Raw genomic sequence first — 72,089 nt, forward strand, 5'->3', positions numbered from 1 at the left:
TGGGCGCTGAGGCTCAGCAGAGTTGCAACACCTCTCTTTCTCAATGTACTTACCAGGTTTGCTGACAGGGAGGTGAGGATGGTCAACCACCATACCAGGGAACCAAGAGAATTAAAACTGCAAGCAGGAGAGTTACATCCATCAGTCACATGGGACCTAAGCCCCCTCTTGATTTAGAGATGGAGTGGACATCACCAGCCCAGGGTCCTCAGGATGGAGGAAGAAAATATGGATTAGAGTGGACTTCTTGGTATTCTACTATAGAACTATTGTGACTCTAGCAATGTAAGAAATTGCATCATTGATGTGGAGACAGTGGCCATGGGAGTTGTTGGGGGCAGGGAGAGGGAAGAAGAGGTGTGATATGAGGGCATTTTTGGGGACTTGGAGCTGTCCTGAATGATATTGCAGGGTCAGATGCAGGACATTATATATCCTGCCAGAACCCACGAATGGACGGGGGAAAGCATAAATTACCTTGTAAACTATAATTCATGTAGTGTAGCAGTACTCCAAAATGTATTCATTAAATGCAAAGAATATGCCTCACTGATGAAAGAGGTTGTTGATGTGGGAGGAGGGGGGGTGGGGAAGCAGGTATACAGAAAACATATTTTTGAATGTAACATTTTGTGTGATATATGTATCTTTAAAAAAAGACTATAAAAAAGAAAAAACTAAAGGAATTTTGAACCAAAAAAAAAGATGACACTGTATTAGTGTAAAGAAAAATCTAAAAGCCTGTAAAGAAAATTATGTAACTTATAGAAATGAAAGATACAATAGAATAGATTAAAAATGCATTAATATCATATAATAGCTAATTTGATTTGGTTCAGGACAGAATTAGTGAAGTAGATGACTTCACTAAAAGACAGAAGAATAAAAAGTGAAAAGAATGGAAAAGATTTAACAGGGTTTCCAGGAATTGTATGATAGCATGAAACACACAAACAAATGCATTATAGGATGCCAAGAAGAGAACAGAAAAGGGGCAGAAAGAATTTTTAAGGAAATAATGGCTGACAATTTTCCAAACCTTATGCCTCACATGAATATCAATAATCCAGAATTACAACATATCTTAAACAGAATAAATCTGAATATATTTAATCTGAGACATATTCTTTTTAGAATTTAAAATGCAACAAATAAAGACGTTTCTTAGAGCAGCAAGAGAAAAGCAATTTATCACTTACATGGAAGTCTCATTAATTCTAAGTGCTGGGGTGGGGCAAGATGGTGGTTGAGTGAGTGCACCTGATAGTCTCTCCTGCAAAGAAGTGGCTGGGCAGTGTTAGAAATTCTTCAGGATCAGGCTGTTTCAGGATTTTGGAGGGCAGGAGGTGTCTGGACTTTGATTTTGTGGGAAGATAACAGAGAAAATTCATGTAAAAGGTAAAATTGAGGCTCTCTTACACAGACTTAGAGGCTGCATGCAGGACGCTCCCCCCTGGGGTGGGCAGAACCATGGCACCAGCACCACGGTGGCAATTCCTGGAGCCTCTGTGGTACTGGGGAATTCATAAGCCCTGAGCAGGCTATTAAGGGGCTAACAGGGCAGCAGGCCTTGGCAAACAGATTTGGTGAGACAGACCGGAGGTTTTTTGCCAGGTGGGGAAATTTTTGATGTGGTGCTCCCAGGCCCCTTGTTAACTGGATTTGAGATTGCCAGGTCTGTGTCCCCTAAACCTTGGTGGCCCATACCCCAGAGACTCACACCTCTTGAGTCTGCAATATCACAGACTTTCCATCCCATCCCTGAATCCACCACACCCTGAGGCCCATCTGAGGTCCTTAATTGTCCTAGCCCTCAACGTTTGCGTTTTTTTTTTTAATTTTAATTTTTTATTTTCTATTGTCCAGGTTGCTAATATTGCATTATTTCCTAGTCTTTTCTCCCATTGTATCCCCCAAGGTCTTTTTTTTTCATTTATTTAGGGGTTTATTGTTGTTGCTGTTGTTGGTGTTCTATATCTTCTTTTCTTTTCCTTACTTTTTCCCCTCCCTTTACCCAACCCCTTTTTCTTTCTTTCTTTCTTCTCTCTTTTTTCCTCTCTTTTCTCTTGTCCCTCATTTTCTTCTTATTTTATTTTATCTTAACTATACAATAGGTGCTGCAGGGAGCACCTCACATTTGCTAGGTTTCCTCATCCTCCATTGCCTCATTTCTATGTGAATTGATTTTGGCTACCTACACTATCCTCTTTCCCCCACATCTTGATATCCTCCATCATCGACTGTCTCTCCTATATTGCACCTCCCTTTCTTTGATCCCCAAATTGTCCAACTCTTAATTTTTAATACCCTTGTTTAGTTTTATGTCTTTTATTCACTCTTGAAACTATTGCCTTTCTTTTCTTTTTCCTTCTCTCACAAAAACACTAGCTTTTTAATTCATATCATATTTGTCCCATATTCAGTCAACTACCTCATTATAGGTACTCTACTTACTGCTATAACTCTACACAACTTACATGAATCTAATATCCATCCTCCCAGATCTCATATTGTTGCCCAGTTAACATTTATTACCAATACTACTTTACACATTTTCCTTTCTTACACAATTGCCTTTTTCTGGCCCTAATACTTTCCTCCGAAGTGAACTCAGCCAGCGATAAGAAATTAGAATAAGAAGAACAAAGTAACAAAGAGAAGATATAACACTTATGCAAAAACAACAGCTAATTAATCCCCAAGACTAGACAAAGTAGCTAAGGAACTGATTAAACCCGTCAAGATAAAATGATGACCAAACAGCAACAAAAATCTACAAATGAAACCAGTAATCACAAAAATATGCTGAATCCAATGAACGAATTAAAAACCAGGAAGGGGAGCAGAGCTTCGCACATGTAATTAAAGATCTCAGAACATATATCACAGACGAATTTAATGAAGTAAAGGAAGAGGTTAACAATATGGAGACAACACTTGGAGGGGAAATTGCAGACATACGCCAAAAGATAACAGTTCAAGAAATCTAAAATACACTTGTAGCAAATAGCAGCAGATTAGAAGAGGCAGAGCAGAGAATTGGCGATGTGGAAGACAGTACATCAGAAATCAAACAGATAGTGGAATTGATCAATAAAAAGATAGGAAAAATCCACCTAGGACTTAGGGACCTGAGTGACTATGCAAAACACACAAACATACATATTATAGGCATACCAGAAAGAGAAGAGAAGGGAAAGGGGTCAGAAGGAGTGTTGCAGGAAATAATGGCTGAAAACTTCCCAAATCTACTGAAAGAGATGGATGTACATATCCAAGAAGCACAATGCACCCCAAACATCATAAACTCCAACAGGCCCACCCCAAGACATATACTTGTCAAATTATCCAACGCTCAAGACAAAGAGAAAATTCTAAAAGCAGCAAGAGAAAAGAAAACCATCACACACAAGGAAAGCTCCATTAAATTAAGTGCTGATTTCTCATCTGAAACCATGGAGGCAAGAAGGCAGTGGTATGATATAGTCAAGGTACTAAAAGAAAAAAACTTCCAGCCAAGAATACTCTACCCAGCTAAACTAGCATTCAAAAATGATAGAGAGTTCAAAATATTCACAAATAAACAGAAATTGGAGTATGCCAACAAGAAACCTCCCCTTCAAGAAATTCTAAAGGGAGTTCTGCAGGAAGAAAGGAAAAAACAGGACAGGCAGAGATGGAGGAGAGTGTAAAAGGAACAAAAAAGACAAAAAGAGAAGAAAAAACAAACAAACAAAATATGACAAACACAAATCCAATCAAAATATGACTACCATAAATAATTCCTTGCAAGTAATAACACTGAATGTCAATGGATTAAACTCACCTATCAAAAGATTCAGACTGGGACTTTGGATAAGGAAATATGACCCATCTATATGCTGTCTACAAGAGACATGTCTTAGACCCAGAGATTCATGGAACCTAAAACTGAATGGTTGGAAAAAACGCTTACAAACAAACAATAACCAAAAAAAGGCAGGAGTAGCTATATTAATATCAGACAAAATAGATTTTAAGTGTGAAACAATTGTGAGAGACAAAGAAGGATACTACATATTAGTGAAAGGGACAATCTTTCAAGAAGAACAAACAATCATCAATATTTATGCTCCTAACAAGGGCACCTCTAAATACATGAGGCAAAAGCTGGAAAAACTAAGTGAAAGAATAGATGCATCTACAATTATAGAGGGGGATTTCAATACACCACAATCAACTCTGGACAGAATATCTAAAAAGAGAATCACTAAAGAAATGAAATATTTGAGCAATATATAAGAGGAGCTAGATCTAATAGACATATATAGATCATTAAACCCAAAGACAGCAGGATATACATTTTTCTCAAGTGCACATGGATCATTCTCCAAGATAGACAACATGCTAGGCCACAAAGAAAGGCTTAATGAATTTAGAAAGATCGAAATCATACAAAATAATATCTCTGACCACAGTGGAGTGAAGCTGGAAATCTGCAAGGGCCAGAGGCCCAGATTTCACACCAAGATATGGAAATTAAACAGCACACTCTTAGAAAAACAGTGGGTCAAAGAGGAAATCTCAAAAGAAATCAAGACTACCTTGAAACAAATGATAATGATAACACAACATACCAAAATTTATGGGATGCAGCAAAAGGAGTACTGAGAGGGAAATTATAGCCAAAAATTCATACATCAAAAAAGAAGAAAGAGCAAAAATTGAAGAACTAACTGCACATTTGGAGGAATTGAAAAAAAACAACAAAGTAATCGCACGGGAAGAAGAAGGAAGGAAATAACAAAGATAAGAGCTGAACTAAATTAAATAGAAAATAAGAAAGCACTTGAAAAGATAAACAAGACCAAGAGCTGGTTTTTTGAGAAGATCAATAAAATTGACAAACCTTTAGTGAGACTAACAAAGAAAAAGAGAGAGAAGATGCAAATACACAAAATAAGAAATGAGAAAGGAGATATCATCACTGACCCCACAGAAATAAAGACTATCATAAGAGGATACTTTGAAAAACTATATTCCAACAAAAATGACAATTCAGAGGAAATAGACAAATTCCTAGAAACACATATGCAGCCCATATTGACAAAAGAAGAAATTGAAGATCTCAAGAAACCAATCACAGGTAAAGAGATAGAATCAGTCATTAAAAACCTCCCAACTAAGAAGAGCCCAGGGCCAGACGGCTTCACAGGTGAATTCTACAAAATATTCTGGAAAGAACTAACACCAATCCTGCTGAACCTCTTCCAAAAATTGAAACAGAAGGAACATTGCCTAACTCATTCAATAATGCCAACATTGCCCTAGTACCAAAGCCAAACAAAGACACCACAAGAAAGGAAAATTAAAGACCAATTTCTCTAATAATGTAGATGCAAAAATACTTAACAAAATACTTGCTAATCATATTCAACAACACATTAAATAAATTATACACCACGACCAAGTGGGATTCATTCCAGGTATGCAAGGAAGGTTCAACATAAGAAAATCAATCAATGTAATACACCATATAAACAGACTGAAGGAAAAAAATCACATGATTATATCTATAGATGCAGAAAAAGCATTTGACAAAATACAGCACCCTTTCTTGATAAAAACCCTGAAAAGATCAGAATACAAGGAAATATTTTGAACATGATAAAGAGTATATATGAAAAACCCACAGCCAACATCGTTTACAATGGACAAATCCTAAAATCCTTCCCTCTAATGTCAGGAACAAGACAAGGATGCCCACTGTCTCCCCTTCTATTTAACATTGTCTTAGAAGTACTTGCTTGAGCACTGAGGCAAGAACCAGATATAAAAGGCATTCAAATTGGAAAGGAAGAAGTCAAAATTTCATTATTTGCAGATGACATGATCCTATACATAGAAAACCCTGAGATATCTACAACAAAGCTTCTAGAACTCATAAATGAGTGTAGTAAAGTTGCGGTTATAAGATCAATGCACAAAAATCAGTAGCATTTCCGTAAACCAACAAGAGCAAAATCAGGAGGAAATCAAGAAACAAATACCATTCACAATAGTAAATGAAATAATCAAATATTTAGGAATAAATTTAACTAAAGATGTAATAAACTTATAAACCAAGAACTATACAAGACTGTTCAAGGAAATCAAAGAAGACCTAAATAAATGGAAGAATATTCCCTGTTCATGGATAGGAAGACTAAATACTGTTAAGATGTCTATCCTTCAAAAACTGACCTACACATTCAAGGCAATCCCAATAAAAATCAACACAGCCTTCTTTAAGGAACTAGAAAAACTAACTATGAAATTTATTTGGAAGGGAAAGAGGCCCCGAATAGCCAAAGACATACTGAAAAAGAAAAACGAAATTAGAGGAATCACACTTCCTGACTTCAAAACATAATACAAAGCTACAGTAGTGAAAACAGCATGGTATTGGCATAAGGAGAGACACACAGATCAATGGAATTGAATTGAGAGTTCTGATATAGAACCTCATATATATAGCCATATAATATTCAATAAAGCCACCAAACTCCCTCAACTGGGAGAGAATGGCCTATTCAACAAATGGTGTCTGGAGAACTGGATATCCACATGTAGAAGAACGAAAGAGGATTACCCTCTCACACCTTATACAAAGATCAACTCAAGATGGATCAAAGACCTAAATATAAGAGCCAAGACCATAAAGACCTTGGAAAGCAGTGTAGGGAAACATCTACAAGACCTTGTAATAGGAAATGGCTTCATGAACATCACACCAAAAGCACGAGCAGCAAAAGAATTAATAGATAAATGGGACTTCCTCAAAATTAAAGCCTTCTGCACCTCAAAGGAGTTTGTCAAGAAAGTAAAAAGGGAACCTACACAATGGGAGAATATATTTGGCAATAATATATCTGATAAGAGACTTATAACTTGCATATATAAAGAACTCCTATATCTTGAAAATAAAAAGATAAACAACCCATTTAAAAAATGGGAAAATGATTTAAACAGACACTTCTCCAAAGAAGAAATACAAATGTCTAAAAAACACGTGAAAAAATGCTCCAAATCTTTAGCTATCAGGGAAATGCAAATCAAAACTACAATGAGATATCATCTTACTCCCATAAGATTGGCAGCTATGAAAAAATCAGAAGAATACAAATGCTGGAGAGGATGTGAAGAAAGGGGAACACTCATCCACTGCTGGTGGGAATGCAGAAGGGTCCACCATTCTGGAGGACAGTTTGGCAGTTTCTCAAAAAACTAACCATAGATTTGCCATATGACCAGCAATTCCACTGCTGGGTATATACCCAGCAGAACTGAAAACAAAGACACAAACTGATATACGCACACCAATGTTCATAGCAGCGTTGTTCACTATCGCCAAAAGTTGGAATCAACCCAAATGCCCATTAACAGATGAGTGGATCAATAAAATGTGGTATATACATACAGTGGAATACTACTCGGCTGTAAGAACAAATACACCACAAACACATATGATAACATGGATGAATCTTGAAAACCTTATGTTGAGTGAAGCAACCCAGGCATTGAAGGACAAATACTACATGACCTCAATGATATGAAATAAGCAAGCTGCCTCAGACAGCTAGAGACTGGAAGATAGGCTTTCAGGAAATTCGTGGGTAGAGGAAGGATGTTAGCTGAAATCTACATGGGTGAAATCTTTGATAAGCTGGAGGTAAGTATGTGTACAAGGAAGGGATAAAATGGGGGCATATGGTTACATTTGGGTGGGGCTTTGGGGGTTTGAGGGGGGCTAGGGATGGGTGGATGTGTAATATTGCCCAAGAAATGGGGGGCAGGCTGGGGCAACACAGGAACATAGGGGATTGTCATGTGTTGGTTGAGAGTATAATGCTGAGAAAACCTTTTCAAAATATAATTAGGAAAGTTACCTGTTTAAGATACTCAAAGGGGATCTTCTGATGCAGGACAGACTCCTAGGGAATATCTGAATGCTCGTTTTGTCAGAGTGGGTTATACCATTGGGTAGAGACCCATATAATGAGAGTGAAGGTAGACCCCCAACCTGGGGAGGACTAATGCCATCAAATAGAGGGAACTGTATCTCTCAAGAGAAATGGTGGCTCCCAGGGCATTAGGGCAGTTGAGCAAGTCAAGCCCTCAACACTGTTGCAAGTATCTCTGAACATGGCTCCTCAAGAAATGAAGTTTGAATGTCACTGTGGGCACCAAGGGGAAGGAGAAATAGATATTGAATAGATGGAACCAAAGTAAATGTGAGGGCAAAAGAAGTGTTTCACAAGAGTTCACAAGGATGGATATAAAACATACAATGTTACACCAAAAACATATAGGGGATGACAGGCTAATAACGTAATCCATAATGTAAAACATAGGATAACTAAAAAATTTAAAAAACTGTATAGCCTAAAGTATAAACCACAATGTAAACACAAATGTTACCTTGTTTGAAAGCTATTGTCTCAATATCTGTACATCAGTTTCAGTAAATATGATATGAATAAGTTAAAAAATTATCGCTGTTCAAGGGAAAAGGTTTTATAATGGATATGTGGGAGTACTGTATATTGTATATATGAATTACTGTGATCTAAGGCTCTTGTGAAGAGAAGCTCAATAATTAGGGAAAAAAGAAAAGGAAAATATAGGATGTAGAATCTTTCAAAATCAATATATATTCTATATCTAACCTTTAAACTCATTGCTATTTTCCATTTTACTATTAAGCGAACCTGACATTATATTGGGCTTCACTTTTCAGGAAGTTTTGGATCACAGAGCGGTTCAACAATGGCAGCGGAGGAATACTGGTATGGGATGTTATTGACAGGGGACATATGGTTGACAGGGAGTTATACAGGGCATGTGTCCAGGGTGCATGGAAATGCTTGGATATACTCATAGTGGAAACAATTAAAAACAAAAGCAGGCAGGGTACTGGGTTTATGGCTGGGGGGTGCTCTGTCGTGGTCCCTAGGGGAGCAGCAGCAGTCCCCCAGGTGCAATGGCAAGGAGCAGGAAGGAATGAGGGTCTAACAGTGAGCCACTGATACTAATGACTATGCTTGTGAGCCTATACACTTGAAATAAGAACAAGGCCTAGAGCAGTACTGTGTCTAAGAGTTCCCTCCTGACAGCCTCCGGGTTACTCAAATGTGGCCAGTCTCAAAGCCAAACTCAGCATGTAAATGCAATGCTTTCCCCCCAGTATGGGACATGACACCCAGGGATGAGCCTGCCTGGCACCGAGGGATCATACCAAGTATCAGCTGATGACATAACTAGAAAATGACCTTGAATTAAAGGTTCAACGTGGACCAGCAGAATGTCTACATATCATAACAAGAGTTAAAAATGCTGTTTGACCTAAAGTAAGGGGGAAATGGAAAGGACAAATGGCTATGAGTCTCTAAAAAAGAGTCTGGAGGTTGTCAGAAGGATTGCCCTTATGCACACCTGAGCAGAGTCTCAGAGACAAATAAAGTAGATACAACCCCAGGTATTGGTTCTTTTGAGGGCTAAAGAGACCCACAGGTTCTATGGTCATGGCAGATGGAGTTCACTGCCATGTCAGTTGGCCCTTCTTTGGATCTGGTGTTTCTGAGTGATGGAATTGGACTCAGATATGATCTCTTTTCACAAGCCTTTCTTGCTACTTTACTGGAATTGTAGTTGGTGCTGGGGTTTAAGATATACCTAGGGGATTTGAATCTCTGGGCTGACAATATGATAGCCAGGCCCTGAGCCTCAACAGACTTCAGCTCCTACAGTGTGCTTTATTGGACTTACCCCACTCAGCTAACATGGAGTTGAAGAATGTCAACCACTGCACCATGGAGCCTAGAGTGCCTACAACTGAAAGCAGGAGGATTGCATCCAGTATCCATGTGGAAAATAAGCCCCCTCTTGACAAAGATGTGGAATGGACCCAACCAAGCCAAGGTCCACAGGAAGGAAGATTACTGTAAGGATTAGACTGGACTTAATGATATTCTATTCATGAACTATTGTGGCTAATAATCAAGAAAATGTGGCATTGGTGTGGAAAAAGTGGCCATGGTGGCTGCTGGGAGTGGGGAATGGGAGGAAGAAATGAGATGTGGAGGCATTTTCAGTACTTGGAGTTGTCCTGAGTGTTGCTGCAGGGACAATTGCCGGACATTGTATGTCCTCCCATGGCCCACTGGATGGAATGTGGGAGAGTGTGGGCTATGGTGTGGAACACAGGCCATGGAGTGCAGCGATGCCCAGAGATGTTCTCACCAGATGCAATGGATGTGTCATGATGATGGGGGAGAGTGTTACTGTGGGGGTAGTGGAGGGGTGGTGGTGTTTGGGGTGAATGGGGACCTCATATTTTTTGAATGTAATATATTTTTTTAAATGAATAAATAAAATAAAATTTTAAAAAAAATTCTAAGTGCTGATGTTGCCTCAGAAACAATGGAGGTAGGGAAACAGTGGCACCATATTTTTAAGGTACTGATAGAAAAAATTTCCAGCCAAGAATTCTGTCTCCAGCAAAACTATCCTTAAGAAATATTTAAAGCCTTCACAGACAAAGAAATTCTGAGAGAATGTCACCAAGAGGCTGGTTTTACAAAACATACTACAGTGTATGTTACAGGCTGAAAGGAAACAACAATGGTGAGAGACTTGGAGAAGAGTTTAGTAATGAAGATAATAAATAAGCATTACTGGAAGGGTTAAATGACAGAAAATAGTAAGATATGACAACAGAAATCGAAGGGATAAAATGGACAAGATAAGAAAAGCTTTATAGTGATATTGAATGTTAATGTACTGAACTCCTCAATCAAAAGGCATAGAATGACAGAATGGATTAAAAATATGAGCCATCTGTTCATTGACTACAAGAGGCTCATTTTATTATTTTTAGTTTTTTAATGAGGTACTGGGGACTGAACCCAGAACCTCATACATGGAAAACAGGCTCTCACCCACTGAGCTACACCCACTCCCCCAAAGACTCACTTTAGATGCAAGGACACAATCAGCCTGGAAGTGAAAGGTTGGAAAGAGCTATTCCATGTGAGTAGTAATAAAAAAAGATCTGGAGTAATGGCATTAATATCAGACAAAATAGATTTTAAATGCAAAACTATTATAATGGATGAAGACGGTAACTATATATTAATAAATGGGAAAAGTAAACAAGAAGAAATAACAATAATAAATATTTATGCACCAACTTAGTTCCCCAAAGTACGTGAGGCAAACACTGGCCAACCTGGCAGGAGAAATTGGTGTTTCTACTTTCAGAATTGAATAGAACACCTGGACAGGGGATAAATAAGGAAAAAGAGAGCTTGAACAATATCATAAATGAAATAAATCTAACATACATTTGTAGAACATTACACTCAGCCCAAAGCAACATGATATACATTCTTCTCAAGTTCTCATTAACCTTTCTCCAGGACAGACTTTCTGTTGGAACATGAATCAGATCTGAATAAATTTAAAAAGATAGAAATTAAAGAAAGGACTGTCTCTGATCATAATGGAATTAAGTTGGAAATTAATAACAAGTTGAAAAAAAGGAAAATTCACTAATACATTTAGATTAAACAGTATACTCTTAAATAATCAGTGATTCAAAGAAGAAATTGCAAGCAAAGTCAGTAAATATCTCAAGATGAGTTAAAACAGATACATAGCATATAAAAACTTATGATAGAGAAGCAGATGTGGCTCGTACAACTTGGCTCCTGCTTACCACATGGGAGGTCATTGTTTCAGATCCCCATGCCTCCTGAAGAAGACAGTGACCTGGCATGATAGATGGGCATGGCCAGCTGACATAACAACAGACACAAGAAGAAAAAACATGTTGAGAGACGCGAAAAAGCATGAGCAGAGGTTCCTGGGGACTCCTAAAGAAGATAGTGAGCTGATGTGATGGGAAGGCATGGTGAGCTGATGCAAACGAAATGTGGGGAGGAAAAGCAGACTAAGAGACACAACAAAGCAGGGAGCAGAGGTGGCTCTAACAATTAAGCACCTCCCTCCCACAGCAGAGGTCAGGGATTTGCCTCCCAGTGCCTCCTATAGAATCAAGGATAATGAGCAGGCACAGTAAGTGAAAATCAACAAGGGGGTGGGAAGAAATACATAAATAAAGTAAATCTTAAAAAACCTTATAATAGGTGAGCAGATGCAGCCCAATTGTTTGAGTATCTGCTTCCCATGTACGAGGCCCTGAGTTCAATCCCCTGTACCTCCTAAAACAATTATGGCAGCGCTCACAATGAAATTTATATTCTTCAATGTTTGCTTTAAAAAAGAAGAAAGAGCTAAAATTAAAGACATACCTGTACATTTGGAGTAACTAGAAAAAGAGCTGCAAACCAACCCAAAAACAATAGAAGAAAAGAAACAATAAGATTAGAGCATGAGTAAATAAAATGGTTAATAAAAATAGACAAAAGAGAGAATCAACAGAATCAAAAGATGGTTCTTGGAGAAGATTAGCTAGTTTAAACAAAGGAAAAAAGAAAGACGATGTAAATAAATAAAATTGGAAATGAGATGGTGGCATTAATGCTACTTGAGCAGAAATTAAAATATCAAAAAAAGATAATATTAAATGTATGCAAACAAACCTGACAAATGTTCATGAAATGGATGAATTCCTAGAAATCCATGAACAACCCACACTGACCCTAGAAGAAATCTAAGAACTCAGCAAGCCAGTCGCAAGTAAAACAAATGTAACAGTCATCAGAAACCCTCCCAAAATGAAAGGCCCAAGACCAGTTGGCTTCACAGTGAATTCTGCTAATCATTCAAAGATGATCTTATACTGATCTTTCTCAACTTCTTCCAAAAGTTGAGCAGGAAAGAACACTACCAAACTCTGTCACTGAAGCCATCACCTCAATACTAAAGCCAGATAGAGCTATTATGAAAAAAATTATAGGCAAATATTTCTAATGAATATAGATGCAAAAGTCTTCAAAAAAATACTTCCTGACCAAGATAAAAAGCACATTAAAATCATGCATCATGAACATATGTTGTTTTTTTTGTGTGTGTGAGGTATTGGAGCCAGTGATTGAATGTAGGACCCTGTATATGGAAAACCAGCAATAACCACTGAATTTCATTGGTTAGTTTTTTTCATTTGTTTCCTTGTTTGTATTAATTTTAGGAGGTACTGGGAACTAAACATGTGGGAAGCAGAGGCTCAACCATTTGACCAACATCCACTCCCTGATCATATGGGTTTTATAGCAGGTATGCAAGGATGGTTCAGTGTAAGAAAATCAGTGTATTACACCTCATTAATAAATTGAAGATAAAAAGCACTTGATTATCGCAATTGAGTTGAAAAGACTTTTCACAAAACACATCATTTCTTGATAAAAACTCTCTGAAACACAGCAGTAGAAGGAATCTTTATCAATAGGATAAAGGCCATATGTGATAAAACCCAAGACAAACATGGTAGCGAATAGTGAAAGATCATTTTTTTCCCAATCTCATTGCAAAAAAAACAAGGATGTCCACTATTTCTTCTGTTAATCAGTATTGTGCTAGATGTTCTAACTAGAGCAATTATGCAAGAAAACATACAAAAGTCACCCAAACAGGAAAGGAAGAAATAAAATGTTCACTATTCCCCAATGATATGGTCCTATATTAGAATATCCTGAAAAATCAGTCACAATATTACTAGGACTAATAGGCATTTTCAGCAAAGTTGCAGAATAAATATTAATATGCAAAAAGTCAATACAGTTTCTATACACTACTAAAGAGCAAACTGAGGAGGAAGGTAGGAAAAAATTCCATTTACAAGAGTGACTAAAAGAATCAAATGTTCAAGGAATAACCAACCAAAGATATAAAGGGCCTGTATTAAAAGAACTATAGAACATTTTCAAAAGAAACCAAGGAAGTCTTTAATAAATTGAAGAACATTCCATGTTCATGTGTTGGAAGACTAAATATCACTAAGAGTTCAATTTTACACCAACTGCACTATAGATTTAATGTAATGCTGATACAAGTTCAAAAGCCTTTTTTGTAAAATTGGAAAAGCCGATTCGCAAATTTATCTGGAAGGATATGGGACCATGAATAGCCAAAACTATCTTAAACTAGAAGAATGAAGCTGAAGGACTCTCACTTTCTGACTCTAAAGCATATTATTTACCTAAAGTGGTAAAAAAAACAGCATGTACTGGTATAAAGATAGATTGAGGGGATCAAATCATCAAGAGTTCCAAAATAGACCCTCATATCTATGGTCAAGTGATTTTTGACAAGGCTGTGAAACAAACCCAGCTGAATCAGAACAGCCTATTCAACAAATGGAGCTGGGAAAACTGGGTACTCATATCTCAAAGAAAGGAAAGGATCCCTATCTCACACCTAATACAAAAATGAACTCAAAATAGGTCAAGGACCTAAATGTAAAATTAGAACTATAAAACTCCTAGAAGAAATGTAGGGAAACAACTTTTAGATCTTGTGTTAAGTGGTGGTTTCTTGGCCCTTACACCCAAAACACAAGCAATGAAATAAAAAATAGATTAAAAGGACTTATGACTTCCTCAAAATTAAACATTTTTGTGTTTCAAACAATTTTTCAAGACAGTTAAAAGGCAGCATATTCAATGGGAGAAAAACCAACAAGGTTTTCATTTCCATGTTTTATAAATAGATCACAGAAGTCCATGACCAAAAAACAACCAAATTTAAAAATGGGCAAAAGAATTGAATAGACATTTTTTCCAAAGAGAAAATACAGATGGCCAAAAGAGCACATGAAAAGATGTTCAGCATCACTAGCTTTTAGGAAAATGATCAAAACTGCAATGTGATAATGTTTCAAGCCATACAGAATGGTCATTATTAAAAAGATAGAGAATTACATGTGTTTGAGAGGATGTGGAGAAATATGAACTATCCTTCACTGTTGATGGGAATGTAAATGGTGTTGCCACTGTGGATGATGATTTGGTGGTCCCTCAGGAAGCTAAATATAGAACTACTCTATGATCCAGCAATCCTACAACTAGGAATATATACAGAAGGACTGAAAGAAAGAAGGATAACAGATATTTGCACATCCATGTTCATAGTTGCATTACTCACAATTGCTGAAAGATGGAAACAGCTTAAATGCCCATCAAACAATGAATGGATAAACAAAATGTGGCATAAACTTGCAAGATAATCCTCTTCACATGTAAGAAGAAATGAAATCAGGATGCATGTGACAACAAGGATTAACCTTGAGGATACTATGTTGAGTGAAAGAAGGCAGAAATAAGAGGATGAATATTGTATGTTCTCACTGATATGGAATCAATACTATTAGTAAGCTTATGTAATTACACTATAGAGTACAGGTTAATAGGAGATAAAATGCTGGCTAAGAAGGGGGAGGTATATGGACTGTATGTAAAATGTTTAATAAAGTCAGTTGTAAATATGTTGCAGTGGAGAGAGTTGAAAGTAGCACATTATAATGGCTATTGCATATACTGCTTATTTATAACTTGTGATTGTAGTTGAAAGATGTAGTCTAGGGAGGTTAATATTAATTGAAAGACAGCTATAGGATAGTCTACATAGTGATTTTGGTGGCAGATGAGGATTCTGTTTAATAATACAAATGCAAGAATGTTCCTTGACTACAAGATATTAAGAATTTGTTGATAAATAAGAAAAATACAACTAATATAGACTGTAATTACTAACAATATTGTAATATTTTTGTAGGAAAGGCAAAGTAGGTACTATATCAATGCTAAAGGTAAGAAAAATGAGCTTAGTTTTATGAGAGGTGAATATGATTAAACATTTTTTTCTTCATTTCCTTCATTAAAAGGAGATGTAGGTCATGTCATTTAACCAATCTCTGCTCATTTATGTATCTTTCTGAACACTGGAGAAATAATTGAGTTTGCTTTTAGGATTAAATATGATAAATGTGACCGGACAGAAATTTTTAGATTAATGCTTTCATAATTTGTCAAGCCACCTTTTGTATATTATTTTATTTTTTGAAGTAGAGATAAAGTTAGAAAACAATCAATGAGGGAGTAGATGTAGCTCAAGTGGTTAATTTCCAGCTTCCCATGTAGGAGGCCCTGGATTCAATCCCTGGTCCTTCTAAAAACAAAATAAAAAAGTGAAATAAACGAACTCTCATTGGAGAGTGGACATAGCTCAATGGGTGGGTTGTTTTTTTTTTGTTTTCATTTTTTTTTAATGTTACATTAAAAAAATATGAGGTCTCCATATACCCCCCACCTCCTTACCCTACTCCGCCCATAACAACAACCTCCTCCCATCATCATGGGACATTCTTGCTTCCCACGTAAGAGGTCCTGAATTCAATCTCTGTCACCTCCCCCCCCCAAAAAAAAGTCGTGGCGGGGTGACGTCATCAACCAGCGACGGAAGCGATACCCGGGAAACACCTCCGCAGAGACTCTGGAGGTTGGTAGAGGCTGGAGAGGGGCTCCAGGAATACCGAATTGAAGAAGGAGAAAAGTATCAGGTAGGAAACTTCTACCCGGCACCAACTGGTGCTCTTCGCTTCCCTCTCAGCGGGGCCCCGCGAAGCTTCTGGGCTCTGCAGCAAGCGGCCTGGACCCCTCTCACCCGGGAAAGAGGTTTTCAAGGAACTAACAGCAGTGAGTTGGGGCCCCGTGCGTATCCAGGCACAGAGACCCAGTGCTGAAAACCATTTGCTGCGGGGTGCTGGAAGCAAAAGGGCCCCCATTTTGGGGTGTTGGGGAATAAAATCTCAGCAGATTGGCTGTGGCTGAGCGGCGCAGTCACCACATCCAGTTTCTGCCGGTTGAATTCCCTAAATGCAGACTGGACCTTTCCGAGGGTCCCGCCTTTCTGCAATGACTCTCCGAGGCAGGATAACCTAGCAGGGAAGAAACTTTAGGCAGAAAAGCCTCACAGAGGAAAACGGAGAGGGAGGATTAAACTGAACTCCTGCTGGACTGGAGAGTTCCAGAAATGAAAAGTGTAAGGAAAGTGGGGCACTGAGTGAGGAAGAGTCAACAAATCTTAGGAGCAGGGGACAAAATTCTATACAGAAACAAAGAGAACAGATCAAGATTCCTGAAGACGGAAGAGGGGGAAAACTGGCAAATTATGGCAGGCTGTTATGTTTCTTGTACTGGGGAAAGGAGGGCTTATAAGAGATGGGAATTAAGTTAAGCTTTAGTTTGCTGATGTAGGGCTTAGCTTAAAGGTCTCCATCCAAGGTCAGCTTAATTTATTTAACGTACCCCAGTTTGATCTGGCTGTCAGCCATTGAGAGTTGTGATAAAGGTGTTGAACCCATTTTCATTCACTGCCTAAGGCCTCGGGGTAATATTTGCTAGTTGTTTTCATGTTGGCCTCATAGATGATCATGATGTCAGTTTTAACATGATCATAATTTTTAGGTCATCCCAGACATAAAGAAATAATTTGCTGGGTCACAAGTGGTTGGTGACACACATTCAAATCTTTGGGACAGACAGTCCACCAGGAGATTATAATGAATATTATGAGTGATAAAAGGTCCAAACGCCCACCTCATAGTATATGTCTAAACCCAGTTCCCATGTTTTGACCCAAATGAAATCAAAGTGATCAGAAGAAAGGCCTTACCTGTTTAAGTCATGTAGTGCATTTAATTATTTCATTTAATTTTACCTTAACTTCCACAAAAGTGTGTACCCAAATACAACAGGTGGTGTTGGCAATGACAAAAATGCCTCCTTGTTCAGCTAATAAGTAACAAGTTAAGCTAATAAATCTAATGAGTTGTTGTGCAGCTATAGTTTTAGCAGTAGATTCAGTAATGTCTCCTATTGTGATTCTAATCCTGTTTTCATTTGTGTTAGCCCCAAGCCAAGGTAGCAGCAATCTGCCCAAAGACCCAAACCCAGAATCATTACCTCCCTGGGTAAATTCTCTTTCCCCTGAGACTGTAGTGTGAGGGGAGTAATCCAGTGAGAAGTTTCAGATTTATTATAAATTCCTAAAGGATTGTGAGGTGACCAAATGCACATTGCCCAGGCATTTTATCAACTGTAATGGTAATTTACAACCCAGTTTCAAGTATCTGATAACATTTCCAAAACAAAAATATTGCCTGGGAAAATGGATATGGCTCAAGTGATTGTGCTCCCACCTACCATATAGGAGGTCCAGGGTTTGATTCTCAAGGCTGCCTGTTGAAAGGCAAGCTGGCCATAACGGTGAGCTTGCCTGAGTGGAGTGCTGAGAACTGGCCCATGCAGAGAGCTGGCACAGCAAGGTGATGCAACAGAAAGAGGCACAGAGGAGAGACAATAAGAGATGCAGCAGACCAGGGAGCTGAGGTTGCACAAGAGTTTGAGCTCATCTCTCCTACTCTGGAAGGTTCCAGGATCAATTCCCAGTGCCACCTAAAGAGAAGACAAGCAGACATAGAAGAACACATGGAGAGCAGACAGTAAGTGCAAGGCAATGGGGGAGAAATAAATAGATAAAATAAATCTTAGAACAATTTTTAAAAAATTATTGCATGACAGAACAATATAAATACAGTCAATGTGATGTTGTTTATAGATTTATTAGTAGGAATACTATAATTTGTCCTTAGTATCCAAGGGTCTGTCTTATTGAGACTATAAATGAAAAGCTTACCAAAATTTATTTGTATTGTGAATATTTTGTAGATCCAGTAACCTAAACCTGAAAGTAGACATGCATTGTTAATGTAACTTGTAGTTTGTGGAGGTATGTAGACTATTATGGCAAGTTTTCCACACTCTTCTATGATATCGTTATAATTCTCTCAATCAGTTGTGTCTATTGTGTGGTTTACACTGAGCAAAAACAGGTTCTTTCCTTCCAATACAATTTAAAGACCAATTCCTGAGACACTGGGTTTCCAGGTGAGAAAGTTTATTTGCTAGGCAAGCAAAGAGATCATTGTTCTAGCAAGGACCCAAAAATGTGCCTCCTTGATTTTAAGGAGTTTGGGGTTTTTATGGTTTCAAACAGGGGAGGGTGGAGTGGTTATAATCACAATAGTAAAAATGTACAAGCCTAGTTTTCAAATAACCATAAACAAAAGACCAGACTGTAATAACCATCACAATAGTATGTGTACACAAGGGTGTGCTTAATTTGAAATCACCATAAAGAAAGGTGAGGTTGACCTAGCCAGTTTTGGTAATTTCAGGTATTAGCTTTAGACTATTCTATAATATAGTGAAAAAATAAGAGAGAAAAAAAAAATCTGTATAATGATTCAGTAATCATAAACTTAAGCTAATTCTTAATTCTTGGTTACAAGCTTCCAGGTCCAAGAAATTTTAAAGCAGAATAAAGAAGACTTGGGTCTAGTATTCATATCTGATATGAAACAGATGGTGCCGTTTGATCTGAAGAGAGAGAACCATTTGGGATAAAGAAATTTGTTATGGGTAGAACTGTGGGGTCCCTTGCAATGTGCATATATCAGGGTTCATGGTGACAATTCAAACAGTCTATAAGGTTACATATCTTTGAAAAGTCCTTGTAGAAACAGACAATGATATTGTCTTTCTAAGCCAGTACAAGGGCAAAGCATAATGAAATATAAAGATTTTATGCATTATGAATATTAGTAAGGTAGCATCTATGCTAGGATTTTATCTGTCACCTTGGGAATAGTAGTCTACTTTGTGACATTGCCTACTTCCCTTCCTGGCTAGTTGGATTTTTAACTCTGTATAATTAGTCCAGGAGTCTGATAGAACATTTTTTTGTTGAGTAATGTGGACCGATGGCTCAATACCCTGTAATTAATTTGCATTACCAGAAGTTAGGAGTACTTGGCAGGGTTCCTTTTAGTCAGGATCTGTATTTGTATGTATGGTTTCCAGTAGGTCCATTATCCTGGTGTCATATTATGATTAATGGAGTGTCTGTCATGTGAGACAGGAAAAGTGTCCTTTACTTGTTGAAGGTAATCTTTGGCATAATGCATTAAGAATTTGCAAATTGGGTCATGTCATTGTGTGACAGAGTTCTCAATTTATTCCCAGAGACAGGTCTGCCAGGAAAAATTTCATGAGGGGAGAATTTGAATTTCCTAAAATAAATGCTATGAATAAACAGAAGGCCTAAGGTAAAATTTTGGGCCTGTAAAGGCTAGGTTCTTCAATTAATTTAGACAGCATTAATTTAAGTTTACAATTATACCTGTTTTATTAGTGTCTGTTTTTGCATGAAAATATGCAAGTGCATTTTTAAAATATTCATGCTTAGTCCTTTTTGTGTAAGCCTTTATCTTAATGATAGCAGCAGTAGATGGGAATAAAATGGCAGAAAGGAGATAATTCACTTGTCCACAATTTTCAACTAGCATGCCAGATATGAGGAACCCTCTTTGCTTCCAGAGCATGCTGAAAATCACTGTAGATCAGGGGCTCTAAACCAGGGTCTGTGGAGATTTCAAGGACAGGTTTTCAGGGGGTCTTTGAGTTTGAATTGAAAGTTTTAATTTAAAGACATGGCAATGTTGAGTATCATAAATTATGTGCTACTACACCTGACTGGCAAAGGGGTCCTTGGAACAAAAATGGTTAAGAACCCCTGTTATAACTGGTAACTGAATTTCCTTCTGATGGAAGCAGGGTTGGGTAAGAGTACAGAGTTCATCCTTTTTGGTGAAAAAAAATTGTAGATGGCTGTCTTATTGAGTCAGTATGTGGTTGATAGTAAAGTATACACACTGTAGAACAATAAAAAGTTTCCTTGTTTCTCTACCACAAATATTTCTACTTATATAGTCACATGGGTGACTCAAAATATTGGTAGATTTCAATTCCTCTTGGATATACAGATTAGTAAGAAACTTTTTGCTATAGGTACTTTAGAATAGTTGCCCAGGACAAGCAAAATCCATACAAGTGTGACATATCTTTGAAAAAGCAGAAAGGTTTTTTTTATCTTTATTTTTTTAATGTTATATTCAAAAAGTATGAGGTCCCCATATACCCCCCAACCCTCTCATGCCACTCTTCACCCCATAACAACATCCTCCTCCATGATCATGAGACATTCATTGCATTTGGTGAATACATCTCTGAGCACTGCTGCACCTCATGGTCAATGGTCAACATCATAGCCCACACTCTCCCACAATCCACCCAGTGGGCCATGTGAGGACATACTATGTCCGGTAACTGTCCCTGCAGCACCACCCATGACTACTCCAGTTCCCCAAAATACCCCCACATCACATCTCTTCCTCCCACTCCCTACCCCCAGCAGCCACCATGGCCACTTTCTCCACACCAATGCCACATTTTCTTCAATTGCTAATCACAATAGTTCATGAATAGAATATCAGTAACTCCAATCTAATCTATACTCTATTCCTCCATCCTGTGGACCTTAGAATGGTTGTATCCACTCCACATTTATGTCAAGAAGGGGCTGAGATTCCACATGGATGCTGGATGCAATTCTTCTGCTTTCAGTTGTAAGCACTCTTGGCTCCCTTGTGTGGTGGTTGACCTTCTTCAACTGCATATCAACTGAGTGGAGTAAGTCCAATAAACCAGAGTGCAGGAGTTGCAAGTCTTTTGAGGCTCAGGGCCTGGCTATGACATGGTCAGTCCAGAGATTCAGGTCCCCTGGGTATACATTAAACCCCAGCACCAACTACAGTTCCGGTAAAAGTAACAGGAGACACTTGTGGACAAAGATCACATCCGAGTCCAGCTTCATCACACAGAAACACAAACTCCAAAGTAAGGCTTACTGATATGGCACTGAGCTCCATCTGCCATGACCATAGAACCTGTGGGTCTCTGTAGCCCTCAGAAGAACCAATACCTGAGGTTGTATCTACTTTATCTGTCTCTGGGACTCTGCTGAGGTGTGCATAAGGGCAACCCCTCTGATAACCTCCCGGCTCTTTTTGGAGACTCATAGCCATATAAAGTCATTTATCCTTTCCATTTCCCCCTTTTATTCAGGTGAAAAAGCATTTTTAACTCCCGGTATTATATATAGACTGAGATATTCTGCTGGTCCGAGTTGACCCTTTTATTCAAGGTCATTTTCTAATTACATCATCAGCTGGTACTTGGTAGTAATCCCTTGGTGCCAGGGAGGCTTATCTCCTGGAGTCATGTCCCACACTGGGTGGAAGGAACACTTTTACATGCTGAGTTTGGTTTCGAGACTGGCCACATGTGAGCAACACGGAGGCTCTCAGGAGGTAACTCTTAGGCACCCTGCAGCTCTAGGCCTTTTTCTTATTTCAGGTGCACAGGCTCACAAGAATAGTCTTTAGTATCAAGGGCTCATTGTTGGACATTCCTTCTTTTGTGGTCTTTGCCATTGCACTTGGGGGATTGTTGCTGTTCCTTTAGTGACTGTTATAGAGCTCCCCTGGCTATGAACTCAGCACTCCCTCAGTTGTTCTTATTAACTATAACCATTATGAAAATATCCAAACAATTTTATATACCCTGGATATATACCATGTAGAACTCCCTGCCAAGCATGTGTCCCCTGTCAATATATTGGGCTTCACTTTTGAAGAAGTTTTGGATCACAGAGAGTTTCAACAATGGCAGGGAAGGGATACTGGTATGAGAAAGGTTGTTTTTGAGAGTTTTAGAAGGAAGTGAATGACACAAGGTGTGTCGAGTAGATTTATCTTAACAAACATCTGTGTTAATCTAATTGTGTCTTTTGAATTATAGGACTGATGCTGTTACAACTACATTGAAAGAGAGTTTGTCATCAAAATGGTGTTTTTCTAGAGACAAAGAAGCTCTGAACTCCACTTGGAATGAAAGGAGACTCATTAATACTTGGGCTCCCTGCATTCTCAGTCTATTTGGATTCTCATGAATAAGGGAGAGAATTTTAACCAGGTGGGAGAGTCCTTATATTTTGTAAATGATTTACTTTTTAATCAGAATGTGTTATTTAATTTGACTACAGGTAGTTGTCTAAAGGCTATCTGAGGTCAGGTAAAATTATTGTGGATATATAATATTTCTGGATTTATAATTATTTGCTCATTGCCACAGGGAAACCCATTTAATATATTACCACTCAAGGAAGGGTTTTGTGCATTTAGACCAGGGGAGAGGTCAAAATAGGAACAAACAAATGAATAATTGTACAACAAAAAATGATATGAGTGATCTGAAGGAACAGTAGAATTTTAATATAGGCTATAGGAAGGGCAAAGGATACTTTTGGTTGGGGTTCAGTGAAGAGATCTCTGCAGAAATGACAAAAGAAAGACTGAAAGAACATGAGGATGAAGTGGGAAATTTTTTGAGGGGATTTCCACAGAAATGAAGGATGGTTATAGTGTTCAGTGCTGAAATAATAGCTAATATGAATGTGTTTGAGTGTTTCTGAGAAATGAATTCTTATTCAATCCTTGGATGCCTGGAGAAGTCCTAACTGAAAATTACTTAATTTGAAGGAAATATTTTGTTAAAGTGGCATATCTTGATTATATTCATCTTGATTGACATTTAGGTTAATCAGAGAGTTAACTCTAGAAAAAGATAATTTATTTTAAATTTCTTGGCTCATGGTAGTAGTATTGTCTTGAGTTTTGTTGGACTTTTTGCCTTTGCCTATGTAAATAGAGATGTACACTCTCAGTTTTGAGCCAAATTGGAGTAAACTGAAGTAATTGAATAGATATGTGATTGTCATGATAGTGTACAGAAGTGGGAGAGAAAGGGGGCTACATTAAAATCCAGCCTTGAGATGTTCTAATAATACTGTTTGAGTCCGGCCATGCAGAACACAAGAAGAAGGAATACACTCAGGGGACTGAGATGTCAGAAAAGTCTAGGAAAAAGAAAGTTCCCAAAAGGTCCAGTTCTTTACTTCCAAGTTATAGACTGAAGCACACACATTGAATTTATTCATGGAGAGCTTATTGGAGATGGTAGCATGATTTACTTAAGAGGAAGCCTGTCATGTTACTAACTCATCCTTTAAGGTTTGTGAGTAAAGCATAAAAGTGCTCATGTAGGTTGATTTTGAAAGAAGGAAAAGGAGATCAGGCACAAGAGATGAAATAGGCACAAGGGGCATTTGGGTTCATAAAAAAAGAGAAACAATAAGGTTAAATGATGAGGTGATTGAGTGTGATAAGAGAGAGCAGTTGCCGGTAATGACTTCAAAAAGAAATAGGAAAGCCTGCAATTCAGTTGGAGAGGTTAGTAATGTGCTGTGTCACATGCAGTAATAAACATGAAAATTAAAATCACCTCCTATGTGGGCAGATATGGAAATAATAAGTTATCTATTGACGCATCAGGCAAATACAGTGACATCAGAAATGTTCTTGGAAAAAGACCTTGACCAAAATGGGGAAAATGTAAAAGACAAATGAGTTTATATGGCCAAGAGACTTCAAAGTGGGTTGGGAGGTTATTCCAGAGGTTATGATTATGCATGTCTCAGCACGATCTCGTTAACTGCCAAAGTAGATACTTTTCCAAATAGCAGGGCTCCTGAGGTCGATGAAGACATCCAGACACTATGGTCAGGTCAGATAGGTCAGGAGTTTGGTGCCTTGCCAATGTGCCCTATTTTGGAACTTATACTCCCCAAGGTGATAGAGTTGGACTCAGTTGTATTTTCCCTACACATGGCTCTTCTGTCCTTCTATTTGAACATATAATTAGTATTAGAGTTGGTAGGTATACACCCAAGAGACTTAAATCTTTGGTCTGTCCTGTTCCATGTGGGCCCTGAATCTCAATGGAGTTGCAACATTTACCCTCCAGTTCATTGGTCACACCCAGGGCAGCTAACAAGGTGAGAATGGACAATTTCCATACCAAAGAACCAAGAAAGGCTACAACTGCAAGCAAGAAATTTCCACTCATCAGCCCTACTGGATCACAGCCCTCTTTTAATTTGAAGTGGAATGGACATCACCATCTCAGAATCCTCAGGATTGGGGAATGAACTATGAACAAAAATAGACTTACTGGTATTCTACTATAGACCTATTGTGATCCTAGCAGTGGAAGAAATTATATCATTGATGTGGAGACAGTGGCCACTGGAGGTTCTGGGGGATGGGAGAGGGAAAACAGGTGTAATAGAGGGGCATTTTTGAGAATTGGGAATTGTCCTGAATGACATTGTAATGACAGAACAAGCTATTACTTATCTTGCCATAACCTACAGAATTGTTGGGAGAGAGTGTAAATAAACTACAATGTCAACTTTAATCCATGCTTATTGGCAATGCTACAAAATGTGTTCCTCAATTGCAATGAATGTACCACATTAATGAAGGATTTTGTTAAAGTGGAAAAATGTGAGATGTGTGGGGATTAGGGCATATGGGAATCACCTATATTTTTTATGTAACATTTATGTAATCTAAATATCTTTAAAAAAATAAGTGCAATATTTTGGCATTTGGGGGTCTTTGGAATTGTGCTAAATGATGATACAGGCCATTACATATCTTGTGATAACTTAGAAAAATGTGTGGGAAAGAGGTTAAACTATAATGTAAACTATAATCCACACTTAGTGGCAATGCTGCAATATATGTTCATCAATTGCAACTAATATCCCACAGTAATGAAGGATGCTGTTAATGTGGGAAAGTGTGGGAGGGGAGGGAGTGGAGCATATGCAAATCTTCTGCAGTTTTTAAAAAGATTTATTTTTTATTTTATTTCTCTCCCATTCCCTCACCCCCAGTTGTCTGCTTTCTGTGTCCATTCACTGTGTGTTCTTCTGTGTGTGCTTGTATTCTTGTCAGCAGCACTGGGAATCTGTGTCTCTTTCTGTTGCACCATCTTGCTGTGTCAGCTCTCCGTGTGTGCGGTGCCACTCCTGAGCAGGCTGCACTTTTTTTCACATGGCATGGCTCTCCTTACAGGGTGCACTCCTTGAGCATGGGGCTCGCCTTCACAGGGGACGCCCCTACATGGCATGGCACTCCTTGCACATAGCAGTGCTGTGAGTGGGCCAGCTAACCACATGGGTCAGGAGACCCTGGGTTTGAACCCTGGACCTCCCATGTGGTACGTGGATGCTGTATCAGTTGAGCCAAATCTGCTTCCCTCTTGTACATTTTTTATGTAACATTTATATGATCTAAGTTTCTTTTTAAAAATTAAAAATTAAAAAATTAAAAAAAATATGCCCATGAAACATGCTGAAATGTACATGCTTGGAATACATTTGGCAGTAAATACTACATAATTGTGAGGTAATGTTTGGGAAGTAGATTTGAAGCAGGCAAGTTAGGGAATCAATGGCTGGATCTGGAACCTGGCAGAAAAACCACCAACCTTGCACATGTGGAAATTGGTACTCCCAAGATGGCTGCTGGAGAAACTTGGCAAGAATCCCATTCTGAATGAGATTTCCTCTGGAAGCTAGGAGAAGCCCTGGATGTTTTCCAGGGGCCTTATCATAGCTCCCTCCTGGGGAATTGATTGGTGGGGGAGTTAATCCAAACAGCAAACAGCTGGGACTACCTCCTGTCATTAGCAAAGGGTGTTATAATTAATGGTTCTAAAAGCAAATGCAAAGGCCAGCTGACCCTCTCTTGCCTTTTGACCCCTGTTCTTGCCTTCTGCCCCCTGTTCTGGCCTTTTTCACCCCTCAGCTCAATCAATACACAAGTAAACCTGGGGATTTATGATCTGTAATCTGGAATTGTAGTCTGTCAAACCTTTTTATCACTCTTCAGCCCCTTCCTCTTTACTTGGGCCCCATGATCTGTTATTTTCTCCCATTTCTCTTCTGATCATTCCCTAATAAGTTACTGGCCTGCCTAACCCAGCTTGCTCTTGAAATTAATTTCTTACAGCTTAGCCAAGAACATAGAGAAAATCTAACAACAGGTTCAATGAAAAGGAGATTTCCTTGAACGGGTTTGCTGTTCATGGGTGTAAGTAACAAACTCTGTGAAGAGGAATTTTTGACAACAGGGTGAGGATCTGAATATTGAAATGAGAGGTGACTTTCCATGTAATAACTAGGTGTGATATGTAACCCTTAAGATATTTCAAATTGGGATACAGGAAGAAAAAATTCAAACTCAGTCTGTGTTTTTCAGTGGCCATATAAATTTGTCATTTTACTTCTCCTCTCTGAGCCTTAATGTAGGACATTTGTTAAATGAGTAAATTAGACTTTATCAGTTGGGTTACTGAGAAGATTAAATTTTTAAAAGATATATAATTCTCCAAACATGTTGAATATAATCATTTTCTTCCTGGAATTGAGGTACAAATGATTAAGCTAATCTTTGGTCTGATCAACCTCATAATAATATATATATATTCTTTTTTTCTTTTCTCTTTTAATAATATATAGTCTTAAGCTTCTTAGTTGATTTCCAAATATATTTGGGTGGGATGGAGAACTCAGTGTTGAGTGGGCTGCATTGTACATATGGAAGAATAAAGATATTTTAGGACAAATGTATCCAGAAGGTCAGGTTCCTAGAGCAGGAAGGGGGAATCCAGAAATCAGAAATGCATGTGAGAGAGTTGTTGGAAACTGAGGCACAGTGGCCTCACAAGGAGAGACGTGCTGTCTCCATGGCTATGCTTGCAACCTAAGGAATGCGGTAATTAAGAGTTCCCAGCAAATGGGATGAAGCTGTTAAAGGCTGAAAGAAAAGATGAGCACATACCTTTTGTAGTGAATAGAACACTTAGACTTTGTTCCTTGAGATAAGAGTTTTTTTAAAATTCCTTAGACTATGGGTAATGCTGATAGTTAATGTATGTTGCTGCTTGTTGTCACATAGGCTACATGTTGCTGCTTGTTGTTACACAGGCTACGTGTTCCTGCTTGTTGTCACGTAGACTGGGGTATATAGAGAGCCCCTTGTAAACAATAAATTTGTCTGATGAGTCTCTACTCACAGACCCGCTGATCCCAGCTTTCTCTTTCTTCCTTTTTCTTTTTCTTTCTTTCACTCTCTTTTTCTCTTTTTTTCATTCCCGATAACCTTTGGGTCCAAATCTCCAACAGAGAGCCAGTGCTATTGTGAAAAACCAGGAATATTTATAACAGAGATTCCAGTATGCTTCCTTTTATGGTGAGGACCCAATTACAGGTGTGATTTTGGTTAGGGATACCTATGTTTTGGAATCAGCAATGAATTAAAAGCCTCCAGTGAACCAGAGAGCAGGTGTTAACAACTCTGCTGAGGCTCACGGCCGAGCTGGCACATGGACAGTCCAGAGATTCAAGCCTTCCTGAGCATACACCAAGCCCAGCACCTACCACAGGTTCATTAATGACAGAAGAGGCATGTGTAGAGAAGTCACATCTGAGCCCAACTCCATCACATTCAGGAGCACAAGTTCCAAAGCAAAGCCCACTGACAAGACAATGAATGCTATCTGTCATGACCGTAGGACCTAGGTGTCTCTGTAGCTCTCAAGAGCACTACTGTTTGGGGTTGTATCTACTTTGGCTTTCTCTGAGATCCTGCTGAGATGTGCATAAATGTGATCCCTCTGATGACCTTCTGACTCATTCCAAAGTCCCTTAACCATATAAACTCATTTGTCTTTACCATTTCCCTGTTTTAATCCAGTCTTTTTCCAGTTGCATCACCAGCTGGTATTTGGTAGTAATCCCTTGGCACCAGGGAGGCCCATCCCTGGAAGTCATGTCCCATGCTGGGGGGAAGGAAATGCATTTACATGCTGAGTTTCACCTCAGCAGAGTTGTAACATCTGCTCTCAGGTTCATTGAACTTACCCAGGTCAGCTAACAGGGAGGTGAGAACTGTCAACCGGCACACCAGGGAACTGAGAGTGTCTACAACTGCAAGAAGGAACCCCATACAACATCCATGTAGGAACTAAGCACCCTCTTGTTTTGGAGGTGGAGTGGACATCTCCATCCCAGGGTCCTCAGAATGAATGAATAAAATAGGGACTAAAGAGCACTTTCTGGTATTCTGCTATAGAATTGTGACTCTAGCAATGGAAGAAACTGTATCATTGATGGGGAGACAGTGACTGTGGGAGTTGCCAAGAGCAGGGAGAGGGAAGAAGAGATGTGATAAGGGGGCATTTTCCAGACTTGGAGTTGTCCTGAATGATATTGCAAGGACAGATGCAGGACATTATATATCCTGCCATAACTCACTGAATGGACTGGAAGAGAGTGTAAACTACACTTAAACTATAACCCATGCTGTGTAGCAGTGTTCCAAAATATATTCATCAAATGCAATGGATGTGTCACATTGATGAAAGAGTTTGTTGATGTCAGAGGAGTGGGGGTGGTGGGGAGTGGGAGTATTTGGGAACCTCTTATATTTTTTACTGTAACATTTTATGTGATCTAAGTATCTTTAAAGAAAGCTATTACAATCAAAAAAGGAGTAAAACTGGCATATTTTTTAAAAAGTCTCTGAACATCATGGGCTAATTAATAATTGCAATTCATGGATTTTCATCTTCTTATCTATAATATGAAGACCATCATATCTTTATTAGCCAGAGAAGATAAGATCTCCAACATCCTGACCCTGGGAAAGGAGAGTCCTTATTTCTCTTGAGCATTCCTTGTTTTCTGTTTTGCCTGGGAAGGGAATACTCTTAGGTGAAAGTTTTGGCATTCAAGATGGGGGGGCCTAGAAAATTGTGGTCAAGATTTGAATCTTAATATTTCTTTCTCCATTCTCAGCTTTGCTGTCCTTCTGCTTATCTGGTTGTGAGTGAAAATCCAGAGGAAGATAGATGCCAGCTAAGGTTTTGGCAATGCAATCCCATGTGAGTAGGTAATTCTTTACACCTCTGTTGCCATCAGATGGGAAGATTTCTCCTATTGGTGTGACTATTCCAAGTGTATTCAGGAGTTATTCAAGGATCTTAGCTTAAGTTTACATAGGACTCTTTATTCATTATGGTAAGTTAGGTACAGATCAATGAGTAATTTTCCAAGGTAATTACAAGAGTTGGCTAAAGCTACCATTAAACCTGTGTATATTCTCTGAGAAGATTTTACAAGTTTTCTTTCTCTCACCCATCCCATGGCCTCATTGAATAATGAAATCACGGATCATATTAGTGCCTGAGATTGGCCTGGCCATATGATGAATAGTGGTGACAGAAGTGAGTAAGAAGAGATGTTTACAGTCAGAAGGGATGCTGAGTTTTCAGCTGTGCATGCAGTCAGCCCAACATTACAGGTACTGGGGTGTAGGGGTAGATATATTTGTCAGAAGTGCATGAGAAGTTTTGTACATTAAATGAAATTAGGAATAATGTATTTGTTTCCTCCAATTTTAATTTTCTTAAAGTTTTGATGGAATATATTTTACATTTTGAAATACTTTTTAAAAAGATTTTAGAAATATATTCATTAACTCCTCCTCATTGTTTGCACTCACTGTCTACTCTCTGTGTCTTTTCATTGTGTGCTCATCTTCTATTTAAAAGAAACCAGGAACTGAACCCAGGACCTCCCATGTTGGAGGGAGACAACCAATGACTTGAGCCACCCCTTCTCCTGCTGGTTGAATCTCTCACTTTGTTTCCTATTTGTGTCTCTTCATTGCATCATCTTGTTGCATCAGGTTGCCATGCCAGGCCATCACATCATTGTCTCTTCATTACATCATCTTGTTGTGTCAGCACACTCTGCCAGCCCATAATGACAGCTTGCTGTCTTGCTCATTTTCTTTAGGGGTACACCAGGAACCAAACACAGGGCCTCCCATGTGGTAGGCAGGAAGCCACGTATTTGAGCCGCATACACTTTCCTTGAAATAATTTCTAAACAACTGCAATTCTCCTTACCACTCTTGCTCAAATTTCCCCACTTCAATTTTCTAAATCAAATTTATTCAAATTTTATAAGTGGATGCTATGTATAGGAATTATTTTTTCCTTCATTTTGTCTGTGGTTTCAGAAGCTTATAATGGGTAGAATAAAATTTATGTCTCAGCGAAAAATTTTAAAGATTAGTAAAGGCCAGAGGCAATGAACAGGATTGTTTTAATGTTTCACAGACAAATGAGATGAAGACAAAAGTGAGACAATGAAACTGATCTTTGTACACTCCAGAAAAAGTTGAGATTGGGAGGTCTCCTACCACAGGAATGGTCAGTCTAAGGCCATGTATCAGTACAACTCTCTCAGGAGTCCCTGGCTTGTGACACTGAACCATCTGTATTTATGCATTACAATGAATACCTGAGCTATGTAGCACTGAGGAAAGCAGGACCTACTGATTTGAATCCTATTCAGTTTTGCAGAATTCTGGTTATGTTTTCAAGGGTCCCTGCCATTTCAATGAATAATAGACCTCTGAATTGAATTTAGATAGAAAGCACTTGATACATGGACTTACATTTTCCAAAATGCACAACATATACTTAAATTATTTTACAAATGAGAGGAAAGTGAGCTCATCTATATAGGGGAGTAACCTAACCTTACCCATTTTTCAAAATGATATCTATATAATGGATATTGCTTGTCTTATATCTGTACATTTACTTAAAATTTCCTAAAACAAATATCAACTTATTATTAATGCTCAAAGGAAAACAATAATTAGCAGTAAGAGGCATAATTACAAATTTATTGGGATATTTCCAGATGTATGTCATACCCAGTGTCATGTGATTTTCTTTTACAATGGGGTATTGTGGGTTCAGAGTGTGTATGTGCCTGTGAGTACATCTGAAAGGCAGATGGAAGTTCAGCATTGATAATATGTTACTGGAACCCCAAGACCTTTCAAGTTTTATATACAGTTTCTGCTTCCTTGGTTCTATTATTTTGTACATCTCACTCGAGACATTGGTAAGGATAGCCCTGTGTGAACACAAATTTCTGTGATTTTTTTAGGCGTTGGTGACCTTCAAGGATGTGGCTGTAGACTTCACCCAGGAAGAGTGGAACCTGTTAGACACAACCCAAAGAAAGCTGTTCAGAGAAGTGATGCTGGAGAATATCAGTAACCTGGTCTCAGTAGGTGAGACTCTCAGACTTTATTTACCACCTATATTTATCTATTTTCTGTATAAGATCTATCTGATCTACCTATATATTGATCATAAATCATCTTCTATTTTTTAAGTCAGGTATCTAAATCAGCTTCTCCAAATTGTATAATCTTTCTTACATTATACTTTTATATTTTATAATTGTGATACATTTATATTGTGCAAACAATCCCTAAATAAATTTGTTTCTTCATTTTTTATTTACATCGAGTTCACCCCAATAGAATTTAATCTTCTTGACCACAATTTTTTTGTCTTTCTTTATTTTTTTAATATTACATTAAAAAAATATGAGGTCCCCATATACCCCATCCCCCTCACCCCACGCCTCCCCCCATAACAACAATCTCCTCTATCATCATGAGACATTCATTGTATTTGGTGAATATATCTCTGAGCACTGCTGCACCTCATGGTCAGTTGTCCACATCATAGCCCACACTCTCCCACTTTCCACCCAGTGGGCCATGGGAGGACATAGAATGTCTGGTAACTGTCCCTGCAGCACCACCCAGGACAACTCCAGGTCCCGAAAACACCCCCACAGCTCATCTCTTCCTCCCACTCCCTATCCCCAGCAGCCACCTTGGCCACTTTCTCCCCACCAATGCCACATTTTTTTTGATTCCTAATCACAATAGTTCATGAATAGAATATCAGTAAGTCCACTCTAATCCATACTCTATTCCCCCATCCAGTGGATGTTGGAATGGTTGTGTCCACTCCACATCTCTATCAAGAGGGGCTCAGATTCCACTTGGATACTGGATGCAATCCTGCCTTCAGTTTCAGGCACTCTTGGCTCCGTGGTGTGGTGGTTGACCCTCTTCAACTCCATGTTAGCTGAGTAGGGTAAGTCCAATAAACCAGAGTGTAGGAGCTGAAGTCTCTTGAGGCTCAGGGCCTGGCTATCACATGGTCAGTCCAGAGATTCAGATCCCCTGGGTATATATTAAGCCCCAGCACCAACTACAGTTCTGGTAAAGTAAAAGGAAAGGTTTGTGAAAAGAGATCACATCTGAGTACAGCTCCATCACACAGAAACACCAACTCCAAAGAAGGGCCAACTGACATGGCACTGACATCCATCTGCCATGACCATAGAACCTGTGGGTCTCTGTACCCTCAGAAGAACCAGTACCTGGGGTTGTATATCCTTTATCTGTCTCTGGGACTCTGCTGAGGTGTGCATAAGGTCAACCCCTCTATTAACCTCCCGGTTCTTTTTTTTTTTTTTTTTTTTTTAAAGATTTATTTATTTATTTAATTCTCCCCCCTCCCCTGGTTGTTCTCTGTGTCTGTTTGCTGCATCTTGTTTCTTTGTCTGCTTCTCTTGTTGTCAGCGGCACGGGAAGTGTGGGTGGCGACATTCCTGGGCGGGCTGCACTTTCTTTTGCACTGGGTGGCTCTCCTTCTAGGGTGCACTCCTTGTGTGTGGGGGCTCCCCTATGCAGGGGACACCCCTGCGTGGCAGGGCACTCCTTGCCCACATCAGCACTGCACATGGGCCAGCTCCACACAGGTCAGGGAGGCCTGGGGTTTGAACTGCGTGCCTCCCATGTGGTAGACCGATGCCCTAACCACTGGGCAAAGTCCATTTCCCTCCCGGGTATTTATTGGAGACTCATAGCCATATAAACACATGTGTCCTTTCTATTTCCCCCTTGATTCAGGTCAAAAAGCATTTTTAACACTTGTTATTATATACAGACTGAGATATTCTGCTGGTCCCAGTTGAACCTTTTGTTCAAGGTCATTTTCTAGTTACATCATCAGCTGGTACATGATAGTAATCCCTCGGCACCAGGGAGGCTCATCCCCTGGAGTCATGTCCCATGCTTGGGGGAAGGCAACACATTTACATGCTGTGTTTGGCTTTGAATCTGGCCACATTTGAGCAACACGGTGGCTCTCTGGAGGTAACTCTTAGGCACACTGCTGCTCTAGGCCTTGTTCTTATTTCAAGTGCACAGGCTCACAAGTATAGTCATTAGTATCAGGGGCTCATTGTTGGACCTTCATTCTTTTTTGCTGTTGCAGTTGGGGGATTATTGCTGTTCCTTTAGAGACTGTGGTTGAGCTTCCCTGGCTAGGAACTCAGTACTCCCTTAGTTGTTGTTTTTAATTGTATCCACTATGAAAATATCCAAACATTTTTATGTACCCTCGATATATGCCCTGTGTGTCCCCTGTCAATAACATCCCACACCAGTCTTCCTCCGCTGCCATTGTTGAATCTTGCTGTGATCCAAAACTTCCTGAAAAGTGAAGCCCAATATATTGACAGGTTCCCTTAATAGTAAAATGGAATATAGCAATGAGTTTAAATGTTAGATACAGAATACATATTAATTTGGAAAAATTCTACATCCTAACTTTTCTTTTTTCTAATTATTAACCTTATCTTCACAAGAGTTTTAGATCACAGTAATTCATATATAGAATTTACAGTACTCCCACATATCCAACATAAAACCTTTTCCCTTCCACAGCAATAATCTTTTTACATATTCATACTATATTTACTGAAACTGATGTACAGATATTGAGACAATAGCTTTCAAACAAGGTAACATTTGTGTTTACATTGTGGATTATATTTTAGACTATACAATTTTCTAAATTTTTAGTTATCTTTTACATTATGATTTACATTTTAGCCTATCAGCATCTATATATTTCTGGTGTAATTTTACATGTCTTCTATCCATCCTTGCATACTCTTGTGGAACACTTCTATTGCCCACACAGTTACATTTGTTCCATCTATTCAATACTTCTTTCCCCCTCCCTTTAGGGCCCACAGTGACAGTCAATCTCCATTGCTTGAAGGGCCATGTTCAGAGATACTTGCAACAGTGTTGAGGACTTGACATGCTCAACTGCCCTAATGCCCTGGGAGCCAGCATTTCTCTTGAGAGAAACAGTTCCCTCTATTTGATGGCAATAGTCCTCCCCAGGATGTGGGTATACCTTCAGTCTCATTATACGGGTCTCTATCCAATGATATAACCCACTCTGGCAAAACGAGCATTCACATATCCCTTGGAGCCTGTCCTGCATCAGATTATCTGCTTTAAGCATCTTAAACGGGTAACTTTCCTTATTATATTTTTGAAAAGGTTTTCTCAGCATTATACTCTCAACCAAATACCTGACAATCTCCTATATTCATATGTTGCCCCAACCCCCCTCCCCCAATTTCTTGGGCAGTATTACCCACCCTCCCATCCCTAGCCCCGCTCAAGCCTACAAAGCCCCACCCAAAGGTAACCCTATGCCCCCATTTTATCCCTTCTTTGTACAATACTTACCTCCAGCTTATCATAGATTTCACCCATGTAGATGTCACCTTACATCCTTCCTCTACCCTCTGATTTCCTCTAAGCCTATCATCCAGTCTCTAGCTCTCTGAGTAGGTTCGTTTACTTATTTCGTATCATTGAGGTCATGTATTTGTCTTTCAGTGCCTGGGTTGCTTCACTCAATATAAGGTTCTCAAGATTCATCCATGTTATCCCATGTGTTTGTACTGTATTTGTTCTTAAAGCTGAATTGTATTCCATTGTATGTATATACCACATTTTATTTATCCATTCATTGGTTGATGGGCATTTGGGTTGATTCCAACGTTTGGCAATAGTGAACAATGCTGCTATAAACATTGGTGTACATGTATCGGTTTGTGTCCTTGTTTTCAGTTCTGCTGAGTATATACCCAGCAGGGGAATACCTGGGTCATTTGTCAAATCTATGGTTAGTTTTTTGAGAAACCACCAACCTGTCTTCCAGAATGGTTGGATCCTTCTGCATTCCCACCAGCAGTGGATGAGTTTTCCTCTTCCTCCACATCCTCTCCTGCATTTGTAGTCTTCTTTTTTTCATATCTGCTAAAGTTATCGAGTAAGATTGTATCTCATTGTAGTTTTGATTTGCATTTCCCTGACAGCTAGAGATTTGGAGCATTTTTCTTGTGCTTTTTAGTCATTTGTATTTCTTCTTTGGGGAAGTGTCTGTTTAAGTCTTTTTCCCATTTTTTAAATGGGTTGTTTATCTTTTTCTTTCCAAGACATAGGAGTTCTTTATATATGCAAGTTATAAGTCTTCTATCAGATATATGGTTACCAAATATTTTCTACCATTGTGTATGCTCTCTTTTCACTTTCTTGACAGCCTCCTTTGAGGTGTAGAAGGTTTTAATTTTGAGGAGGTCCCATTTATCTATTTGTTCTTTTGCTGCTTGTGCTTTTGGTGTGAAGTTCATGAATCCAATTCCTATTACAAGGTTTTGTAGATGCTTCCCTACACTGCTTTCCAAAGTCTGTATGGTCTTGGCTCTTATATTTAGGTTTTTGATCCATCTTGAGTTGATTTTTGTATAAGATGTGAGAGCGTAATCCTCTTTCATTCTTTTACATATGGATATCCAGGTCTCCAGGTACCATTTGTTGAATAGGTCATTCTCTCCCAGTTGAGAGTGTTTGATGGCTTTATCAAATATTATATGGCTATATATATGAGGATCTATATCAGAACTCTCAATTCGGTTCCATTGGTCTGTGTGTCTCTCTTGTGCCAATATCATACTATTTTCACTACTGTAGCTTTGTAGTATGTTTTGAAGTCAGGTAGTGTGATTCCTCCAATTTCAGTTTTCTTTTTCAGTATGTCTTTGGCTATTCAGGGCCTCTTTCCTTTCCAAATAAATTTCATAGGTATTTTTTCTGGTTCCTTAAAGAATGCTGTGTTAATTTTTATTGGGATTGCATTGAATGTGTAGATCACTTTTGGTAGGATAGACATCTTAATAATATTTAGTCTTCCTATCCATGAACAGGGAATATTCTTCCATTTATTTGGGTCTCCTTTGATTTCCTTGAACAGTCTTTTGTATTTCTCTGTGTATAAGTATTTTACATCTTTAGTTAAATTTATTCATATTTATTTGACTTTTTCATTGACTGTTGTAAATGATATTTGTTTCTTGATTTCCTCCTGAGCTTGCTCATTATTGGTGTACAGAAACACTACTGTTTTTTGCACATTGATCTTATTGTTACAGACTAGTGATATCAACCAGACTCAGACTCTGAATAAAGTTCGAATTGAGAGCTTTATTAGCTGTGTGGCGACTGCCTCGTCCTATGCAGAGGGGAGAGCAGCCTCGAGTTGTGGGGGAAGTTTGCTTATATAGGCTTTTAGGTTCAGGGAAGGGGGCAATAGCTCAGCAAGCAAGCATGTACAGGAGCAGGTGTTTGCAGTTAATCAAGTGCTGGGAATTCTATCAGGGAAGACAAGCAGTTGGGGAGTTTTTGTTATTTACAGGGGTCTGAGTCAGGTTGGTCTTTTGGCAGGGGCTGACGAGACTTTCTACAGGAGGTGGCCTTGACATAAGGTTTTACAGTTGAGCAAGCTTGTTACAGAAGCGAGATATATGCAGTTAGGGGGCTGTGGAATTATCCTCTTGGGTGGGAGTGGTTACAGGTTCCTACTTCTCCACATTATAACCTGCGACTTTCCTAAACTCATTTATGAGTTCTAGGTCTTTGCTGTAGACCTCTCATGGTTTTCTATGTATAGGATCATGTCATCTGCAAATAATGAAATTTTGACTTCTTCCTTTCCAATTTGAATGCTTTTTGTATCTGGTTCTTGCCCCAGTGCTCGAGCAAGTACTTCTAAGACAATGTTATATAGAAGACGTGAGAGGGGCATCCTTGTCTTGTTCCTGATCTTAGAGGGAAGGATTTTAGTATTTCACCATTGTAAATGATGTTGGCTGTCATTTTTTCATATATACTCTTTATCGTGTTCAAAAAGTTTTCTTGTATTCCAATCTTTTGGAGTGTTTTTATCAAGAAAGGGTGCTATATTTTGTCAAATGCATTTTCTGCAACTATAGATAGAATCATGTGATTTTTTCCCATCAATCTGTTTATATGATGTTTTACATTGATTGATTTTCTTATGTTGAACCATCCTTGCATACCCGAAATGAATCCCATTGGTCATGGTGTGTAATTCATTTAATGTGCTGTTGAATACAGTTAGCAGGTATTTTTTTGAGGATTTTTGCATCTTGGTTTATTAGAGAAATTGGTCTATAATTTTCCTTTCTTGTCGTGTCTTTGTTTGGTTTTGGTACTAGGGTAATGTTGGCATCATAGAATGAGTTAGGTAATGTTCCTTCTCTTTCAATTTTTTGGAAGAGTTTCAGCAGGATTGATGTTAGTTTTTTCTGGAATGTTTTGTTGAATTCACCTGTGAAACCATCTGGCCCAGGGCTCTTCTTAGTTGGGAGGCTTTTAATGACTGATTCTATCTCTTTACTTGTGATTGGTTTGTTGAGATCATCAATTTCTTCTTTCATCAACACAGGCTGCTTAAGTGTTTCTAGGAATTTGTCCATTTCCTCTGAATTGTCATTTTTGTTGGAATATAGTTTTTCAAAGTATCCTCTTATGATAGTCTTTATTTCTGTGGGGTCAGTGGTGATACCTCCTTTCTCATTTCTTATTTTGTGTATTTCCATCTTGTCTCTTTTTTTCTTTGTTAGTCTAGCTAAGGGTATGTCAATTTTATTGTTCCTCTCAAAGAACCAGCTCTTGGTCTTGTTTATCTTTTCAAGTTCTTTCTCATTTTCTATTTCATTTAGTTCTGCTCTTATCTTTGTTATTTCTTTCTTTCTTCTTCCTGTGTGGTTACTTTTTTTTTTTTTTTACTAATTGCTCCAAATGTGCAGTTAGTTCTTCAATTTTTGCTCTTCTTTTTTGATGTATGAATTTATGGCTATAAATTTCCCTCTCACGACTGCTTTTGCTGCATCCCATACGTTTTGGTATGTTGTGTTATCATTTTCATTAGTTTCAAGGTAGTTATTAATTTCTTTTGAGATTTCCTCTTTGACCCACTGTTTTTCTAAGAGTGAGCTGTTTAATTTTCCATATCTTTGTGTGAAATCTGGGCCTCTAGCCCTTGCAGATTTCCGGCTTCACTCCACTGTGGTCAGAGATATTATTTTGTATGATTTCAATCTTTCTGAATTCACCGAGTCTTTCTTTGTGGCCTAGCATATGGCCTTTCTTGGAGAATGATCCATGTGCACTTGAGAAAAATTTGCTGTAATGATCTGTAAATGTCTATTAGATCCAGCTCCTTTAATATACTGTTCAAAGTTTTTGTTTCATTACTGATTATCTTTTGAGGTGTTCTGTCCAAAGTTGATAGTGGTGTATTAAAGTCTCCCACTATAATTGTAGAGGCATCTATTCTTTCACTTAGTTTTTCCAGTGTTTGCCTCACGTATTGGAGGTGACCTTGTTAGGAGCTTAAATATTTATGATTCTTCGTTCTTCCTGAAAGATTATCCCTTTCACTAATACGTGGTATCCTTCTTTGTCTCACAATTGTTTCACATTTAAAGTCTATTTTGTCTGATATTAGTATTGCTACACCTGCTTTTTTTTGGTTATTGTTTGCTTGTATGATTGTTTTCCAGACATTCACTTTCAATCTCCACGAATTCCTGGGTCTAAGATGTGTTTCTTGTAGATAGCATATAGATGGGTCATATTTCCTTATCCATTCTTCCAGTCTGAATCTTTTCATAGGTGAGTTTAATCCATTGACATTTAGTGTTATTACTTTCAAGGAATTATTGATGTTAGCCATATTTTGTTTGGACTTGTGTTTGTCATATTTTTTGTTTTTTTCCTTCTCTTTTTGTCCTTTTTGTTGCTCTTACTCTCCTCCAACTCTGCCTTTCCTGTTTTTTTCTTTCTTCCTGCCAAAGTGTCTTTAGTATTTCTTGAATGGCAGAATTCTTGTTGGCATACTCTTTTTATTTATCTTTATCTGTGAATATTTTGGACACTCCATCATTTTTAAATGCTAGTTTAGCTGGGTAGAGTATTATTGTTTGGGAATTTTTTTCTTTTAGTACCTTGACTATATCAAACCACTGCCTTCTTTCCTCCATAGTTTCACATGAGTAATTGGCACTTAATCTTATGGGTCCTCCCTTGTGTGTGATGGTTCTCTTTTCTCTTGCTGTTTTTAGAATTTTCTCTTTGTCTTGAACATTGGATAATTTGACAAGTATATGTCTTGGGGTGGGCCTGTTGGGGTTTATGATATTTGGGGTGCATTGTGCTTCTTGGATATGTACATCTGCCTCTCTCAGTAGATTTGGGAAGTTTTCAGCCATTATTTCCTGTAACACCTCTTCTGACCCCTTTCCCTTCTCTTCTCCTTCTGGGATGCCTATAATATGTATGTTTGTTTATTTTGCATTGTCATTCAGGTCCCTAAGTCCTAGCTGGATTTTTTCTATCTTTTTATCAATCAAGTCTACCTCTGTTTGATTTCCGATATACTGTCTTCCACATCACTAATTCTCTCCTCCGCCTCTTCTAATCTGCTGCTATTTGCTGCAAGTTTATTTTTCATTTCTTGAACTGTGATGTTCATCACCGTCATATCTGTTTTCTCTTTGCATAGGTCTGCAATTTCAAAGTGTTTTCTTCATAATGTTAATCTCTTCCTTTACTTCATTAAGATGGTCTTTAATATATGTATTGAGATCTTTCATTACTTGTCTGATGTTCTGCTCCCCTTCCTGGTTTTTAGTTTGTTCATTGGAATGGGCCATGTTTTCTTGATTTTGGTTTGGTTTGTAGTTTTTTGTTGCTGTCTCATCATTCTATCTTGACAGGTTTTATCAGTTCCTGAGGGTCTTTGTATAATCTTGGCTATTAATTAGTTGTTGTTTGTGTGTAAGTGTTATATCTTCTCTTTGTCACTTTTTTCTTCTTACTCTCTTTTCTTGTTGCTGGCTAAGTTCACTCTTGCAAGAATCTCCTCTGGCACCTTCCCACTAAATCGGTGTCCAGACACCTCCTGTCCTGCAAGCATCCAAAACAGCCCAGTCTAGCAGGACTCTAACCCTAATCAGCTGCTTCTTTGCAGGAGAGATTATGAGGTGCACTCACTCAGACACCCTCTTGCCCCTCCTCCTTGACCACAATTTAATGTCTTTCTTGAATTTTAAGTTCCAACACTCAGGACTATGGTGAAATAAGTATTCTCTTCCAAGTGCTTGGCTGTGGCTTCAGAAAACAGTAGTAGAAACATTACTTACATACTTTTCCATATAGAATTTACATCATTTTTTGGGAATTTATATTAATTGGATTATTTCTGAATATAATATTCAATCACTTTGAAAACAGATTTCAAACCATTTAGAATATAGACAATTCTGCAGTCTCTCTTTTTACTAGTACATGGGTAACAACAAACAGTGGTCCTCATTGAAATGGGCAAAAGGTCAAGAGTTACAGAGTCTGTTTAAATATTGTCAATGATCTAAGTTCAAGTTATTGTTGCGTTGCTGACTTTCAATGCTTACCCTATTCTTTGGTACCTTGTGATGTACATCATGATCATGACTTGTTACTATCATAACTCAAAATTCAGGTAATTTTTTTTCATACAAACAGGATATCAATTCTGCAAAAGAGACGTGCTTTTCCAGTTGGAACAGGAAGAAGTGTCAAGAGAAGGAATAGGTTTTCCTCAATACCAGAATCCAGGTGAACTGTAAAGACCTCTGCATTAGAAGAGGGGTCTCATGATAAAGTATGTGCTTGAATATTTTAATTTCAGGATTCCTTAAGTGTGTAATGATTTCTTTTTTTTTAATTAGGTATTTTTTATAAAGATTTATTTCCTCCCCTCCCTCCCCCCTGCCCCAGTTGTCTGTTCTCTGTGTCTATTTGCTACTTCGTCTTCTTTGTCTGCTTCTGTTGTTGTCAGCGGCACAGAAATCTGTGTTTCTTTTTCTTGTGTCATCTTGTGTCAGCTCTCTGTGTTTGCAGTGCTATTCCTGGGCAGGCTGCACTTTCTTTCGTGCTGGGCAGATCTCCTTACGGGGTGCAGTCCTTGCACGTGGGGCTCCCCTACATGGGGGACACCCCTGTGTGGCATGACAATCCTTGCGCACATCAGCACTGCACATGGGCCAGCTGCACATGGGTCAAGGAGGCCCAGGGTTTGAACCATGGACCTCCCATGTTGCAGACATATGCCCTATCCACTGGACCAAGTCTGCTACCTATAATGATTTCTTCAGTTTTCTTTATACGAGTTATGATTTCTAAAATGTAGCTGAAGATATTGGGGAAATTTTAGTCACGTGTTTGTTGCATGCATTTCTTAACCATTATTGAGTGTCTTTCGCATTGGGAAAGGGATATTTGTTTGCTATTGTAATTACACTGTCACATAATAATCCTTGTCTTGTTCCTATTCTTGGAAGATTGTTTTCCATATTTTTACCTCACTGACGTCCCAACTTTTTTCTCACATTGCATATCTCAAAATCCTTTCAGACTGTTATGTCCTAGAATTATCTTATTTATGACTTTGATATTCTTTCCCAGCTAATTGTGAATGTGGGAAACATACTGAAAGGGATATTTGGAACTTTCTAAATTTTTCTTCCCCTAAAACTATTCTAACAATTTATTCTGCCTTTTTTCAATTACTACAGGGAGGCAGTATGCCTTTAAAACATGGGAAATGATAGAAGTGATATTCAGTCAACCTACCTGTAGGAAAGACCCTTCTAAAATCATGTCATTGGTAAGTTCAATTTTATATACCCTAGTGTTCCAAATAGATACCCAATGATGGAATAAATTAGGAATTCAGTAAATCATGAAATTAAAATTAATGTTCGAATTAAGTGCTAATCCAGCAAAAATTTGTGATAGTTTGAGTTTTCAGTAAAAACCTAAACACAAACTCTAACCTGAGTTCACATAAAAATCAAATTGTATAAGCAGGTTTTATGAATGTAATCTTTGAAACATGAAGCTAAAAATGGATCAGATACCTCTGCAATTAGAGTGTTATAATAGAGAAAATCTCTGTGTATGGATTAGAATACTTTTATATGGAACCAACATGGCAGATATTTTAATTGGATACTACCACTAGTGTATTAGTTTAGGTTTCATATATAGGGAAATGTAGAAATTCACTTAAATGGACAAAAGTTTTACAGTCTCTCATCTCATTCCCCACAGCACAGATCTCACACCCACAAGAATTCCTTTAAATGTAATTCTTTGCAAGAAGATTCTTCTCACACATCCATAGTGAACCAATATGCATTGATTCACCTAACAAAGAAATCCTATTTCAGGAAACCACCTCCAGCAGTTCTCAGTGGCTATTCATGTGTTAAACAACATAAGCATCTTCACCATACAAGTAAATCATATGAGTGCTACCAAAGTGATAAAAATTATATCCAATGCTCTGACCTCAGGCAATACAATGTAACTCCCATTGGAGAGAAAACCCATGCATATCATCTAGGTGGGAAAGCCTTCACTACATCCTCTTCCCTTAAACAGCATGAAGGATGTCACATTGGAGGAAAACCACATGAATGTCAACAGTGTGGGAAAACCTATAGTCATTATACTTCCCTTAAATATCATGAGAGAACTCACACTGGGGAGAAACCCCATGAATGTCATCTTTGTGGGAAAGCCTTCATTCAGTCATCTGCCCTCAAAAAACATGAAAGAACTCACACTGGAGAGAAACCCCATGAATGTCATCTATGCAAGAAAGCTTTCAGTCAACATTCCAATCTTCGACAACATGAGAGAACTCACACTGGAGGGAAAACCCATGAATGCCATCTCTGTGGGAAAGCCTTCAGTAGATTATCTTCCCTTAAACAACATGGGAGATGTCACCCTGGAGGAAAACCACATGAATGTCCTCTGTGTGGGAAAACCTATAGTCATTATGCTTCCCTTAAATATCATGAAAGAACTCATGCTGGAGAGAAACCGCATGAATGCCATCACTGTGGGAAAGCTTTCACTAAATTATCTGTCCTTAAACGACATGAGAGATGTCACACTGGAGAAAAACCACATGAATGTCATCTGTGTGGGAAAACTTATAGTCAATATACTTCCCTTAAATATCATGAGAGAACTCACACTGGAGAGAAACCCCATGAATGTCATCTTTGTGGGAAAGCCTTCATTCAACTATGTCAGCTAAAACAACATGAAAGAACTCACACTGGAGAGAAACCCCATGAATGTCGTCTTTGTGGGAAAGCCTACGTTCAGTCATCTTCCCTCAAAAAACATGAAAGAACTCACACTGGAGAGAAACCCCATGAATGTCATCTATGCAAGAAAGCTTTCAGTCAACGTTCCTATCTTCAACAACATGAGAGAACTCACACTGGAGAGAAACCCCATGAATGCCATCTCTGTGGAAAAGCCTTCACTACATTATCTTTCCTTAAACAACATGAGAGATGTCACACTGGAGAAAAACCACATGAATGTCATCTGTGTGGGAAAACCTATAGTCATTATACTTCACTTAAATATCATGAAAGAACTCACACTGGAGAGAAACCCCATGAATGCCATCACTGTGGAAAAGCTTTCACTAAATTATCTGTCCTTAAACAACATGAGAGATGTCACACTGGAGAAAAACCACATGAATGTCATCTGTGTGGGAAAACCTATAGTCATTATACTTCACTTAAATATCATGAAAGAACTCACACTGGAGAGAAACCCCATGAATGCCATCTCTGTGGGAAAGCCTTCACTACATTATCTGTCCTTAAACAACATGAGAGATGTCACACTGGAGAAAAACCACATGAATGTCATCTGTGTGGGAAAACCTATAGTCATTATACTTCACTTAAATATCATGAAAGAACTCACACTGGAGAGAAACCCCATGAATGCCATCACTGTGGGAAAGCCTTCACTAAATTATCTATCCTTAAACAACATGAGAGATGTCACACTGAAAAAAAAACACATGAATGTCATCTGTGTGGGAAAACCTATAGTCATTATACTTCCCTTAAATATCACGAGAGAATTCACACTGGAGAGAAACCCCATGAATGTCATCTTTGTGGGAAAGCCTTCATTCAACTATGTCACCTAAAACAACATGAAAGAACTCATACTGGAGAGAAACCCCATGAATGTCATCTATGTGGGAAAGCTTTCAGTCAACTTACTTCTCTTAAACAACATGAGAGAACACACTGGAGAGAAACGCCATGAATGTCATCTATGTGGGAACACCTTCATTCACCTTACTAGCCTAAAGCACCATGTGAGAACTCACACTGGAGAGAAACCTCATGAATGTCATCTATGTGGGAAAGCCTTCATTCATCTACATAACCTAAAACAACATGTGAGAACTCACACTGGAGAGAAACGCTATGAATGTCATCTTTGTGGGAAAGCCTTCAGTCAATATGCTAGTCTTCAACAACATATGAGAATTCACACTGGAGAGAAACACTATGAATGTTGTCTATGTGGGAAAATTTTCACTTTGAGTTCTGCCCTCATGAAATGAGAGAATTCATGCTTGACAGAAATCATGATATATGTATGAGGAAACATTAATTATTCTAACCTTGGACAACAGGAGATTACTCAAACTGGAGAGAATCCCTGTGAATGCTGAAAATTTGAGAAAGCAACCAGTCAGTATTCTTACTTTAAATGTAAAAACTCACAGTATAATAGTTTTGGGTATGAAAGAGACTTCAGCCATAGATTGAACCTTTAAACATACCAAGAACTCACATAGTCAATTAATGGTGTTTTTAATCTCTTCAGTAGTTCCTGTACTTATCCATACTACTTCAATAGCTTGCATGTATACTGTGAGCCTCTGAACCCCCACCATTTTTTACTTGTTATCACATATATTTGTGCATTGAATGTACCAAAGGCTTTATTTATCACTACCTTTTTTACATTTGCATTTAGGCACTTGTAGGAAGCAAGATGTGGAGTTACATACCAAACAGTACAATACAGTAATGCTGGAATTTTACAATTATCCAAATGGTTATCTGTACTGCAGACCATTGTTTCTTTAGGGTGTTTTGAAGTACTCACTAGGTAGTACTTTTCATTTCAGTACCTAGTGTCTTTTCATTTCAGTCTGAAAAACTCCCATTACTATTGCTTGTGAGGCAGGTCTAGTAGTGATGAGTTCCCTCAGCTTTTGTTTAAGAGAGAACGTCTTAATTTCTCCCTCATATTTTTCTACCCCACCTCCCCTCCACCCTTCTCTTTTTGCTGCCTGTGTCCATTTGCAGTGTGAACTTCTGTGTCTTTTTTTTTTCTTGGTGTTGTTTTTGCTTCTCATTTTCTCCTCTAGGATGCACTGGGATTTGACCCTGGAGACTCTGATGTGGAAAAAGTTTCCCTGTACTTGTGCCACCTCAGTTCCTTGTTTCTGTTGTTGTCTTGCCTTGACTCCCCTTCATCTCTTTTTTTTTTTCTGTTGCATCATTATCTTGCTCCATGGCTCACTGTGTGGGCACTTGCTCACCACATGGGCACTGGCTCACCATGCAGGCACTGGTTTACTGTGCACTGGCTCATTGCATATGTGGACGCAGGCACTGACACACCATTTGGGTCACTGCATGGTCACTGGCTTGCCGCATGGGGCTGGCTCACCATGTGGGCATGCCTATACCAGGAGCCCCAAGGATCAAACCTGGATCATTTTTGAAAGAGCAGCTAACGGTATAAATTCTTGTCTGGCATTTGTTTTCCTTCAGAACTTTTAGTATTTCAACATTCTGCCCTCTTGCCTTCATTGAGTTCTGGTGAGAAATCAATCACTTCTCAATCTAATTGTATGTAAAATGTTCCTTTTCTCTTGCAGCTTTCAGAACTCTTCATTGTCCTTTGCATTTGGTAGTGTAATCAATATATGGTGGATTATATTTTTTCATGGTTATCCCATTTTTTCATGGTTATCCCATGGTGATCACCAAGCTTCTTGGATTTGCATAATCACACCTTCTTAAAAGTTTGTGAATGTCTCTTTTTTTAAAAAATATCCTTCTGGCCCTTTTTATCTTCTCCATCTGGCAAAGCCAGATATATCGGTATGGAGTAGGTGTTTTAGGCTATTTTCACTTTCAATATTTCTTTTCTTTTTGTCCTCCTCAGCCTAACTCACTTCAAATGTTTTTATTCAAGATCACTGCCAGCTCTAATCTACTCTTAAAACCCTCCTGAAAATTTCTCATAACAGGTATTATGGGCTTCAACTCCAGTACTATTATTTTGTTACTTTTACTTAAATTATTTACATTTTTCTCTTTACTTAAATTTTCATATTACTCATTTATTGTTTTTCTGATATACTTTAGTTCTTTACCTGGACTTTCATTCACCCTCTTTAGAGTTTTTAAGACCTCTTTTTAAAATACTTTGTTCATTATGTCCACATTCTCATCTTCATTGGAATTTTCTGTATTTTTATCTGCTTCCCTTTGAATGGATGATCATTTCCTGTTTCTCATTTTGTATTTTGTTGTTTTCCTTGCACATTCTATGTGTTAATATTTTAAATATCAATTCTTGTATTTATGCCTGGGATGGATTTTTTCATTTTGTAAACAGCTAGTGAGATGACAAACATTTTCTTGGGCTTCAGCCCTCTTATCAGGAAGGCTTGTCAAGGCAAATATACTGTGCAGGGTTTTCCTTGTCTTTCTGGGCCTCCATCTTGTCCTGTGTCTTTGTTTGTTAGTTGTTTTGGAGTTTCACTATTTACAAGAATTTGGTTTTCTGCTCTTTTCCTAGTATATAGACAGCCCTCTCCTGAGTATTTGAAGCTGCAGGCCTTTGTCTCAAACTGTTCCACTTCTATAGTTTTTTATACTTATTTCATTGCCTCATGCTGCTTTTGTATAGTGTAAATTCTGGAAGGAAGGTCACCCCAGAGATGAATTTCCCAAGTTGTTCTTTCCTAGGCAAAAAAGAGCCAGGGACTAATGAAGGGTTGCAGGCTTGCTCCAATGTGTCCTGTGGAGATGGAGAGTAAGGACAGCAAAACTTGAATGCCTTCCTAAAGCTGAGCTTTTCTAGCCTGGCAACAAATGCAGCACTTCAATTTACTCTCCCCCACAACCCTGGGGACGTACTGCTTCTTTAAATCACCACTGCCTCTGCCTCTGTCCAGTAAAGGTTGGTAAATGCCACCATGTTTGTGCAGAGAAGTTTGAAACAATAGCTTCCTCCATTACCATTACCCAGTGATCTTAACTCAATAATAAAAAGCTGCGGTCAATGATCAGGTGTGCCTGTCCTGTTCTTGGGGAATAGGATTTTTAAATACCTTTCTGCCAGTGGCAACTAGCCAGGGTCTGTACCCCATGGGGGTGGCCTTTTGTGAGATTGTATGATGGGAACCAGCTGCCACTTAGAGATTGTAATTACAGTTTTTTATTATAGTTTATTGGCCTTTTCCTTCTCTTCCATGGATGTTGTACAGTGTTATACTGGACTTGGACATTTGAAATAGGTGTTTCAGATATTCCCTGCCTGTCTTATAGTTGTGAAAGGATTGAGTACTGGAACTCCCTACTCTGTTATCTTTCTAATGTCTCATAATTTTGATTTCACCTGCAGGTCTCCATCTTCAATTCTCATAATCTCCTAAACAATGAATGACCTCACACAACAATATTATTCTTGGAGGCCTGATTGTAATCTTGGTTCCAGAATGAAAAGAGATATAAGAAACCATGAGCCAGGCACTGGTAGCCCCTACCTCATTGGTCTCAGGATTAAACCAGTTTAACAGCTCCCTGGTATTCATGGCAGATTCTTAAAGTCCCATTTATTGATCCCCTTCCTCAAGAGGATGAAGACATCATGCTATAGGTACCTGAAATGTGGGGCATTACCTCTACCCAGGATAGTAGACAAGGTTGAAACATTGACTGCCACCAACTTTGTGCAGAGCAGGTTGAAGTAATAACTTCCCCCAGAGCCATTCCTCAGTGATCTCAACTCAGTAATCAAAAACTGTGATCAGTGATAAGCTGTAGACTGTTTACTACACAAATGCTTTGGTCCTGTATTGCTCAAGACACCACCATACATACGAAAGATATGAAAGAAAGTTTAAAATAATGGCCAAAAAGTCAACCTATTCCATTCCATAATTTGCAAGGTACTCTCCTTGCAGCCCCCCAAATCAGTGGAACAAAGTTGCTTTGTAGTGCATCTTGGGGACATAGGCTCAGGCACAAAAAATCTTGTAGTAAGTGAAGAGTTTATTAGCTAGCACAAATGGCCAAAAGGTACAATCATGGCCAGTCTCCCAGGCAGGCTTACTACTCAGGCCAGAGTTGGTAGATGCCTGCTCTGCATGCTCCACTAGGAGAGAGTGACTCTGTACTGTTTCAGTATTGAGTATTTATACACTCAGAGGGAAGATGACAATAAATCTTAACACATTTGATCTTACTCATTTCGCAATTTGGAATGTTGTGCACTTATATACACTGAAAAACTGGCATTATGGTAAATCACTGTACCTTGATGGTGCTTTATTCACAGCAGGCCTAATTAAATGCCAGAAAAGATAGCCATTGTTTCATACAATGATTTGAAGAAATTGAAGGAATTAAAAACAGAATTATCATGTATAGACTTTCATTAATAGCAATCCTTCAGTATCGGTTGATCAGTTTGAACAAATGGACCACACTGATCTGCAATGTCAATAATAGTGGTAACCATGTGTGGGTGCCAGGATGTTGTATGGGAATTCCCTAAATTGTTATTGTAATTTTTCTGTAAATATGAATCTACACATCTCTAAATATAAAGTTAAAACCTAATCACACTAAAGAAAAATGACTACTACTTTGACTAGTAAAGTATAGGTGGTTACAGAGATATCCTTTCATGTGAGGAGATGAAGTGAGCTTCAGGCTTAGTTATGAAGAATTTGAAGGAGGCAGCCATTCAAAGTGCTAAGGCAAGAGCTTTCATGGCAGCAATCACAGGAAGGGCAAATGCTTTAAATGGGGAAAGAAGTTCCCCAGTTCAAGGAACAGAAGAGAGAGTGGGGGAAATTGGTTGGGAATGCAATTGGAGAGCTGAGAAGAAAGCAGATCACATGGGACTTTGGAATCTGTATGGAGAGTGATAGGAGCAGGGTAGAAGCAACAGCAGGAACATGGCATGTTTCTGGGCAAGTTAACCCTTAATTGTTCTAACCTACTAAGGTAAGGAATAGTCAAATGGGTAAGAAGATGTTTCTGCTTAACTTAGTGAATCTATCCAAAACATGCCAATTGATGAACAATATACTTGGATAAGCAAATATTAATAGGCCTATTTCAGTTGGCCTTGACTATGTTGCTTCTCATCTTGCCCCAACAACCTTGCTCAATCCCTTCAGATGTCTCCCCTCCCTCTCTCTGGCTTTCTCTTGGCACACAAGCATGCTCTCCCCTCTCTTTATGTCTCATCCAAAACTGAAATATCTGCTTTGCTAAAGGCCGTCACTACTGTAAGTACTGCTCCCTCAATCTCCTCTCAGAGCTAAGGTTCTTAGATGAGTCAGTCATTACTTGACACTACTTACTCATTTCCAATTCAACTAGCTGTGATCTTGTCACAAAACTACTCCAGTGAAAATGCTCTTCTATGGACCATTTACATTTAAGTTCTTAATTGTAATGGACACATTCCTCTTTATCTTCTTGATCATTTCTTTCTGATTTCTCTCATTATTTATAGGTTTGATTATATTTTTCCCTACTCCCACCTTGGCTTTTCAACTTCCTTCCTACCCTTTGGTTTCTTCATTCTCAGGGTAGTCTTCCACAATTTATCCCTTTCCTGTTGATGCCCAAAATTTCAAACTCCTACCCATATACCCCACACTCTAATACAATTTGGAGTGACCACTTCCAAGTTATGGATTCAACTGAATCAAAATACAAGTGAACCCAACTCTTCACATCTGTGAGAACTGTCTCCTCAGCCCCACATCTGAATTTCCAGTTGAACTCTCATAGACACCTCAAACTAAAGCTCTTCATACAATGTTCTTCCCCCTCTTCCCTGTCAGGGTGCAGTCACCACCAGTGCTCTAAGCCAGAAGATTGAAGATTTCCTTGGCATGTCCTGCTCTCTCATTCATTAATGCACTTAGTGATGATGTGCCAACTCTACTGCCTAAATACTTTTTCTTAATTTCCCTCCTCTTCCCTGTTTTTCCTGCTATAGACTTATCCCAAGTGTTCATTACTTGTATCCTGGCTCTCTATCACAAGATTTCTCCTAGTTCCTCTGCCTCTTGATGGAACGTTTTCCAATTCATCCTCTATATTGATGCTATTAAAAATATAACAACCCTATTAAAAATCTTTCACTGGTTTATGTAGTCTCCACAGTAAAGTCCAAATTCCTCAACATTTCATACCAAAAATCTCATGGTCTGGCCACAGTTCATCTCTCCAGGCTCACCCCTACCATCTCATCAGAGTTATGTATCCTAGAGGTCAGGATATTCTAAAAAGGTTCTGAGGAGAAATTCACAAATTATTAATAAAATTCTGAACAAATAATTTTAATTTGTGAAAGTGGGGAAATTGGTTTAAACACAGTGATGGGCATTAAGAATAACCATGAAAAGAACAGAATGTAAATTTTGAGTACTGAACTCCTGTTTTTCATTGAAAACCCATTTACATCCTTAGGAGTTCAGTTTAGAAAATGCTACTGAGGGCATTTGGAACAACTTACAACAGGTCCTAGAATATGCTGTGCTCCCTTGCTTCTCCATCTCTGTGTGGGATACCATCCATTCATTCAATTATTTTTTAGTGCAAAAACATTGTACATCAACTGTTTATACTAAAACTAGTATAGGTTGGACATTCAGAGGGAGAAAATGATCTACATGAGCCAAATTAGAAAACGTGCTTTAAAAAATCAGGCTGAATGTTATGAACTTGGCAGTAAAAAGTATGAGGAACGGAATTGGGGAAGATCATGAGACAGTAACCTTGCCCCATCCTTCTACTATCTCTGAGGTAGATGTCAGGGTTTTATTTTAGGTATTTTGAGGCATAGATATTAAGTATGCATATATTTAAAGTTATATTTTCTTCATGTATTCATTTGTTATGAAATATCCATCATTGTCTCTAGTAATTTTCTTGTAAAGTCTATTTTGTCTGATACTAATATAATTACTCCAGTTCTCTATTGGTTTCTGCTTGAATGATATGTCTTTTCCCATCATTTTATTTTCACTCTATTTGTGTCTTTAATCTAAGATGGGTCTCTTGTAGACAGTACATAGTTAGATCTTGTAAATTTATCCAGTTTGATGATCTGTGATATTGGGCTGTTTAGGCAATTCACATTCAATGGGTTGTTGGCATTTCTGGAATTATAAATCTATATTAGTAGTTATTTATTTTCTATATCTTCTCTCTTGTTTGTTCTTCTGTTTTGTATAACTTATTAGTGTACCCTTTAAATTAATTTGTTTACTTTTAGCATTTCCTTTAGTTATTCCTTTTAGAGTCTTATTGAAAGATTGGAATACAGCTTATTTTATACATTCTACTTCAGATCAATCCAGAAATACAGACACTTTTCTCTAATGTACCTCTATTTCTTTTCCATTTTCTTTAGGTTGTTATAATATATATTTTTTATATGTTACAAATGCTCCATGTAATAATTACTGATTTATACAATTTTCCTTCTCATAAATTAAAATAAAAAATAAAATGTTTACCTATAGAAGCTTTTATATTAATCCACATATTTATCATTTCTTGTGCTCTTCTCTATCTTGGATTATCTTTATTTGACTTTCATTTTGCTAGATATAGAATTCATACTTGACAGTGTTTTTCTTGCAGTGCTTTGACAATGTCATTCCACTGCTTTGTGGCCACTGTCCATTAATTTTATTGATACTCCACTTTATGTAATGCATCATTTTTCTCTTGTTGCTTTCACGATTTTCTCATTGTACTTGATTTTAGTTTTCTTTTTCTTCTGAATTAAACTATGAGTAAGTGTGTCACATAATAAAGGAAGGGAGAAGACAGAACAATTCTACTCAAGTAACCAATATTTAAATAATCTACCTACTAAAGTAATTAACATTTTGCAGGAATGATTAGGCATACTGTATAATTTAAAAATATAACTTGTGTGGAGACAGTAGCAGGAGAGACTTTTGATGTAGCAGAATCTGTTTTGAAATTAATTTTCTTGTGGGTCCTCACATGGCAGTGATTTTTAGAAGACTGGCAGTAGCTTCTCTGATATTCTCATGAGCTCACAAGTTTGTTGGCTGAAGGGCTTTTCACGTGTGCACACTTGAAGGGCTTCTCCACTTTGTGAATCTTCTGGTGCACATTGAGGTCTGATGTCTGGAAGAAACCTTTCTTGACACATAGCACAAACAAATGGTCTCCCATTCCTGTGTCTTCTCTGGTAGGTGTCTAGCTGAAGTGGTACCTAGTGATCCTGGGATAGTTCTCACACTTGTATGATTTGGGGGAACTATGGACACTTTCTTGGTTTATTCCATGTCTGGATGTGCTATAATTGCTTTGCTTGGTAGGGACAGGCTTAGAGCTGGCTAGATCTATCCTGAGAAGAAACTGTGGTTCTACCTCCACTGGGACATCTTGAGAAGGTCCTCTTAGGGATCCTTTCTGGGATACAGAGGAGCCAAGCTCTGCTCTTCTGGAGTTATGCAGGTTCTCCCAAGTTCACACCCCTCTTCAGGCTTAGGACTATTATCTTCCTGAATAATAACCAGAGTAGGTAATTGATTGACTCAATTAGTAATACTGTCATTTACTTGATTGTAATATCACAGAACTGTTGATATTCCCCTGCTTGTTCTGTTTGAAGGGGAATATTTTGGGGACCATGGAAGGGTGTCGTCATACTCCTCTTGGATTCCTGCTGACATTTTTTCCCATGAGATGAGTACTTAAGGTCATATTCTCTGAGAAGTGGGCTTCCTGTCCCTGCATGTGGACATGAACAAAATCAGGTGACCTCATGTAATCATTGGTCAGATCTTCCATGAGTTTCTCTAGGATTCTGCTTGAATTGCAGTTCCCTCTCAAAGTGGACCAGTTTTTGCAGTATCCATTCATCATAAACTGTTCCAGGAGCAATTGAGAAAAAATTTCTTCCTTGCTGTGATTATCTGGCTGCAGCCACAAGTGAAATGCCTTACAGAATATTTTTAATTTCTGCTTTTCAAATGAGCCATTGTTGGTTTGATATGGGCTGAGCTGAGAACACTGAAACTTAGAGTTCACACCTCTCTTCTAGACATTTGTTCCTTGTATGGGTCCTTGTATTTTTCATAGTTTCTCTGTGCTGTGTGGATCTCTTTGTATATATCCTAGCAGGGTTTGTTTTTAACTTCCTAGATATGAATATTGTTTATCATTAAATCTAGGTCATTGTTGGTCTTTATTTCTTCAAATGTTTTTCTTCCCCTTCTCTACTTCTAGGAGTCCAATTACATGGAAGTTGGTATATTTGATGTTTCTCACAGATGACTGACATTCTCTTAATTTTCCCTCAGGAATTTTTAGTTGGATTCTGAAGAATGGATTTTATTGTTTCAAGATTCATTCTTTTGCTGTCTTGAATTACCTGTTGCATTACTCTTCAGAATTTTTCATGAGTTACTGTTTCACCAACACTAAAATTTCTTTTTTAAATAATTTTTATCTCCTTAGAAATTCCTTTTCTTGCTTCATTGTAGCCATACTGTCTTTTCATTCATTAAATATGATCTTTTTTAGTTCTTGGAACACATAGAATAGCTGTTTGATATCTTCATTTGAAAGACTTCTGGAGATAGTTAAGGACCAATCTTCTTCCCTGCATTTCCCCCTGTGTTTGAAACACTTTCATTTTCTGAAAACTAATCATTGTGGATGACTTAAAATATTTTACCATGTTTGGGTTCTTATTTTTCTTATGGTGCTTACTGCTGATGTTGCTAATTTTTTAATTCATATTTTTATTTTGGTCTTGCTTGGACTAAATCTATAGTTTCTCTCTCCCCTGTACTATACAGCAGTATATGTCTGTTCTTGGTATATGTGTGTGAATATATGTGCATAAACACACAAATATGTAATATATTTTATATAGCATTTATTACATAATTCTTGCTGTCTTCCTGTGGGTTGCACCTCTTTCTATGTGAATTAAGTATCACCTAATAAATGTGCAGAGGTTGATTTTAACCACTGTGGACCACTAAGGGTTCAATCCTTTGCTCATCAGTCTACATGGGAAGAAGATTATTGAAAGTTCCCTGAGATTACTACCAATCTCTAACTGGTGATGCAACTAGAAAGAGAACTTGAATAAAAGGGTCAACTCAGAACAGCAGAATATCTCAGCCTACATCTTGAATCTAGTATTAAAAACTGCTCCTTGACTTTGAATAAAAGGGGGAAATGGCAAAGACAAATTAGTTTATGTGGCTAAGAGTCTTCCAGAAAGAATCAGGAAGTCATCAGAGGGGTCATGCTTACACACACCTCAGCAGGATCCCAGAGAGAGCCAAAGTAAATACAACCCTAGGTGCTGGTTCTCCTGAAGGCTATGGAGAGCTGCAGGGTATATAGTCATGGCAAATGGATTTGTAGTTTTAAGGCATGTGAAAGGGCCCTATTTTGGAATTTGTGCTCCTGAGTGTGATGGAGCTGGACTCAGATGTGACCTTCCTGCACATTCCTCTTCTGTCACTTCTACTGAATCTGTTGTTGGCACTAGGGATGGTGCATACTCAGGGAACTTGAATCTCTGGACTGCCCATGTGCCAGCTGGGCCCTGAACCTCAGCAGAGTTTTGACTCCTACTCTCTGGTTCATTGGATTTACCCAGGTCTGCTAACAGGGAGGTGAAGATGGTCAACCACCACACCAGGGAATCAAGAGTGCCAACACTACTGCATGCAGAGGAATTGCATCCATCATCCATGTGGAATCTAAACCCCCTCTTGATCTAAAGGTAGAGTGGACATCACCATCCCAGGATCCACAGAATGGAGGAATAAAGTATGGATTAGACTGGACACACTGATATTCTAGTATAAAACTATTGTGACTAATAATAGAAGAAATTGTAGCATTGAAGTGGAGAAAGTGGCCACAGTAGTTGCTGAGGGCAGGAAGAGGGAAGAAAAGATGTGATGTGGGGGCATTTTGGGGACTCTGAGTTTCCCTAAGTGATATTGCAGGGTCAGATGCTGGACTTTATATATTCTGCCATAACCCAATGAATGTACTGGGGAAGAGTGTGAACCACAGGGTAAACTATTATCCATGTTATGCAATAGTGCTCAAAAATGTGTTTGCTGAGTGTGGAGTGTGCCACAATGATTGAGGAGTTTGTTGGTGTGGGAGGAATGGGTTGGGGGGCTGGGTGGTATACAGGAACCTCATATTTTTTAATGTAACTTTTTTGTGATGTTTCTATCTTCAAAAATTACAATTTACAAAAATGATGGGGTGGGGGTGGGGAGTGGGTTATATGGGAAGCTCATGTTTTTTATTTTTTTAATGTTGTTTAATGTAAATTCTTTGTGATCTATTAACTTTAATAAAAACATATAAAAAAATAAAACCAAGAAAAAAAAGTCTGAGATATCCAAGAATGAAAAGGTTACACAGGAAAGAGAGTTCTTTGTTATTAGAGTTGGTTGTAACAGATACTGAAAGTGGTCATTTTTATCTTCTTGATCTTAATACTACCACACAGTAGTATTAGAAAAAATAGGAGAGCTAAGCAGACTTGGCCCAGTGGTTAGGGCATCTGTCTACCACATGGGAGTTCTGCGGTTCAAACCCTGGGCCTCCTTGACCCATGCGGAGCTGGCCCATGTGCAGTGCTGATGCACGCAAGGAGTGCTGTGCCACACGGGTGTCCTCGTGTAGGGGAGCCCCACACACAAGGAATGTGCCCTGTTAAGGTGAGCCACCCAGCACAAAAGAAAGTGCAGCCTGCCCAGGAATGGTGCTGCATGGAGAGCTGACACAGCAAGATGATGCAACAGAGAGAAACACAGATTCCCGTGCCACTGACAACAACAGAAGCAGACAAAGAAGAACACACAGCAAATAGAGAACAGACAACTGGGAGGGGGGAAGGGGAGATAATTAATAAAAAATAAATAAATCTTAAAAAAAAATAGGAGGAGACATAAGTAATTACACCATGTAATTGAGGCAAAGATTTATTACCAACAAGCCACCACCTGAACACTGCAGACTTTGGAGGAAAGTACTGGTTTAGTACTCTATCCTCCAAAACTAAGATAGCAAATTCCTGTTGCTTAAGCCAGCCTGGATATGGTAGTCTTAAAGCATCCCTGGAAAACTAATATAGTATTGATGAGTCTAGAATGATATCTGTCACTCTCCATCTTCCATTGACTCAGGCAAGTACAAGGACCTGAAATTTTATGAAACAGAGTAAAAAGTTTAGAATGGTTCCAGAAACTTTATCTTGGAGACAATTGGAGGCAATAATCCTTCATAAGCTATATAAATGATTTCCAAAAATTTTGCTTCTGTACTTACAAAAGACATTTTAAAAGTTATGTAACCCTGGCACATTTTTAACTTGACTTCTTAACATTTTTCTCATAAATTTACATAGCTCCAAATGATATACCTGATACACTGCATTTACTGCAGTTTTTAAAATAAGACTTCTATATCATTTAAGTGAATCTCTATCATCTAAATAGAGTTCATATCACTGTTTAAAAATACACAAATTGACTTTTCATAATCAAACACAAATGTGTGTTCCCATTTCTTCTTGAACTTCTAGTTCCATTTTACGTCCTGACAAATGTTATCTCAGATTAAAATGTAATATTAAAGCAGTATATTTACATTTGAAAATATTTTGTTCACCCATCAACACTACTTTGCAAGAAATGTTTGAATGTGGATTAAATGTTATTTAAAGGTGTCCTAGTTAAAAAATAAGTAAAAGGAAATTTCCCTAACATTTTTGTATCTGCTGTGATGTTTCCTTTGCTACACACTTTCAGTTCTCCTAAGTGCATGTGTATAGCCTCAGGATCAGCTAGGATTGTATGGATGATAGGGCCTATATTAGTCATCCAAAGGGATGCTGATGCAAAATATCAGAAGTCTGTTGGCTTTTTAAAAGGGTATTTATTTGGAGTAGGAATTTACAGGCACTAGGCCATAGAGCATAATTTACTTCCCTCACCAAAGTCTGTTTTCCTGCGTTGGAGCAAGATGGCTGCTGATATCTGCAGGGTTCAGATTTCCTAGGTTCCTCTCTTCCCAATGCTTGCTTCTGGCCAGGATCAGGGTTCCTCTCTTCCCAGGGCTTACTTCTCTCTGGACTCAGGGTTCTTCTCTTCCTGGGGAATGCTTCCCTTTCAACTGTGTGCTTAATTACCGGGGCTCCGACTTAAGACTTCAGCATCAAACTCCAATATCAAAACTCCAACATCAAAACCCCTACCTTTAAAAAATTTTTAATTTTGTCTTCAAAAAAGTTTTAGATCACAGTAACATCACATATGCACTATAGGGGACTCCCATATATTCAACATCAAACCCTTTTCCTATTTCCGTAGCAATGATCTTTTTACATGGTCATGTTATATTTGCTACAGCTGATGTACCAATATTGAAAATAGCTACCAAAAAATAAAACAAAATGAATATATATATATATATATATATATGTAAAAGAAAATAGCTACCAAACATGATTCCACTTGGTTTACATTATGGTTTATATTTTAGACTGTACACCTTTCTAAATTTTAAGTCACATTATGGTTTACATTATAGTTTACATTTTAGACTATATACTTCTCTAAATTTTTGGTGAAATTTAACATGTCCTATATCTATCATTTCATGATCTTGTGGAACACTATGCTGATGAGCCCATGTGCCTAAAATTTCAACTAGGCCTAGAGCTGCAGGGTACCTAAGAGTTATTTCCTGAGAGCCTCCATGTTGCTCAAATGTGGCCACTCTCTAACCCAAACTCAGCATGTAAATGCATTACCTTCCCTCCAGCATGGGACATTATTCCTAGGGATGAGCCTCCCTGGCACTGAGGGATTACTGCCAATCACCAGCTGGTGATGCAACTAGAAAAAGACCTTGAATAAAAGGGAGAAATGGTGAAGACAAATGAATTTATATGTCTAAGAGACTTCAAAATGAGTTGGGAGGTCATCAGAGGGGTCATGCTTACACACATCTCGGCAGGATCCCAGATACAGCCAAAGTAGATACAACACCAGGTACTTGTGCTTCTAAGGGCTACAGAGACACACAAGTTCTATGGTCATGGCAGATGGCTCTGGAGTTCAGTGTCTTGCCGGTGGGCCTACTTTGGAATTTGTGCTCCTACGTGTGATGGTATTGGACTCAGATATGAACTTTCTACACATGCCTCTTCTGTCACTTTTACTGAACCTGTGGTTGGCCCTGGGATTGGTGTATACTCAGAAGACTTGAATCTCTGTACTGGCCATGTGCCAACTGGGCCCTCAGCCTCAGCAGAGTTGCAACACCTACTCTTTGGTTTGTTTGACTTACCCAGATTGGCTAACAGGGAGATGAAGATGGTCAACCACCACACCAGGGAACCCAGAGTGCCTACAGTTGCAAGCAGGAGAATCACATCCATCAGCCATGTGGGCTCTAAGTCCCATCTCGATTTAGAAGTAGAGTGGACATCACCATCACAGGGTGCCCAGGATGAATAAAATATGGATTAGAATGGACTTATTGGTATTCTGCTATAGATCTATTGTGCCTCTAGCAATGGAAGAAATTGTATCATTGATGTGGAGACAGTGGCCACAGTAGTTGCTGAGGACATGGAGAGGGAAGAAGAGATGTGATGTGGGGCTTTTTTGGGACTTGGCATTGTCCTACATGATACTGCCCAGACAGATGGCAGACATTATATATCCTGCCATAATCCACTGACTATACTGGGGAGAGTGTAAACTACAATGTAAAGTATAATCCATGCAGGGGAACAGTGCTCCAATGTATTCACCAAATGCAATGAATGTGCCACAATGATGAAAGAGGTTGATGATGTGGGAGTGATGAGTGGTGTGGGGGGGTATATAGGAACCTCTTATATTTTTTAATGTAACATGTTTTGTGATCTATGTATCTTTAAAAAAATTAGAGAAATTTTTTTCAGTGTTTGATTTTTCCCTCTAGTTTTTAAAAAATGTTACATTAAAAAATGAGGTCCCTATGTACCTCCCACCCCCTCACCCCACTCCTCCCACATCAACAACCTCTATTATCATCATGGGACATTCACTGCATTTGTTGAATATATTTTAGAGCACCATGTCTTTTACCTGTGAGTCCCCCCCAACAAGAGTTGGGGACCCAAACCCTACTTATGTAGCCTAATCAAAGCCCTAATCATAATTTAATCAAGCACAGACCAGTTTACAAATAAAGCCCAATATCTATTTTTGGAATTAATAACTAGAACAAACTGCTACAGGGCCCTGTCTGCCCACTACTTCTCCTTCATGAAGCCCTATCTGAACCTGTTCTTCCCTACAACACATCCTGAGACCCTCCCCAATTCCCTCTTTCTGAGATTGTCATGTCAACTGATTATGCTGCTAGGAATGGGTGTGCTTACTACTCCATATTTAATGAGACTTCTCTCTTTTTTCGGAGTTACCAGGGGTTAAAACTGGGACTCAAACGTGGGAGGGAATTACTCAGCCACTGAGCTTCATCTGCACCCAGTGAGCCCTTTTTGACTTTGTGAGAGATGCCCCTGGTCTGATTGCCTACCCTGCCTTCATAGCACTTCTACATTGACCAAGCTGGAGTGGGAGAGTGAATGGGAGCAAACTCAGATCATATGCCACAGACTTCCAGGCTTCTTAGAAGCAAAAACGATACTAAGATTATTGTATGCCTTTGATGTCTTCTTAGAGAGCTGAAATGATTGGTTAAATTTTACAGCTCAAGGTCATGTTTTGGAGAGAGAAGTCCTGGAGGTAAGCTTTTTAGTTAAAAATGAGTAGGTCCTTTGGGGAAGGTTAGTTGAGTTGGCACAAGAAATAAGGGGTGAAAGCATAAACAGTAGCACAAGGTCAGAAGTTGAGGGATTGGAGAAATGTTACTCACAGCCCGCCCTGGTTTATCAACCGCTTTTAGTTAATTGTGCCATGGGTTTAAAGTAGATTCCCATATTATTGGTAGCCATGGTTTGGACAAGATTGAATATCATTGAAGCCCTTACTGAATTCAGGAGAACCAGAAATGATAAGGAGGAAAAGCTGAGGGTAAGACAATGTCTAGGACTTTTCACTTAAATGGCTGGGATTCATAAAGAAGAGCAAAGAATGGCTTTATCATAAGGATAAGTTGCAACCAAATAGATGAGACTGAGTGTAGGAAAATTAATTTTCTATTTCAAAATCTATGTCTCAGGGCAATATTGATATTCTTTTTGAGGGCACAGTTGGTATAATTTATGATATATAACCTTATGTGAGAGTCACCTGTGCCCTTGTGCATAAGCCTGGTACTTAAACCAATATCCCCACATAATCTTGCCAAAACTGGAGATTACTGTACTTACTGATAGTTTGTGAGATAGGTGGGCTGTTTTTGAATTATTCTCATATTTGTAACACAGTTGGTGGGAAGAAACAAACCTTAGTTCTTCACCTCTATTTGATAGATACCCACTCTTCTTTGAAAATGCAAGATTATTGCTCTGGCAGATAACAAATATCTTTTGGGTTATAGAACTAGCAACCCATACTTTTTACCTAGTTACCAGTGTACACACAAGATGGAATAAAATCCTGTGTCTTATTCCGACATTTCTCTCTGTATGATAAGTATACTAAGGATTTAATGTACTTAGACTTAGTCATTAAGTAAATGTTTGGAAAAACTGGAAAACTACTACAAACAATACAAATATGTTAAAAAGGAGTAATAAAATGTTAAAATACAAAGATTGCTTTAGAAAGCAATCACAAAAACTGAAGGAAAGATGTAAAAAAATTACAAACTCTAGGTTAGATAAAGGAGAAAGTGGAGGGAAACTATGTAACTCCAGCAGTTGAGTTCTCACCTACCATGTAGGAGGTTGCTGGTTTGGCTCCTGGTGCCTCCTAATGAAGACAGTGATCTGGCATTGCAGGTAGGTGTGGCAAGCTGACACAAGAAGATAATGCAACAAGAGACACAACAAGGAAAACAGACACAACAAAGCAGGGATTGGAGGTGGCTCATGTGATTAGGCACTCCCACATCAGAGTTTCAGGGTTTGTTTCCCAGTCCTTCCTAAAGAAACAGTGAAGAGAAAGAGACACAGCCAGTGCAAACAATGAGGGGATAAAGATAAAATATATCTTTTAAAAAAGAAGAAAGCTGAGACACCTTGACCTGCCAAACTGGGAAAATGATCATTTCTGCTTAACCGTATTCATCCTTTTTTAAATCCACAGTCATGTGCTCAGCAGCCATCTTGAGCCTCCATGCATCCTATAAGCGCTCTTTCCTGGACTCTGACTTTTACTCACATCTCTTGTACGTTTGCTATTTGTGGGTTGGCTTTCAAAATGCTTTGTAGAAGCCTAGAAAACCTCATAGTGTACAGCTGACCTTGTGGAGAAAACAGAGGAGCTGAGCCCAGAGGAACCCAGGAAGCTTGAGCCCTCACAGACATTGGCAGCCATCTTGCTCTAACACATGAAAAGACTTTGGTGAGGGAAATAACTTATGCTTTATCGCCTGGTATACATAACCTCCTACCCCAAATAAATACCCTTTATAAAAACAAAAAACCAAAAACAAACAAACAATGCTTTGCAGCTCAGATCTATGGCCCTGGAGTTTGCAGTAGGGTTTGGGCTGATGCTGCCCCAACACCCCACACCCAGCAAGCTCATGCCAATCCCATCACTACCCCCACCCAGCACCATTCCAGATAGGACTTAGTGCAACAGTGGATTCTGATTAAGGTGGGGACAGAGATCCTGAAGTTCTGCCCAGGGGGGAGGGGAAATGTGTCTATTTCCAAGACTTTGGGAAAGCTTAGATTGAGGTGCTTCCAGGCATTTAGGTGATCTTTCTTTCAGTGGGCTATTACTTGGGCATAGAACCACTTCTTCATTCTCCCCTGCAAAAGAGTTCAATTTCTGTAAATATACCCTATCCTAGAGTGACTCCCTGCTCTGTCTCCCGTTGGTCTTCACCCACTCAACTCTAAGTTCCATGAAAGTAAGTCACTCAGCCAGCTCTCCTCTCATTCTTGAGAATGGATCTCAGTACAGGGCAGATCTGCAGCCAGCCTGGGCCCTCTGATCTGGAGGAAATGAAGCTCAGATCTTCAGGCCCTGGACCTCAGCTCTGATCCAGTGGGTGGTGGACAAGGAGGAGAACTCAGGATGGGGAGGGACTGCTGAGCAAGGAGCTCATGCTTGGGCGGGACCAATAGAGGAAGGCACTGGCCTGGGGCTGGGAATCAGTGAGGCTGATTCCCCAGGATGTGCCACTGCTGCCACCAGTAATCTCTCATGGCTTCTTCCCTTCTGAATCCTGCCAGTCTGTGCAGGAGAACCAATAGGCCACTGGTCTATCTGTGTGCTTGCATTTCTGTTTCCCAGAGTGTTGTTTCTCCATCTACACAGAGGTCCTCTCCTCTGGAGTTGCTGAATGCCATGCGTGTTTGCTAGAGATCAGTGACCATGAACATGTCTAAAGTGGCCTGAGGCATGGGTGATGGGTCTTGTACTCTGGAGACTGAAGAACAATGGGAGTGTGTAGAATGGGGCCCAGTTGCAAAGGGAAGGGATAGTTCCCTCATCTCATCACTGTTGTACCAGTGAAGGCAACAAAGGACAAGGGGGTCTCCTTTTAGGCACTATTTACATGTAGATGCCAAGGGGATTTAGGGCTCCAGTGACCAAGAAGAGGTCTAGCATGTGAGGGTTCTTTGCTTCCACAATTGGGATCTCTGCTGCCCCTACCACGACTGGGCTTGTGCTGACTGGGGAGATCCAATGAGTGGTTGAGACAGTTACCTACCTGTGTCCCAATGGACATGGAGTGTGGTGGAGATGATGGTACTAGTGCAGGTCTATTGCAGAGGGACAGGAAGCATTACTTAAGAGAGCTATGCTCTGGGCAGGTGCCACCAAAAGAAAAGGGCGAGAGAAAGAGAAAGAGCATACATGCATGGGAAAAATGCTGCTGGCAAAAGCCTACACCACCTAGTATTCCCAAGCAGTCTCCAAGTACTAACCAGACCCCACCCAGACTAGCTTTAGAAATCAGACATCAGTCTATATCAGACATGTTCAGGGTGATATAGCCATAGACGCTGGTTGTCACAGCTTGAAGCCTCAAGAAACTGTGCTGTGCATTCTTGCTGAAACTTGTCCAGCTATAGGGTCTTTGGACCCCTGAAGCCCAGATCTGGGCCACTGCATCTGTTAACTGCCACTAGGCAACTGGGTGCCCTGGCCACCGTGGTACACCTCACTCGGGTTTTTCTCACACCCTGAGGACCAGGGTGGCAGCCAGAATGCAGGCCAGGCATTGAGATGGCTCTGACAGTGCCCATCTACCCATATAGCAAACCAGAAGCCAAGGTCTCCCTGGGATACCAGGTCCTTTGCTAGGCAGTTTCCAAAGAGGCTTGTCTCCGCTTGGATTCTGACATCTCACTGAGTCAGAGATCCTCAGGGTGTGTGACCTTGGACCCTCTTCTGCCCCAGTGTGCCCAGCCTGGCTTAGTTCCTGGAAAGCCCCCATACCCACCCAACAGCCACACACCCCCATTCCCAGCCCTCAAGTGCCCCACACACATCCCTGCTGGGTCCAACTAGAACCACTAATGTACCCTGACAACCTGACCAGTGGGCAGCTGCCCAGCACTGCAGACCCTTCCTAGAATGTCCTTGGGCAGCCCACATGGTCAAGGCTCCACCAACCCAGCAGACTTGACTGAATGCACCAGGCTAGTGTCAGAAGGATTCCCAAGGCCTCATTTTCCACCCAACACTCAGGGACATCACTCCTCTAGAGAGGCCAGGCTAAGCTGTCCCCATGCCTATCTTTCCATAGGGTGCACCCATCCCACAAGGTGTCCTCCCACCCTTGTGGCCACAGCACTCTTGCTAGTGTTCTCCATAAAATGACTACACCTGTTATGGTCCAGGCTCTGTCCTTAGTCTTCAGAACCCAATTGGAATTGCTCAAGGTGAAAGCTGACATCTATTCAGAGAGCTTGGGCTGGGGGAGCCACTGGCACCAAGATCTCACCTGGTCCTCCTGTGCAAATTCAAGCAACACATGCACTCACTATGCAGTGGGGCATCTGTTCAACTCAGCAGCTGGAGCCAAATTATGGCTCTGTTGCAGTCCACTATAGTGGGAAACCCCAACTACGACTGTGGTAGAGACTGGTGGACTTGGGCTTGGAGGCAGCTCATCTGAAGCTATGAGTGACTGAGAGGAGATGCCCCTGGAGCTAGGAACTGGATGGTCTTGGACAGGCATATCTCAAGGGGTCTGCAAGGAGAGGTGGGGCTCTGAAGTCTCCAAAGGCACTGTTAGAAAGACCCTTGAGGCTTATGGCTATGATCATGGTGGTGCAGTTGAGTTAGGCATGGTGCTGCCCTAACACTCCACCCCACCCAAAAGCCTTCACCCACAACATCCACACCCCCGTGGGCACCTCCCCACTATGTTTCCTTCCCACAGTGGATTCTGCCCTGGGTGGTCACAGAGTTCTTGACCATCCTTCTGAGGGTGACTGGAATACATTTGATGCTGTTTCCAAGACCTCGGGATTGCATCAGGTACTTCCTGCCTCTTTGGGGTTCCTTTTCCTAATGGGCTTTCTCTTGGGGGACACTTTAGAATTCTCCCCAGCAAGGGAGCCCTCCCTCTGCAAACCTTCCAGATGGCCAGAATGAATCCATGCTCTGTTTCTCAGTGGTCTCCAACCACTTGACTCTACGCTCCATTAGGTCAGGTCACTCAGCTCTTTCTTACCTCATCCTGGAGAACAAATCCCAGCACAAGGTCAATTGCAGCCAGCTTGAGCCCTCTGACCTGAGGGAAGGAGGCCCAGGGGTGTGTTCTCTGGGCCAGGAATTAGCAGAGGTTGGGGGATTTGCCTGTGCTGCTGGCAGTCTCTCTTGGCTTCTTCATGTTGGAATCCTGCTGTCTTGTGTAGGTTGGGGCCCTTGGATATGTCTGTCTCCCTCTCTGCTTGCCAGTCTGCCTACCCACCTGGCTAAATGCTTTCTGGGCAATTTGTTCTTTGTACAAATGGAACGAATTTTGCTGGTATTACCAAGCTAAGAAAAATTTGTCAGCCCTGTCAGCATTTAACCATCACTCCACATCATTCCAGTGGAAGTGTCAATATGGTGGATCACACTGGCTTACTGGATATTTTGCCTAGTGTCTCAAGGAAACCACATTATAGATAAGAGGGATAGAATCCACTGGCCATGGGAGACATCTTTTGAAGCCCAAGGACTTCCCAAACAAAGTGCCTCAACCTTGGGGAAGAAATGCTTCCTTTGTATTTAAAGCCTAAATGTCACCAGGCCATCCCCAGAAGAAGTTCCACATGACTACTGTTACAAAATGGTGGTATTTGATTCTAAGGATTGTTTCCTTTGAGCTCACCTGAACATAATGTTACAATGGGCAAAAACATTATTTCAGGACATGACAGAATATCCTAATATATAATAACTGGTACTTACAGGGGGGCACACTGGAGAATCTAATATGCTGGGGAAGTCACAGGCACACCTAGAGACCATCTCCCAGACTTGTCTACTCGCAATTCTATTGTGTATGCATGCCTCAGTATGTTTCCATTCCACAGCCTGGTGCATATGTTAGGTCTAATGGAAATGTCTGCTCATCCTTAAATGCAGAAACTGGAAATACTTAGCCCCAGATGCTTATAAGGGAGAGAACTTTCATTGCCAGATCCTCATGTGCTGTGGTGTATAAATACTGAACATTCAAACAGCATAAATCTCTCATCTCTAAGGAAAAGCATGCAGAATTGCCAACTTGTAATACTGGCATAAGAAGTTGGCCTTCCTGGAAGACTGGTCATGATGGAATCTTTTGGCCTACTGTATTGGACAATTTGGACACTATGTTCTGTGAAAGGAATAAAGTGTTCATTTACTAAAAGTTGTGACTGAGCCTGTTTCCCATTATGCACCATAGAGCAAATTACTCCACAGGTTTAGTCTTGCAAGCAGAGTGCATGGGGTAGTACAGAATGGAGTGGGTGTTTTTTGTTTGTTTGTTTTGGCCATTCTTTTCATTGCTCTTGCATTCCTTTTATACAAGAACATTTTGGACAAAACAGAACTGATGTCCTTGTGGGCTAAACTGAAGTTTCAACCCTGCCCTACCAGAATGGGTAGAGGTAATGGCCCACAGGTGGAGGACCTAGACATGTTGTTTCCATCCAATGGAGGAAGGGTGGCAATAAATGGGAATTTGAGAAATGTACCCAGGAATTCTAGGGAGTTAGCTGGATAGTGACACACTGAGGTCAATGAGATTGGGATTTCAACTACCTGGAACACATAGATGAGAACTCCAGTGGAGAACTTTGGGAAAAATATAAGCTAGAATAAGATCCACAGGTTCAGTAGGGGCAATCTTCCTCTTCCAGTTCCCCTCCCCTCAATTGCCAAATATGGGAAGTAGTGGGGGAGGAGCAAGTTGGAAAGATCTTGCCTCCACCTTCAAATGTGAGGGAAGAGTCTGGCCCCTGGAAGTTTTCTCTTAACCAAGACATGACTGAATTGAAAATTGCTGAGAATTATGGCCAAGAAACCCAATAATCCTCCAGGACCGTAGGTCTTATGCCCCAGTGCATATACAATTTGGGGGCAGTGAACAAAGCTTAATAGCATTGTTGGATACAGACATCCAAGTCACTATCATTCCAGTAGATGAAGAGGGGAGACCTTGGGTATTCCACAAGTATATGTGGATGGGAGGTTAGTGTCACCCTGTTCATTGGTCCATTTGTTTTCTGGCCACCTCTGTGGTCATGCTTCCTGCCATAGAATACATTGTAGCTATTGATATCCTGCTCCACTGCACACCCCAGGCATGACAACAAGTATAAGCTTCCCAATCCCAGCAAATTCTGGTTATCATGGCTGGGGGAGAGCTGGACACAACATCTCCCATTGCTCCCACATCCTTGCATTGTCCAACAGTGGCACTACTCCTTCCTGGTGGAGAAAGGGAACTCATAAAAGATCTTGCTTCTGCAGCTGTCCTCTGTTCCACTATCTCCACCTATAGTAGCCTGTTGTGGTCATTGGAAAAACAAGTGGAGCATGGTAACTAATTGAAGACTTTTGGCATTTGAGTGCAGAAATATTGCCTTTGGCACCTGCAGTACCAGACATTGTGACACTCTTGGAAACCATCATGGCTTCCCCTGATGTATGATATGCAATTTTGATCTGGCGAATACCCATTTTGCCTTCCCACTCTGAGAGTAAGATAAGATGAATTTTCTTTCCAATGGCAAGGCCTACAGTGGATCTTCATTGAACAGCCACATGGGTATTTAAACTCAAACACTATCTGCCATCAAGGCGTGGGACAGGATTTGAGTAAGCTACACCTGCCCAAAGAACTCCAAGTGCTCCGTTATATTGATGATCTCATGTTGGTGGGCCAGCGTGAGGAACAAACTACCCAGGAATTGACAATTTAGTTTGGCCATAAATTCTAACCAGATGCAAGTTCCAGCTCAACAGGTGAATTTCTTTGGTGGTATATCAGCCCAAGGCAGCACTGGATTCCTGAGGCAGTTCAAGAGAAATTAGTGTTCTCTCTTGAACTAAAGTCACCCACTTCCAGAAAGGAAGCCCAGTGTTTCATTTGGCTATATGTATATAGTTGCTGGCATATTCCATATCTTCACATCCTCCTGGCACCTCTATATTGGGTCATAGGGAAAGCAGAGCTACAGTGCTTTTATGCCATCAAGTTCCCAGACAAAACCCAGAATTTGTCCTTCAAAAGGAAACTTCTGATATGCTATTGGGCCTTGATGGAAATGGAAAAGGTAAGGATTACGGAGAGCTCTCAGATCCTCCTGAGTCTAGAAATCCTCATCAGATATTGCATGCTGGGTAATCAGTACACTATCCAGGATGTGCCCACTGACAGAATCATCAAGTGGAAGTAGTAAATTAAAGACTGTTCTTGCCTGGGCCTCCAAAGAATGACATGCTTTCATGAAATGGTGGTAGAAGCATCCCTCAACAATGATCCTGTTGTAATATGAGATGAAGGCCCTCCACTGCCTGCACTGGAATAGAGAGGGCCCCAATTCAAGGAAGCCCACCAGGTGCTGTTTCACTGATGAATAAGCCAAGCTGAAGCCCTTGGCATCCCGTTGGTAGCAGCTGTTGTGTACATAGCCTCAGAAAGAAAATAAACCACTTATAGTATGGGAGAAAGTACCCCATGGGCTGAACTATGAGTGATGCATAATTCTAGAACACTTAGACCCAAGAACCCAAGCCCACGATGTATCTGTTTACTGCCTCATGGTGGTAAATCAAACAATATCATGTCAGGAGCATGGGCAGAACATGATTGGAGAATCAAAAGTTCTCATGTGTGGCAAAGGGGCTTATGGAAACAACTGGCATTGTGGAAAGGCACAATCTATGTTACTCATGTTGATGTCAAGGACATGGAATATATAATGATAGACATCTATGGAATGTCATAGCCAATTCAGTATCATCAAGATGCATTGCACGTCTAACGAGGCTGGAGATCCTGGTGGGAGAGAGTCTGAGGATAATTCCTCCCTGTAGGATCAGAATAATGAACTTTCCCTCAGTGATATCCATGAAATAACTGAATTTCTCATGACTCTTTCTGTTGCTGGGTGGATCCATCAATGAACTAGACATGAAAATGCTGACAACATGATATTACAGCCCCAGGAACATGGAGTACCTCTCTCATTAAATTTCTAGTATATAGAAATTGAAGTTTATTTTAACTCTGGACACTGTGACCTTAGTAAAGTTACTAATTACCTCTAAATATTTTTGCTAGTGGTTTCTGTATACCCAATCATGTCATCTGCAATAAAAAAGTTTTCTTTTCCAAGTTTTCTGATTTTTCTTTCCAGTTTGATCTATTACACTAAGTCCACCTTTATATTGCTCTATAACTGAAGTGATGAGAGAAGACATCCTTTTCTTGGTCTCTATTTAGGGTAAAGTATTCTTGTCTTTCAATATTTAATAAAATATGAGGTGCAGGGGTGAAAACAGAAATACCTCTAGTAGTCCCAATTTCAATAGGAAAGCATTCAGCAGTCTTTTAAAATTATGTATCTAGCTGTGAAGTACCTAGAGAGAAACTCCAGATTATACTTTTTCAAAATTAAGATCAGGGAATTGATTTCCACATCTGGACCCTCATAATGGCATTGCCTATGGGCCTTGTAGTTGTGAGAATCTATTTCTTATTTTATTATGAACAAGATGAGCTTCTGCAGTGGGCTCAGACTGATGCTCCCTATTGGGCCATTAGCAATGGGCAAGGGGAATATTCTGGACTTCTGCTTGGCTCAGTGAATTGCTATCTGCAGGGCCCTCTTACACACTGATACAGAACCTAGTCACTGAAATGAAGTACGTGTTCCTCTAAGATCAGAGACAAAGCAACTATGTCTGTTGTTATTTTTCAGATATTTAATCACTGACTCAAATATCCATCACTGACCCATTCAAGGTAGCCACAGCACCTTATCCATTTACTTTAGAAGACCCCCAAATCAAAAATTTCACATATTCTTCTATTTCCAAACTTATAGCATTTCCACCACTGACCTTCATAACTCGGTGCTGAGATACTTGATCACTTGCCCAAATTCCTCCAATAGCCCTCATAGAAACAAGACATAAGCTCCCCAATCACTGAATAAATGATTTTCCTTTGAAAACATTCTCCATTATGAATTTTCTGGATGACCCCCAAGGAGTTCCATCCTTCTAGTAAAGATTTTTCTCTCTTATTTCATGTTTTCTAGTTGGTTGTCTCAGGTGAAAAAATCTAATGAAAACTTTCCCACATAGAAGGCAACCATATGGTATCACTCCAAAGTGAGTTTCATTGTATTGTTTGTGAACAGAGATTTCAATAAAGGCTACAGCACTTAAATGGCATTGATACGATTTACTTCTAATATGATTCTGCTTATGTCACTGAGTATTTTCCAAGTGGTTTGCTGAAATATGGTTTGTTTCTCATGTTAATGCATGTTGAGTCACTGGATCTGTAAGTGGAATCATCATGCAAGTGACATTTAAAGGAATTATTATGGGTGCAAGATTTCTACTTTGGGGAATTAAATGAAAGACTATAAAATATTCATCCACATACACGAAAGTTTTCATGTCCCTACATATGAATCCTAGACTATTCTCTAGTGATAATATCCAACAAAAATCTTGCCCATGTTAGTTTCATATACACTATTCTGCATACATGGAGATTTGCCTTATTTTAGCATCTCAATTGCAGAGCCATCTAATCAAGTTTGAGATTCAAGGTGTTTTAAAGTTTATGTATGTGAATGATGTTTATGCAATTGTCTTTTTATAAGAAATCATTAGAGTTTTGCATTTGGTTTAATTTTTCCCTAATTTCAAACTATTAGAGATTTTTGATGGATTTGCATTAATCCCTAAATATTTTATTTTTTATTCAATTTTCTTTCTTAAAAGATACATAGATCACAAAAAATGTTACATTAAAAAATATAAGAGGTTTCCACATACCCCACCCCCCACACTCCCACTCCTCCCACATTAACAACCTCTTTCATCATTGTGGCACAGTCATTGCATTTAATGACCATATTTTGAAGCACTGCTGCACCACATAGATTATAGTTACATTGTAGATTACACTCTCCCCCAGTCCATTCAGTGGGTTATGGCAGGATATATAATGTCCAGCATCTGTCCCTGCAATATCATTTATAACAA

At 39.3% G+C, this 72,089-nt stretch overlaps 1 protein-coding gene across 3 annotated transcripts; it reads left to right on the forward strand.

The window, feature by feature from the left end:
- The first annotated feature begins 16,425 nt into the window (after positions 1 to 16,425).
- On the forward strand, positions 16,426 to 57,974 carry LOC101417520 (zinc finger protein 709-like). Of its 3 annotated transcripts, none has more exons than XM_058281128.1 (7): positions 16,426 to 16,537; positions 22,740 to 22,913; positions 29,710 to 29,795; positions 31,882 to 32,008; positions 41,540 to 41,632; positions 42,592 to 42,683; positions 43,130 to 48,227. In XM_058281128.1, exons 3-7 carry the CDS (start codon positions 29,763 to 29,765, stop codon positions 45,173 to 45,175), a joined length of 2,391 nt encoding a protein of 796 aa, XP_058137111.1. In that variant the 5' UTR covers positions 16,426 to 16,537; positions 22,740 to 22,913; positions 29,710 to 29,762; the 3' UTR covers positions 45,176 to 48,227. The 3 variants fall into 3 exon arrangements, with proteins under 3 accessions (XP_058137111.1, XP_058137112.1, XP_058137110.1); XM_058281129.2 differs by lacking the exon at positions 43,130 to 48,227 and adding an exon at positions 55,859 to 57,974 and having other exon boundaries at positions 16,433 to 16,537; XM_058281127.2 differs by lacking the exon at positions 16,426 to 16,537 and adding an exon at positions 18,259 to 18,481.
- Positions 57,975 to 72,089: the final 14,115 nt, after the last annotated feature.

The sequence above is a fragment of the Dasypus novemcinctus genome, chromosome 19, assembly GCF_030445035.2.
Source record: "Dasypus novemcinctus isolate mDasNov1 chromosome 19, mDasNov1.1.hap2, whole genome shotgun sequence".
NCBI lineage: Eukaryota > Metazoa > Chordata > Mammalia > Cingulata > Dasypodidae > Dasypus > Dasypus novemcinctus.

Bases quoted from the DNA above. Each gene is read 5' to 3' on its own strand.
- LOC101417520 (XM_058281128.1), top strand. From the start codon at position 29,763: ATGCCAGCTAAGGTTTTGGCAATGCAATCCCAT. The intron at 29,796-31,881 runs GTGAGTAGGTAA...TGATTTTTTTAG, and splicing joins TTTTGGCAATGCAATCCCAT to GCGTTGGTGACCTTCAAGGA. The intron at 42,684-43,129 runs GTAAGTTCAATT...CATTCCCCACAG, and splicing joins CTTCTAAAATCATGTCATTG to CACAGATCTCACACCCACAA.